The 72,089-nt window shown below is 37.8% G+C and overlaps 1 protein-coding gene and 1 non-coding gene across 2 annotated transcripts; one reads left to right on the top strand and one right to left on the bottom strand.

Moving 5' to 3' along the window:
* Positions 1-23,212: 23,212 nt before the first annotated feature.
* LOC112700557 (small nucleolar RNA R71) lies at positions 23,213-23,320 on the bottom strand. Its single transcript, XR_003153463.1, has one exon. It is a non-coding gene; the product is annotated as a small nucleolar RNA R71 (small nucleolar RNA).
* Positions 23,321-58,353: 35,033 nt separating this feature from the next.
* On the top strand, positions 58,354-62,321 carry LOC112696554 (uncharacterized). The gene is made up of 7 exons (XM_025749358.3): positions 58,354-59,491; positions 60,077-60,142; positions 60,290-60,338; positions 60,490-60,613; positions 60,886-61,446; positions 61,605-61,906; positions 62,105-62,321. Exons 1-5 carry the CDS (start codon positions 59,219-59,221, stop codon positions 60,965-60,967), a joined length of 594 nt encoding a protein of 197 aa, XP_025605143.1. The 5' UTR covers positions 58,354-59,218; the 3' UTR covers positions 60,968-61,446; positions 61,605-61,906; positions 62,105-62,321.
* The last annotated feature ends 9,768 nt before the right edge of the window (positions 62,322-72,089 follow it).

The raw sequence follows: 72,089 nt of genomic DNA, 5'->3' as shown, positions 1-72,089 counted from the left end.
ACATCTTCTATTATGGGCTTACAGAGAAAGCTCAGACTTCTCTAGACCATTCAGCTGGTGGGTCTATACATATGAGAAAGACAATTGAAGAAGCTCAAGAGCTCATTGATACAGTTGCCAGAAATTAGCATCTATACCTAAGCAATGAACCTTCCATCAACGAAGAGGCTAAAACAGCAACTACTGAACTCAGTCCTACAGAACAAGTTACTAAATTCAATCAGCAACTGGATTTTCTAACAAAACAGCTAGCCGAATTCAACGAGATACTACAAGAAACAAGAATGGCTAATATGAATATGGAAGTACAGTTGAAGCAAATAGAATAGCAATTATCAAAACAAATAACAGAAGAATGCCAAGCAGTTCAATTAAGAAGTGGAAAAACATTAAATACCTCACTTCAAGATAGCAGGAAGCCAAGAAATGAGCAAACTAACCAAAATCCCTCTGAGGACAGTAAGAGCCCAGAGAGGAATAATTCTGGCGCTCAAACGCCAGAGAATGGGTGGAAAGCTGGCGTTGAACGCCCAAACCATGCTCAGTCCTGGCGTTCAACGCCAGAAACAAGCAAGGAATTGGCGTTGAACACCCAAAGGAAGCACAGTTCTGGTGTTCAGGCACCAGAAACAGGTAAGGAGTTGGCATCTAACGCCACTCCAGCTTCCACCCCTGGCATTCAAATGCCAGTGGGGGATCAGACACATGCAAGTGCTGATAATAACCCTTCTAAAAAGGCTTCTCAACCCACATCTGTAGGCAATAAACCTGCAGCACCTAAGGTTGAGGAATACAAAGCCAAAATGCCTTATCCTCAGAAACTCCACAAAGCAGAACAGGATAAGCAATTTGCCCGCTTTGCAGACTACCTCAGGACTCTTGAAATAAAGATTCCGTTTGCAGAGGCACTTGAGCAAATACCTTCTTATGCTAAGTTCATGAAAGAGATCTTAAGTCATAAGAAGGATTTGAGGGAAACTGAAAAAGTTTACCTCACTGAAGAATGTAGTGCAGTCATTCTGAAAAGCTTACCTAAAAAGCTTAAAGATTCCGGAAGCTTTATGATACCATGCACATTAGAAGGTACTTGTACCAATCAAGCTCTATGTGATCTTGGGGCAAGTATCAACCTAATACCTGCATCTACTATCAAAAAGCTTGGGTTGACTGATGAAGTCAAACCAACTCGGATATGTCTCCAACTTGCTGATGGCTCCATTAAATACCCATCAGGCGTAATTGAAGACATGATTGTCAAGGTTGGGCCATTTTCCTTTCCCACTGACTTTGTGGTGCTGGAAATGGAGGAGCACAAGAGTGCAACTCTCATTCTAGGAAGACCTTTCCTAGCAACTGAACGAACCCTCATTGATGTCCAAAAAGGGGAAGTGACCCTGAGAGTCAATGAGGACGAGTTTAAGTTGAATGTTGTCAAAGCTATACAGCATCAGACAACCAAAATGACTGCATGAGCATTGATATTATTGACTCTCTGGTAAAAGAGATCAATATGACTGAGAGTCTCGAATCAGAGCTAGAGGATATCTTTAAAGATGTTCAGCCTGATCTGGAGGAACCAGAGAGAATAATAGAACCTCTGAAAATCCCTCAGGAAGAGGAGAAAACTCCCAAACCCGAGCTCAAACCATTACCACCATCCCTGAAATATACATTTCTGGGAGAAGGTGATACCTTTCCTGTAATCATAAGCTCTACCTTAGAGCCACGGGAAGAGGAAGCATTAATTCAAGTGCTAAGGACACACAAGACAGCTCTTGGGTGGTCCATCAGTGATCTTAAGGGCATTAGCCCAGCCAGATACATGCACAAAATCATATTGGAGGGTGACACTAAGCCAGTGGTTCAACCACAGAGGCGGCTGAATCCAGCCATGAAGGAGGTGGTGCAGAAGGAGGTCACTAAATTACTAGAGGCTAGGATTATTTATCCCATTTCTGACAGCCCCTGGGTAAGCCCTGTCCAAGTCGTCCCTAAAAAGGGTGGCATGACAGTGGTTCATAATGAAAAAAATGAACTGGTTCCTGCAAGAACAGTTACAGGGTGGTGTATGTGTATTGATTACAGAAGGCTCAATACAGCTACCAGAAAGGATCATTTTCCTTTACCATTCATAGACTAGATGCTAGAAAGACTAGCAGGTCATGAATACTACTGCTTCCTGGATGGATATTCAGGTTATAATCAAATAGTAGTAGATCCCCAAGATCAAGAGAAAATAACATTCACATGTCCATACGGAGTATTTGCATACAGAAGGATGCCATTTGGCTTGTGCAACGCACCTGCAACCTTTCAAAGGTGCATGCTCTCTATTTTCTCTGATATGATGGAAAAATTTCTGGAAGTCTTCATGGATGATTTTCAGTATTTGGAGACTCATTCAGCTCCTGTCTTGACCATCTAGCACTTGTTCTAAAGAGGTGCCAAGAGACTAACCTGGTTTTAAACTGGGAAAAATGTCACTTTATTGTAACTGAAGGAATTGTCCTTGGGCACAAAATTTCGATAAAGGAAATAGAGGTGGATCAAGCTAAGGTGGAGGTAATTGAAAAATTACCACCACCTACCAATGTTAAGGCAATAAGAAGCTTTCTGGGGCATGCAGGATTTTATAGGAGGTTTATAAAGGATTTTTCAAAAATCGCCAAACCTCTGAATAATATGCTAGCTGCTGACACGCCATTTATCTTTGATAAAGAGTGTCTGCAGGCATTTGAAACTCTGAAAGCTAAGCTGGTCACAGTACCAGTCATCTCTGCACCAGAATGGACATTACCATTTGAATTAATGTGTGATGCCAGTGACCATGCCATTGGTGCAGTGTTGGGACAAATGCATGACAAGCTTCTGCACGTCATTTATTATGCTAGTCATGTTCTAAATGACGCACAGAAGAACTACACAACCACAAAAAAAGAGTTACTTGCAGTGGTTTACGCCATTGACAAGTTCAGCTCTTATTTAGTAGGATCAGAAGTGATTGTGTACACTGACCATGCTGCTCTTAAATATCTACTCACAAAGCAGGATTCAAAACCCAGACTCATCAGATGGGTGTTGCTTCTGCAAGAGTTTGATATAGAAATAAGAGAAAGAAAAGGGACAGAGAACCAAGTAGCAGATCACCTGTCCCGAATAGAACCAGTAAAAGGGGCGTCCCTCCCTCTTACTGAGATCTCTGAAAACTTTTCGGATGAGCAACTCTTTGCCATCCAGGAAGTGCCATGGTTTACAGACATTGCAAACTACAAGACAGTAAGATTCATACCCAAAGAGTACAGTAGGTAGCAAATAAAGAAATTGATCATGGATGCAAAGTACTATCTTTGGGATGAACCATATCTCTTCAAATATGTGCAGACGAAGTAATCCGTAGATGTGTGCCTAAAGAAGAAGCACAGAAGATCCTCTGGCACTGCCATGGATCACAGTATGCAGGACATTTTGGAAGTGAGCGAACAGCCACAAGAGTCCTCCAATGTGGCTTCTACTAGCTTACTCTCTATAAAGACTCCCGAGTGTTTGTACTTAATTGTGACAGTTGCCAAAGATCTGGCAATCTGCCTCATAATTATGCCATGCCTCAACAAGGGATCTTGGAGATTGAGTTGTTTGATGTATGGGGTATTAACTTCATAGGGCCATTCCAACCATCACACTCAAACACTTATATTCTGGTGGCAGTGGATTATGTATCCAAATGGGTAGAAGCTATAGCAACACCCACTAATGATACTAAGACAGTGCTGAAATTCCTCCAGAAACACATCTTCAGCAGATTTGGTATCCCTAGAGTACTAATCAGTGATGGGGGCACTCATTTCTGCAATAAACAGCTTTACTCTGCTTTGGTTCGATATGGAGTTAGCCATAGGGTGGCCACTCCATATCATCCACAGACAAATGGGCAAGCTGAAGTCTCTAATAGAGAACTTAAAAGAATCCTGGAATGGACTGTGATTAACCGTAGAAGGGATTGGGCAAGAAGCTTGGATGATGCTCTATGGGCATACAGAACAGCATTCAAGACTCCTATAGGGACCTCTCCATACCAGCTTGTGTATGGAAAGGCATGTCACTTGCCAGTGGAACTGGAACATAAGGCCTACTGGGCAGCCAGATTCCTAAACCTTGATGCCAAGTTAGCTGGAGAAAAATGATTGCTCCAGTTAAATGAGCTAGAGGAATTTAGACTCAATGCTTTCGAGAATGCAAAAATTTACAAAGAGAAAGCAAAAAGATGGCATGATAAGAAACTGTCATCCAGAGTCTTTGAGCCAGGGTAGAAAGTTCTACTATTTAATTCTAGGCTCAAATTATTCCTCGGAAAATTGAAATCCCGGTGGAGAGGACCATATGTGATTACAAGTGTGTCACCATATGGATACGTAGAGCTTCAGGATAATGATTCTAACAAAAAGTTCATTGTTAATGGACAGAGAGTCAAACATTATCTTGAAATCAATTTTGAGCAAGAATGCTCAAAACTGAGACTTAACTAAACTCAGTTATAGTCCAGCTAAAGACAATAAAGAAGCGCTTGCTGGGAGGCAACCCAGCCATTTACAAAGCTTATTTATTAATTAATTGATTTTTACAGGTATATGTCAATTATCTTCAAGGTAAAATAGCAATTGCTTAAGTTCACAGAGTTACAGAAGGATTCAGAGGATAAAACAGCAAAAAGGAAGCTCACTGGTGTGAAAAAGCCAGTAAAAGCTATTTTGGGCGTTGAACGCCCAAAAGAAGCACCTACTGGGCGTTCAACGCCAGTAAGGATAGCCATCTGGGCGTTAAACGCCAGAAAGGAGCATCTTCTGGGCGTTGAACGCCAGAAAGAAGCACCTTTTGGGCATTCAACGCCAGATTTACAGTATCCTGGGCGTTCAGAAAAACGCCCAGTGACAAAGGAGTTTCTGGCGTTCAACACCAGCTAGAAGCAACAGCTGGACGTTGAACGCCCAGGAGAAGCTGCACATGGGCGTTAAACGCCCAAAACATGCAGCGTTTGGGCGTTTAACACCACGATTGTGGGGAGGAGGTAATTTCGTTTTCAATTCAAATTTTTTTCAATTTTCATGTTTCAATTCATGATTTCTTGCATAAACATGTTACAAACTCTCATCTTTCAACTTCAATTTAAAAAAATTTTTTTCCTAAACATATTTCTTGATTTTTCTTTAATTTCTTTTCAAATCTGTTTCAAAACTCATCTATCTTTTTGAATTCTTTTCAAATCTTTTTAATTTCTTCTCATATCTTTTTCAACTCATCATATCTTTTGAATTTCGAAATTGCCTCTCCTTCTATTCCTCTCATTTCCTTTCTTTTGCTTGAGGACAAGCAAACCTCTAAGTTTGATGTGATTTGCCATGATCACTGAGCTAAAACTCATCAAGATCATGGCAACTAAGGGAACAGGAAGAGCAAAGATGTAACTTGAAGGAACTGAAGCATCAGAAATTATCTCTTGAAGGACCAAGCACCCCACAGACTAGAGGAACATCCACTTCCCAAAATAAAGGTTGTTGAGTCCTAATCTTTGCCTTAACTCTGTGATAATTGTTCTTATTATGAATTTACCTTAGAAGTTATATATTAGTAGTAGTAATTAGTATCTCTATTTTGATTTTATTTCCAATTAAGTTATAATTTATTTTCTCATCATCATCAAACATGAATAAAATAGTAGATTTTTAGAATAAAGAGGCAATTTAATTTTTTTCGAGTTCTTAATAAGGAAAATTCTAATTATTTATATGTGGCGGCAATACTTTTTGTCTTCTAAATGAATGCTTGAACAGTTCATGTTTTTTATATTGAATTTTATGAATGTTAAAATTGTTGGCTTCTGAAAGAATGATGAACAAGAGAAATGTTATTGATGATCTAAAAAATCATGAAATTGATTCTTGAAGCAAGAAAAAGCAGTGAAAAACAAGCTTGCGAAAGAAAAAAAAAAGCAAAAGAGGTAGAAAAAGCCAATAGCCCTTTAAACCAAAAGGCAAGGGTGAAAAGAATCCAAGGCTTTGAGCATCAATGGATAGGAGGGCCCAAGAAAATAAATCCAGGCCTAAGCGGCTAAATCAAGCTGTCCCTAACCATGTGCTTGTGGCATGCAGGTCCAAGTGAAAGGCTTGAGACTGAGTGGTTAAAGTCGTGATTCAAAGTAAAAGAGTGTGCTTAAAAACTCTGGACACCTCTAATTGGGGACTCTAGCAAAGCTAAGTCACAATCTAAAAAGGTTCACCCAGTTATGTGTCTATGGCATTTATGTATCCGGTGGTAATACTGGAAAATAAAGTGCTTAGGGCCACGGTCAAGACTCATAAAGTAGCTGTGTTCAAGAATCAACATACTAAACTAGGAGAATCAATAATACTATCTGAATTCTGAGTTCCTATGGATGCCAATCATTCTGAATTTCAAAGGATAAAGTGAGATGCCAAAACTGTTCAAAAGCAAAAAGCTCCTAGACCCGCTCATCTAATTAGAATCTGAGCTTCACTTAAAACTTTGAGATATTATTGCTTCTTAATTTTTTTATCCTATTTTATTTATCTAGTTGCTTGGGGACAAGCAACAGTTTAATTTTGGTGTTGTGATGAGCGGATATTTTATACGCTTTTTGGGGGTAATTTCATGTAGATTTTAGTATGTTTTAGTTAGTTTTTAGTATAATTTTATTATTTTTTAGACAAAATTCATATTTCTGGACTTTACTATGAGTTTGTGTGTTTTTCTGTAATTTCATGTATTTTCTGGCTGAAATTGAGGGAGCTGAGCAAAAATCTGATTTAGGCTGAAAAAGGACTACTGATGCTGTTGGATTCTGACCTCCCTGCACTCGGAATGGATTTTTTGGAGCTATAGGAGTCCAATTGCTGCACCCTCAATTGGGTTGGAAATTAGACATCCAGGGCTTTGCAGCAATATATAATAATTCATACTTTGCACGAAGATAGATGACGTAAACTGGTGTCCAACGCCAGTTCCATGTTGCAGTTTGGCGTTCAGCGCCAGAAACAGGTTACAAGTTGGAGTTCAATGCCAGAAACAGGTTACAACCTGGCGTTCAACTCCAGAAACAGCCCATGCACGTGAGAGGCTTAAGTCTCAGCCCTAGCACACACCAAGTGGACCCCAGAAGTGGATTTCTGCACTATCCATTTTAGTTTACTCATTCTCTGTAAACCTAGGTTACTAGTTTAGTATTTAAACAACTTTTAGAGAATTATTTTGAATCTCATGACATTTTTAGATCTGAATTATATACTCTTTGACGGCCTGAGTCTCTAAACTCCATTGTTGGGGTGAGGAGCTCTGTAGCATCTCGATGAATTAATGCAATTATTCTGTTTTCCATTCAAACATGCTTGTTCCTATCTAAGATGTTCATTCGCGCTTCACTATGAAGAAGGTGATGATCCGTGACACTCATCATCTTCCTCAATCCACGAATGTGTGCCTGACAACCACCTCCGTTCTACATCAGATTGAATGAGTATCTCTTAGATTTCTTAATCAGAATCTTCATGGTATAAGCTAGAATTCATGGCAGCATTCATGAGAATCCGGAAAGTCTAAACCTTGTCTGTGGTATTCCGAGTAGGATTCAAGGATTGAATGGCTGTGACGAGCTTCAAACTCATGATTGTTGGGTGTGATGACAAACGCAAAAGAATCAATGGATTCTATTCCAACATGATCAATAACCAACAGAAGATTACCCGTGCTATGACAGAGCATTTGGACCATTTTCACTGAGAGGATAGGAAGTGGCCATTGACAACAGTGACGCCCTACATACAGCTTGCCATGGAAGGAGCTTTGCATTCATGAAAGTGAGGAAGCATTATGTTACAGAAATTCAGAAGACAAAGCATCTCCAAAACTCCAGCATATTCTCCATTATTGCACAATAAGTTTTTATTTTATGCCCTTTGACTTTTTACAGTTAAAACGAAAGAACCCTATTGGCATCCTGACTAAGATCAACAAGATAACTATAGCTTGCTTCAAGCCAACAATCTTCGTGGGATTCGACCCTTACTCACGTAAGGTATTACTTGGATGACCCAGTGCACTTGCTGGTTAGTTGTGCAGATTGCAAAAGTGTGATTGCAATTTCGTGCACCACTCCTAATCTGTGTTTTCTGGGCTGGAAACTGGGTCAAACACGGCTCAAAATCCATGCCAGCATATTCTGTAAATTCTGCAGATCACGTACGTCAAGCGACCGCGTCGTCCACGCATTCGCGTCATCCAGTGTTTTTTCCTTAGCACGCATGCGCTAGGCATTCGCGTCACTTGTGTAGATTCCAATCCACGCGTACGCGTTAGGCACGCATTCACGTCGCTGTGATATTATCCATTCCATGCGGACGCGTGAGTCATGCATCCGCGTCGCTTCTCGCTGGTCATCTCCTTGGTTTCTTCTCTTTCTTTGCAGAAACTTCATCCAATCCATCTGAATGCTACCTAAAATAAATAAAATTGCACAAAACTCAAAATAGCATCCATAGTGGCTAAAATATAATTAATTCTTAATTAAATTCAACAAATTAGATGCAAATTCACTAGGAAAAGATAGACAAGATGCACACGCATCATTGGGAGGTTCCAACAATGCTCTGAACATCTGTGAAGCTCCATGAGAGCTCACTGTCAAGCTATTGACATTAAAGAAGCTCTTATTGGGAGGCAACTCAACTTTATTTATCTATGTTATTATCTTTTTTTTAGGTTGATGATAATGTAGAATCACAAAAACAACTACAAAAATTAAAGAAAAATCAAAAACAGCACAGCCTGGAAGAGAAACTTACTAGCATTTAAACGTCAGTAAGGGTAGCAGAATGGGCGTTTAACGCCCAGTCTGGTACCATTCTGGGCATTAAACGCTAGAAACAAGCACCAGACTGGCGTTAAACGCCAGAAAGAAGCAACAAGCTGGCGTTAAACACCAGAAACAGGTTGTAGCATGGCGTTTAACGCCAGGAAAGGAATAAAAGCTGGCGTTTAACGCCAAAAACAAGCAGCAGTCTGGCGTTAAACACTAGGATTGCACTGTAAGGGCATTTACACGCCTAATAGGAGCAGGGATGATAAATCCTTGACACCTCAAGATCTCTAGACCCCACAGGATCCCCACCTACCCTACCTCTCTCTCTCTCACTCACCAATCAAATCATATCCTCTTTCATATATTCTCTTTACCAATCACCTCCATACCTCTTCCCCAAAAACCCCACCTACCTCACTTTAAAAATTTAAACACTTTTCCCTCCCAAACCCAACTCTAATGACCGAAACCTAACCCTCCCCTCACCCCTATATAAACCCCTCACTACTCCTTCATATTCACACAACACAAACACCTTTCCCGCCTCTTGGCCGAACCACCTATAACCCTCCATCTCCTCCATTTTCTTCTTCTTCCATTCTTGCTTTCTTCTTTTGCTCGAGGACGAGCAAACCTTTTAAGTTTGGTGTGGTAAAAGCATTGCTTTTTGTTTTTCCATAACCACTAATGGCACCTAAGGCGGGAGAAACCTCTAGAAAGAGGAAAGAAAAGACAATTGCTTCCACCTCTGAGTCATGAGAGATGGAGAGATTCATCTCAAAAGCCCATCACTAAGGAAAAGATGGAGCAAACAAGAGAGCCCACTCATGGACCTCAATAAGAGCATGAGAAAATTCTTCATGATGAAATCCCTGAGATTCCTCAAGGGATGCACTTTCCTCTACAAAATTATTGGGAGCAAATTAACACCTCCCTAGGAGAATTAAGTTCCAACATGAGACAACTAAGGGTGGAGCACCAAGAGCACTCCATCATTCTCCACTAGATTAGAGAAGCTCAAAGAGCTATGAGGGAGGAGCAACAAAGGCAAGGAAGAGACATAGAGGAGCTCAAGAGCACCATTGGTTCTTCAAGAGGAAGAATACGCCACCCTCACTAAGGTGGACCCGTTCCTTAATCTCCTTGTCTATTTATTTTTTCTGTTTTCGTTCTCCATGCTTTATTTTTATTTATGTTTGTGTCTTCATTACATTATCATTAGTGTCTAGTGTCTATGCCTTAAAGCTATGAATGTCCTATGAATCCATCACCTTTCTTAAATAAAAAATGTTCTAAAAGCAAAAGAACAAGAAGTACATTAATTTTGAATTTATCTTTGAAATTAGTTTAATTATTTTGATATAGTGGTAATACTTTTTGTTTTCTTAATGAATACTTGAACAGTGCATATTTTTTATATTGTTGTTCATGAATGTTAAAATTGTTGGCTCTTGAAAGAATAATGAAATAGGAGAAATGTTATTGATAATCTGAAAAATCATAAAATTGATTCTTGAAGCAAGAAAAAGCAGTGAATAACAAGGCTTGCGAAAAAAATGGCGAAAAAAAAGAAAAAAACAAGCAGAAAAAGCCAAGAGCTCTTTAAACCAAAAGGCAAGAGCAAAAAAAAGCTAGTAACCCTTTAAACTAAAAGGCAAGGGTAAAAAGGATCCAAGGTTTTGAGCATCAGTGGATAGGAGGGCCCAAAGTAATAAAATTCTAGCCTAAGCGGCTAAACCAAGCTGTCCCTAACCATGTGCTTTTGGCGTGAAGGTGTTAAGTGAAAAGCTTGAGACAGAGCGGTTAAAGTCATAATCTAAAGCAAAAAGAGTGTGCTTAAGAACCCTGGACACCTATCACTGGGAACTCTAGCAAAGCTGAGTCAGAATCTAAAAAGGTTTACCTAGTTATGTGTCTGTGGCATTTATGTATCCGGTGGAAATACTGGAAAACAAAGTGCTTAGGGCCACGACCAAGGCTCATAGAGTAGCTGTGTTCAAGAATCAACATACTAAACTAGGAGAATCAATAACACTATCTAAATTCTGAGTTTCTATAGATGCCAATCATTCATAACTTCAAAGGATAAAGTGAGATGCCAAAACTGTTCAAAGGCAAAAAGCTACTAGCCCCGCTCATTTAATTGGAGCTAAGTATCATTGATATTTTGGAATTTATAAGTATATTCTCTTCTCGTTATCCTATTTGATTTTTAGTTGGTTGGGGACAAGCAACAATTTAAGTTTGGTGTTGTGATGAGTGGATAAGTTATACATTTTTTGGCATTGTTTTTAGGTAGTTTTTAGTAGGATCTAGTTACTTTTTAGTATATTTTTATTAGTTTTTGAGCAAAATTCACATTTCTAGATTTTACTATGAGTTTGTGTGTTTTTCTGTGATTTCAGGTATTTTCTGGCTAAAATTGAGGGACCTGAGCAAAAATCTGATTCAGAGGCTGAAAAAGGACTGCAGATTCTGTTGGATTCTGACCTCCCTACACTCGAAGTGGATTTTCTGGAGCTACAGAAACCCAATTGGCGCACTCTTAACTGCGTTAGAAAGTAGACATCCAGGGATTTCCAGTAATATATAATAGTCCATACTTTGCCCGAGTTTTGATGACTCAAACTGGCGTTCAAATGCCAAGTTCCTGCCCTATTCTGAAGTTAAATGCCAGAAATAGGTTACAAACCAGAGTTGAACGCCAGAAATAGGCTGCAACCTGGTGTTTAACTCCAAGAAAAGCTTCTACACGTGTAAAGCTCAATGCTCAGCCCAAGCACACACCAAGTGGGCCCCAGGTGTAAATTTCTCATCATTTACTTATCTCTGTAAACCATAGTATCTAGTTTAGTATAAATAGGACTTTTTACTATTGTATTTTCATCTTTGGAATTTTTTTCTTTAGACTTGGGGGGTTGGCCATTCGGCCATGCCTGGACCATCATCACTTATGTATTTTTCAACGGTGGAGTTTCTACACCCCATAGATTAAGGTGTGGAGTTCTGCTGTTCTTCATGAATTAATGCAAAGTACTATTGTTTTTCTATTCAGTTCAAGCTTATTCTTATTCTAAGATATTCACTCATACTTCAACCTGATGATGTGATGATCCGTGACACTCATCATCATTCTCACCTATGAACGCGAGCCTGACAACAACTTCAGTTCTATCTGCAATAGCTTGAGTGTTTATCTCTTAGCCTCCATTCCAAAAGATCGGAGTCTTCGTGGTATAAGCTAGAATCAATTGGCAGCATTCTTGAGATCCAGAAAGTCTAAACCTTGTTTGTGGTATTCTGAGTATGATCTGGGATGAGATGATTGTGACAAGCTTCAAACTCGCGAGTGTTGGGCGTAGTGACAGACGCAAAAGGATCAATGGATCCTATTCCAACATGATCGAGAACTAACAGCTGATTAGTTGTGCGGTGACAGCGCATTTGGACCATTTTCACTAAGAGGACGGGAGGTAGCCATTGACAAACGGTGATACCCAACATACAGCTTGCCATGGAAAGGAGTATGAATGATTGAATGGAGGCAGTAAGAAAGCAGAGATCCAGAAGGAATAAAGCATCTCCATACGCTTATCTGAAATTCTCACCAATGAATTACATAAGTATCTCTATGTTAGTTTATGTTTTATTTATATTTTAATTATAAAAACTTCATAACTATTTGAATCTGCCTGATTGAGAATTACAAGATGACCATAGCTTGCTTCAAGCCGACAATCTCCGCGGGATCGACCCTTACTCACGTAAGGTTTATTACTTGGACGACCCAGTGCACTTGCTGGTTAGTTGTGCAAAGTTGTAAAAAGGAGTTGAGATTACAATCATGCGTACCGAGTTGTTGGCAGTTGAGATCACAATTTCGTGCACCGGTGTTACTTAGTGACTTCTAGATATAGTATAACATTCTAATTTAATTATCCATTGCCTAATTTACTTCCTGAACAATGCCAAAACAAAGCCCTTTGGTTAAAAATTGAAAAAAATAAAAAGATAACCAAAAATTAAGAATTTTCTTTGCACGGTCTTACACAAAGAGTATCTATAAAGAAAAAGTTCAGCTCCATAATCCATTCGGTAAATCCAATCCGTTTGAGGTGTGATCAATTGAGAAAACCATCTTACATATTCTCTAGACATGCCCATATTCTATGAAAGTTTAGCCCATTTCCAAGCTTCCAGTTCCAACATAAACAAAAGATTCATGGAGATGGTGGTCAGATTTAAAGGATAAGATTTGAAGAGGAATTGACAATTCAGACATACCAGAGTTGGCAGCTAATTTTACCTAAAAGATTTGGAAGGCTAGTAATAAATTTGTATTTGAAAGGTCGAGAAGATTTTCATGACTTGGGTTGAAGCTACTCAAAGAATTGTGTGTGAGAACAGAAGGACAAGTAGAATTTTTCTCCTAATCTGGACCACTTTCTTATTCAATAAAATATATCTATCTTTAGAAAAAAAAAGTGTAATTAGTCTCATTCAAGCTTATTAACCTATTAGTTTTATTTCTCTATTTTCAAGTAAATTATGACCAATTACCTAAATCTAAACTTTAATACCAAATGATAGAAATATAACATGTATTCTCTAGATGTAGGTGATAAACCCCATTTTTAGGGTTTATCTTGTATTGAATTTAGAGTATTTTGATAACCTTTTATCACATTTAGCCTAAAAATTAGCATGGTTTTGTTATCTCTCCCATATTTATGCTTAAGTGTAAAAACATGCTTTTTAAGCCTTATTTTGATGAATTCTAATTTCTCCTTGATTCCATAAGATGTCGTGATGTGTTTGCTAGTAATTCCAGGATTGAAATAGGCTAGGCATGGATCAAAGGAAGCAAGGAAGGAAGCATACAAGTGGAGAGAAGCATAAAAAGTCAAAGAAGCAAAGTCGGCCAAGCACGCGCACGCGCACAAGGCGCTCGCGCGCACATTGCAGAATCGACTAGGGACGCGCACGCGTACCGTGCGCGCACGCGTCGATGACCGCACATGACTTCATTAAAGCAACACGTGCCTGGCGATTTGAGAGGGTTTCTGAACCCATTTTTGGCGCCAATTGCTAGGAGAAAGGAATAAAAAGATGAAGGATTAAGGGGAAGGCAATCATTATTGACTCTAGGAATCATATAGCATAATTAGGATTAGTTTAGAGTTAGTTTTAGAGAGAGAAGCTCTCACTTCTCTCTAGAATTAGGATTAGGTTTAGGTTAATCTCTCTTCTTAGATCTAGGTTTAATTCATACTTTGATTCACTTTTCCTTTACCAATTCTTAATCTTCTCCTCTTCCTCTTTCTAGTTATGTGCTTTAATAATTGTAATCCTTCATTTTGTTTTGGATAGATTGTTGTTCCTTTGTTTCTTTCAATAATGCAATTTGAGGTAATTCATGATAATTGTGATTTCCTTGATTGTTGTTGTTAATTCTTTGCAATAATTGTTGTTAGATTCTATTCTTGTTCTCAAATTACTATGCTTTTCTTTTGTGCCTCCTAAGTGTTTGATGAAATGCTTGGTTGGATTTTAGTGTAGATTTTTTTCCTCTTGGCCTAGGTAGAGTAATTAGTGACTCTTGAGTTATCTAATTCCTTTGTTGATTGATAATTAGAAGTTGCTAATTGATTTGAATGCCTCTAAAGCTAGTCTTTCCTTTAGGAGTTGATTAGGACTTGAGGAATCAAATTGATTCATCCACTTGACTTTCCTCCATGGATAGAGGTTAACTAAGTGGGAGCAATGAACAATTCTCATCACAATTGAGGAGGATAACTAGGATAGGACTTCTAATTCTCATAACTTGCCAAGAGCCTCTTATAGTTGTTAGTTTATTTTCATTGCCATTTACTTTTCATGCTTCTTATCCAAAACCCCAAAATAACTCAAAACCAATAACAAGACACTTTATTGTAATTCCTAGGGAGAACGACCCGAGGTTTGAATACTTCGGTTTATAAATTTTAGGGGTTTGTACTTGTGACAAACAACTTTTTGTATGAAAGGATTATTGTTTGGTTTAGAAACTATACTTTACAACGAGATTTCATTAGTGAAATTCTAAACCGTCAAAAATCCAATTCATCAAAATGGCGCCGTTGCCGGGGATTTGCAATGGTGTTGTGTTATTGGTTATTGTACATATGTGAATATTGTGAATAGGTTTATCTTTTGTTTGTTTCTTAATTTTTGTTAGTTTTATTTTGTTCTCTCACTATGAATTCTCACTTTGGCTTCGAGTTTGGTTCTAATTGTGTTGTAGGAAATTTGGACTTTAATGGCAACATGTACTATGGATGGAACCATCAAAGATGGGAGGAGCCTCAAGGAATTGATCACTCCTATTGGCAACAACCTCTGGACACTTATAGGTATAATTTCCATCCTAATGCATGTCAATTTAACGGCTATGATGACTCTTTTTGTGACACTCAACAACCACCATCATATGCCTATGAATCTCATCCTCAACATAAACCTCAACCATACTCACAAGCCTTTCCACATCAAGCACCTTCCTATGATCCATATCTATCATATGACCAATCATCCATACCATATTCTTTTGGCCATTATGAGCAAGAACCCTTAGAACCACCGCAACCCTATCAAGATTACTACCAAGAACCACCTCAATACACACCATCTCCACAATTTTACGAAGAAGAACCACCTTCCTATCATGAACCCTCTCTCCAAAATGATGAACCTTCCTATTCACCCCAAACCCCAATGGACGATTCTCTCACTTTGTTACTTCAAGGACAAGAAGCCATTAAGCGGGATACACTTGAATTTGTGACCAATTTGACCAAAGTGGTGCATACTTTAGCCCACAAGTGTTTGAAGACTCAAGGTAATTCCATGACCACATGTGAGATGTCAAGAGAAGAGCAAAGCATGAAAGAGAAATTGGAAACTTCGGTGGAGAAGGAGGAGTCAAATTTTGTGTTGGAACAATTGAAAGAGCCTATGATCGTTGAAGAAAAGGAAGAAGTGGTTGAAGATTTAGGAGATGTTGAAAGTCCATGGGAATGTAGCATCATGAAGAAATCTTCCGAGAAGCTTGATATTGATGTTGAGGAGGGTGCGCAACCTCCAAAGCATGTCATCATTGAAGACTTGGAAGAGGCTTATCAAGAAATGGATTCAATCATGGATGAATTTCTCTCTACAATGGAATCCTCTCCCATTGGACATAAAGTTGAAACTATAAAAGAGTGTGCACAACCTCCCAAGGAAAACGAAAATGGCATGGTGTATATTGAAATTGAAGAATATGAAGAGGTTGATCAAGAGATGAATTCGTTCATCAATGAATTCCTATCCAAAATTGAATCACCTCCCATTAAACAAGATAAAGTTCTTGAAGACAACACCAAGCCACGTAACAAAGGGGGTGAGGTTGAATTTGAAGAAGCTTGTGAAGAGGTGGAAACAACCAAAGTAGAGTCTAAAGAAGTAGACCTTGCATTGTCTAAGTGTGGGGAAGTCTCCCTTCCCAAGTCACCATCCAACACAACATTCAAGTGGGTAAAATTTCTATCCCTAAGCTTTACTTTCTCACTTGAATATGGTTTAATTGAAAATGATGGTCAACTTAGAGCTCTTTGTGGAACTAAAAGCAAGAATGAGTTGTGTAGTGGTTGCAAGTTAGGAATTAGGCTCATTAAGGTAAAAGCTTCAAGGTATAGGGACGATGATTGGAAGCATGCCACTTTACAAGGGTATCGGCGGAAGCTTAGGTGTGTTAAAGAGAATTCAATATGTCAACCACTCGGAAAGAAAAAGTATGAAGATCAAATTGAAGACGGGTGTGAAGACAAGATATGGGATCCTGGTTTGCTATGTGAAGACCAACTATGGGAACTCATATCTTGGGTGGAACTCTACCCAAGCTTAATGAAAATGGTTGGAAATTCTGTCAACCAATTGAGGAGCATGGATCCTTGGAGATTCAAGGATGAATACAAAGATAAGCCACCATGACAATAAGCACCTCAAAATGTCCAACTTAAGGACTTAAACTAAAAGTGCTAGGTGGGAGACACCCCACCATGGTAAACTCTTTCCACTCTCTTTTAAATTTGCTCAATAAGTGATTTGAGTTACCATTGTAGGTAGATGTTTCACATAAATTTGTTTGTACAACTTAATTGTTAGCTTAGTCACATGTATGTTGTGTTTAGTAGTAGATGAATAATATCAAATTGCAATTTTTGTGAATTGTATGATGGTTGATTGAATAAAGAGTTGTGAACAGTATGGGGAGCACCCAGCATATTTTTTCTGAAAAAAAAAGGGGGGTGGACGCGCGCGCACAATGTACGCGTACGCGTCCCTGAGCGGATGCATCATCACCCACATACCCGAGAGTTGGGCCTCTCTTGGGCAAACATTATGCCCTGAGCCCAACCTGACCCACGCTGACGCGCACTTGCCGCGCCCGCGTCGATCCGCTGCTGCAAGTTTTTTAGCCAAGCCCCAGAGAGTTGAGCCGGCTCTAGGCCAGCTTTAAGCCCCTGGCCCAACTCGATTTGCGCGGACGCGCACCAGCCGCGTGCGCGCCCATTTGCCCAGGAAGGAACCGATGCGAGCGCACGCATTGCGCTAGCGTGCCCTATCACCGATTACCAACTTACGCGGACGCGCACTTGCCGCGTGCGCGTCCCTCACAAGCTGCCGCCACTCTAGGCTTTTGCCCCGAGAGTTGGGCATGCGTTAAGCCCACTCTAAGCCGCAGGCCCAACCACATGTACGCGTGCGCGCGCTGTACACGCACGCGCTGTTGCATCGTCTGCCAATCCACGCATGAGCGCACTGTACGCTCGTGCGTGGGTCCCGAATTTTCATCAATGTACGCGAACGCGCATGGTGCGCGCCCGCGTCGATTCAAAAAAAAGGGGTAACCCTAAGACGCGAAGAGCATTGCGCCACAGCGCACTTCTTTCTTCTCCCTCCCTATTTTCCTTTTCTTCTTCCTCTCCCCCGTAACCACCTCTGCTCCGCCGGCAACCACCACCGCACGGCCAGTTTCTCTTCTCTCTCTCTCTCCATCACTCAACCCCTCTTCGCTCTCTCTCATCCACTCACTCACTCCTCCTCGGTCACCCCTCAACCACCGCCGCCGCCATTTCCACCGTCCACGGCGGCGCGAGCTTCTGCCTCTGCTGCCCTAGCCCAATCCCAATTCTCTTTTCCATTCACAGTTCTTCTCCCGCTCCCCAGGTTCCTGTTCATACTCTGTTTGTTTTAACTGTTCCATTTTGTTAGCTTTTGTAATTTTCTGTTAGTTAGTTGAATTCAAAATATTGCATGTTAGGATTAGATAGAAATATCTGCGGTTAGGTAGCTAGGGCTGGATAGAGGATTCTAGGCCTGATAGGTAGCTAGGACTGGATAGAGGATTCTAGGCCTGATAAGTGCTCCGTATGTGCATATTTGCTGTTTGTTTTCTTGGGTACTATATGTTGATTTTGGGTTGCTATTTTGTGCAAATTGTGTTGCCTGCATGCTTTCCCACTGATTGTTACACTTGATTGATGTTATAGTCATGCTATTTGTGTTATTTTGCTATCCGGGAACGTCCAATTTTTAAGCCGGAATGCTGCCCAATTTTCAAGAAAATTAGTTTCATTTTGGTCTTTATTTCAATTTTGGACCAATTTCCGTTTCCTTTTAAACTTCCCGGATTTGCATCAATCATTGTGAATATGAACCGCAACTTCTCTTGTCTTTGAGCAAAAATATCATCATGCCAACTAATCCACTTTTCTAACTTACTAATTTCTTTAACCATTTGACATTTACTCACCCTTAACCCTCTTTAACCATTCTTTCTAAAGTATGATGATTTTATGCTTAATGAGTTAGAGTTGTTGACTTTAATGAAGCTTGCATTCTTGGTTTACTTGTTCACTTATGTTTACTTGTTACCAATTCTTTGCATATTCATTTCAACATCATGATTGTTCTTAGCCAGATGTATCCTGAACATGCCTTCTTTGTTACATGCTAAGTGTCTTATTGCTTATATTCTATCATATTTTTCAGGATGTCGGATAAAGGCAAAGCTATAGCCACTGCCTCTTCCAAGAAAAGAAAACACTCTACACCCTCTATTCCCTCCATTTATAAAAACTATGCTAAGAATCCTCTGAATGACGAAGAAAAAGAAAATCAGCAGTTACCTTCTACGGATCCGACCAAGTTCCCCAATCTCTACTATGAGCTTCGATTTTCCAAATATCGAACAACAAAACTGAATATCGAGAAGAAGCTTCTTCTACCCAATGATGTGAGACGGTCCATTACTAGCCGGATCCTTGAGTTGGGTCTCGATTTTGTTGACAGAGATTTGGGGGATATTAACATCTCTTGGGTGAAGGAATTTGATGAGCGGATAATTTGTATGCTTTTTGGCATTGTTTTTAGTATGTTTTTGGTATGATATAGTTAGTTTTTAGTATATTTTTATTAGTTTTTAGTTAAAATTCACTTTTCTGGACTTTACTATGAGTTTGTGTGTTTTTCTGTGATTTCAGGTATTTTCTGGCTGAAATTGAGGGACCTGAGCAAAAATCTGATTCAGAGACTGAAAAGGACTGCAGATGCTGTTGGATTCTGACCTCCCTGCATTCGAAGTGGATTTTATGGAGCTACAGAAGCCCAATTGGCGCGCTCTCAACGGCGTTGAAAAGTAGACATCCTGGGCTTTCCAGCAATATATGATAGTCCATACTTTGCCCAAGATTTGATGGCCCAAACCGGCGTTCAAAGTCACCCTCAGGAATCCCAGCGTTAAACGCTGGAACTGGCACCCAAATGGGAGTTAAACGCCCAAACTGGCACTAAAGCTGGCGTTTAACTCCAAGAAGAGTCTCTACACGAAAATGCTTCATTGCTCAGCCCAAGCACACACCAAGTGGGCCCGGAAGTGGATTTTTATGTCATTTACTCATTTCTGTACACCTTAGGCTACTAGTTTTCCATAAGTAGGACCTTTGACTATTGTATTAGAGAGTCTTTTCGGGTCTTTCGATCTTTGGATCTTTTGATCATGTTTTTATGATTGAATCCTCTTTGGGAGGCTGGCCATTCGGCCATGCCTAGACCTCATGCTTATGTATTTTCAACGGTGGAGTTTCTACACACCATAGATTAAGGTGTGCAGCTCTGCTGTACTCGAGTATTAATGCAATTACTATTGTTCTTCCATTCAATTCCGCTTGTTCTTGTTCTAAGATATCACTTGTTCTTCAACTTGATGAATGTGATGATCCGTGACACTCATCATCATTCTCACCCATGAACAAGGTGACTGACAACCACTCTTCTTCTACAAGCGATCAAGGCTCTAGTGAATATCTCTTGGATTCCTGATTGCACGATGCATGGTTGATCGCCTGACAACCGAGTGCTCGTCTGACAAACGAGCCAACCATTCCGTGAGATCAGAGTCTTTGTGGTATAGGCGAGAACTGATGGCAGCATTCAAGAGAATCCGGAAGGTCTAACCTTGTCTGTGGTATTCTGAGTAGGATTCAATGATTGAATGACTGTGACGTGCTTCAAACTCCTGAGGGCGGGGCGTTAGTGACAGACGCAAAAGAATCACTGGATTCTATTCCGGCCTGATTGAGAACCGACAGATGAATTCCGCTATGCTGTGACAGAGCATATGCAATCGCTTTCACTGAGAGGATGGGAGGTAGCTACTGACAACGGTGAAACCCTTGCTTAAGCTTGCCATGGAAAGGAGTAAGAAGGATTGGATGAAGACAGTAGGAAAGCAGAGAGACGGAAGGGAAGGCATCTTCATGCGCTTATCTGAAGTTCCTACCAATGAATTACATAAGTATCTCTATCTTTACCTTTGTGTTATTTTCGTTCATCACCATTACCATTTGAGTTTGCCTGACTAAGATTTACAAGATGACCATAGCTTGCTTCAATACTAACAATCTCCGTGGGATCGACCCTTACTCGCGTAAGGTTTATTACTTGGACGACCCAGTGCACTTGCTGGTTAGTTGTGCGAAGTTGTGTAATGCCATGGTATTGAGCTACCAAGTTTTTGGGGTTCATGACCGGGGATTATGAGAGTTGTGAAAAAGTATTGTTCACAATTTCGCGCACCATGTTTTTGGCGCCGTTGCCGGGGATTGTTCAAGTTTGGACAACTGACGGTTCATCTTGTTGCTTAGATTAGGTATTTATTTTTTTTTTCGAAATTCTTGAAGATGAATTCTAGAGTTTCATGATGATTTGTTGAAATCTGGCTGGCTGAGAAGCCATGTCTAATTTCATTGGACCGAGGTTTCAACTTATCACCACAAGAGCTTGTTGATTTTTATCAAATCTTGCTTTTGGAGCAATGATCTGCTAAGGCTTGGCTGGCCTCTGGCCATGTCTAGTGTTTTGGACCGAAGCTTTCTTTGAAAGCTTGGCTGGCTGTGAAGCCATGTCTAATTCCTGGACCGGAGTCTTAGACTAGCATTGCACTGATTCCTGGAATTCTCATTAAGAATTTTGATACCTTTTTCCACTTAATTTTCGAAAAACACAAAAAAAATTCAGAAAAATCATAAAATCCAAAAATATTTCTTGTTTGAGTCTAGTGTCTCATCATAAGTTTGGTGTCAACTGCATGCATTCATTCATGTGTCTTAAGGATTTTCAAGTAATTCTTGATAATTTTCGTGCTCTGATCTTTGAATTCAATTGACTTGAGTGTTTTGTGTGTCTCATATGCATTTTCATTTTGTTAGTGTCAGTAGTATACAAACTGCTAAGTTTGGTCTCTTGCATGCATTGTTATTTGATTCTTGTTGCATTTTGGTTTGTCCTTATTATAAAAAAAATCCATAAATATTTTTAATTTGTGTCTTTTCAAGTGAATAATACAGAGAATTGAAGATTCAGAACATACAGCAGAGGAATTGCACAGAAAAAGCTGGGCGTTCAAAACGCCCAGTGAAGAAGGACAGACTGGCGTTTAAACGCCAGCCAGGGTACCTGGTTGGGCGTTTAACACCCAAAAGGGTAGCATTTTGGGCGTTAAACGCCAGAATGTGCACCATTCTGGGCGTTTAACGCCAGGATGGCTAGAAGGGAAGATTTTGTTTTCAAATCAATTTTTTTTTCAAGTTTTCAAAATCTTTTCAAAATCAAATCTTTTTCAAATCAATTTTCCAATCAAATCTTTTTCAAAATCAATTTCTTTCTATTTTTAAAGATACTTACTCTCAATTAATGATTTGATTCAACATTTCAAGTATGTTACCTTTTCTATTGAGAAAGGTTTAATGTTTGAATCATATCTTTTCTTGTTAGTCAAGTTTTTAATTTTCAAACCAAATCTTTTTAAAATGTTTTTCAAATCATATCTTCTCAATCACATTTTCTTTAAATCAATCATATCTTCTTAACCACATCTTTTTCAAAACAGTTTTCAATCAAATCCTTTTGATTTCTAATTTCAAAATCTTTTTCAAAAATCACTTGATTTCTTTTCCATTTTCATTTTCGAAAACTAAGTAATGTTTTTCAAAAATGTTTTCAAAATTTTTCACTTAATTTTCGAAAATCACTTCCCTCCTTCTCACATCCTTCTATTTATGAACTAACACTATCCCTTAATGCAAAATTCGAACTCCATCTCCTTTGTTAAGTTCGAATTTTCCACTTCTGTCTTCTACTCTTCTTTTCCTCTGACACCTTAAGGAATCTCTATACTGTGACATAGAGGATTCCACATTTTCTTGTTCTCTTCTCTTTCTTATGAGCAGGAGCAAAGACAAAGGCATTCTTGTTGAGGCTGATCCTGAACCTGAAAGGACCTTGAAGAGAAAGCTCAGAGAAGCCAAAGCACAACTCTCTTTAGAGGACCTGACCGAATTCTTCAAAGAAGAAGAACATATGGCAGCCGAAAACAACAACAATGCCAACAATGCAAGGAAGGTGCTGGGTGACTTTACTGCACCTACTCCCGACTTCTATGGGAGAAGCATCTCTATCCCTGCCATTGGAGCAAACAACTTTGAGCTTAAGCCTCAATTAGTTTCTCTAATGCAACAGAATTGCAAGTTCCATGGACTTCCATTGGAAGATCCTCATCAGTTTTTAGCTGAATTCTTGCAAATCTGTGACACTGTCAAGACTAATGGGGTTGACCCTGAGGTCTATAGACTAATGCTATTCCCTTTTGCTGTAAGAGACAGGGCTAGAACATGGTTGGATTCTCAACCTAAAGAAAGCCTGGACTCTTGGGAAAAGCTAGTCAATGCCTTCTTGGCAAAGTTCTTTCCACCTCAAAAATTGAGTAAGCTTAGAGTGGAAGTCCAAACCTTCAGACAGAAGGAAGGAGAATCCCTCTATGAAGCTTGGGAAAGATACAAACAATTGATCAGAAAGTGTCCCACTGATATGCTTTCTGAATGGAGCATCATAGGTATTTTCTATGATGGTCTCTCTGAACTGTCCAAGATGTCCTTGGATAGCTCTTCTGGAGGATCTCTTCATCTGAAGAAGACGCCTACTGAGGCTCAAGAACTGATTGAAATGGTTGCAAATAACCAATTCATGTACACTTCTGAAAGAAATCCTGTAAACAATGGGACTAGTCAGAAGAAAGGAGTTCTTGAGATTGATACTCTGAATGCCATATTGGCTCAGAACAAAATATTGACTCAACAAGTCAATATGATTTCTCAAAGTCTGTCTGGAATGCAAAATGCACCAAGCAGTACTAAGGAAGCTTCATCTGAGGAAGAAGCTTATGATCCTGAGAACCCTTCAATAGAAGAGGTGAATTACATGGGAGAACCCTATGGAAACACCTACAATCCTTCATGGAGGAATCATCCAAATCTTTCATGGAAGGATCAACAGAGACCTCAACAAGGTTTCAATAACAATAATGGTGGAAGAAACAGGTTTAGCAATAGCAAGCCTTTTCCATCATCTTCTCAGCAACAGACAGAGAGTTCTAAGCAGAATACCTCTTACTTAGCAACCATGGTCTCTGATCTAATCAAAACCACTCAAAGTTTCATGACTGAAACTAGGTCCTCCATTAGGAATTTGGAAGGACAAGTGGGTCAGCTGAGCAAGAAAATTACTGAACTCCCTCCTAGTACTCTCCCAAGCAATACAGAAGAAAATCCAAAAGGAGAGTGCAAGGCCATCAACATGGCCGAATTCTGGGAGGAAGAAGAGGCAGTGAACGCCACTGAGGAAGACCTCACTGGACGTCCACTGGCCTCCAATGAGTTCCCCAATGAGGAACCATGGGAATCTGAGGCTCAAACTGAGACCATAGAGATTCCATTGGACTTACTTCTGCCATTCATGAGCTCTGATGAGTATTCTTCCTCTGAAGAGGATGAGTATGTCACTGAAGAGCAAGTTGCCAAATACCTTGGAGCAATCATGAAGCTGAATGACAAGTTATTTGGAAATGAGACTTGGGAGGATGAATCCCCTTTGCTCACCAAAGAACTGAATGACTTGTCTAGGCAGAAACTGCCTCAAAAGAGGTAGGATCCGGGGAAGTTTTCTATACCTTGTACCATAGGCACCATGACCTTCAAGAAGGCCTTGTGTGACTTAGGATCAAGTGTAAACCTCATGCCCCTCTCTGTAATGGAGAAATTAGGGATCTTTGAGGTGCAAGCTGCAAAAATCTCACTAGAGATGGCAGACAACTCAAGAAAACAAGCCTATGGACTTGTAGAAGATGTTCTGGTAAAGGTTGAAGACCATTACATCCCTACTGATTTCATAGTCCTAGAGACTGGGAAGTGCATGGATGAATCCATCATCCTTGGCAGACCCTTCCTAGCCACAGCAAAGGCTGTGATTGATGTTGATAGAGGAGAGTTGATCATTCAAGTGAATGAAGAATCCTTGGTGTTTAAGGCCCAAGGATATCCCTCTGTCATCATGGAGAGGAAGCATGAAGAGCTTCTCTCAAAACAGAGCCAAAAAGAGCCCCCACAGTCAAACTCTAAGTTTGGTGTTGGGAGGCCACAACCAAACTCTAAGTTTGGTGTTGAACCCCCACATTCAAACTCTAAGTTTGGTGTCGGGAGGTTCCAACACAGTTCTGAGCATTTCTGAGGCTCCATGAGAGTCCTCTGTCAAGCTAATGACATTAAAGAAGCGCTTGTTGGGAGGCAACCCAATGTTTTATAATTAACTATTTTCTTTTGTTATTTTATGTCTTTTGTAGGTTGATGATCATAAGAAGTCACAAAATCCATGAAAAAAGCAAAAACAGAATGAAAAACAGGAAGAAAAATAGCACACCATGGAGGACGCACCCACTGGCGTTTAAACGCCAGTGAGGTTAGCTGGTGGGCGTTTAACGCCCAGTCTGGCACCATTCTGGGCGTTTAACGCCAGAAAGGGGCACCAGACTGGCGTTAAACGCCAGAAAGGGGCAAGATGCTGGCGTTAAACGCCAGAAATGGGCACCAGCCCGGCGTTTAACGCCAGAATTGGCTCAAAACGTGATTTTGAATGCCATTTGGTGCAGGGATGACTTTTCCTTGACACCTTAGGATCTGTGGACCCCACAGGATCCCCACTTACCCTACCACTCTCTCTTTTCTTCACCAATCACCTCAACACCTCTTCCCCAAAAACCCCTTACCTATCAAATCCCATCTTTCTCTTCACCACTCACATCCATCCTTCATAAAACCCCACCTACCTCACCATTCAAATTCAAACCACTTTCCCACCCAAACCCACCCTCAAATGGCCGAACCTCTCTCTCCCCCTCTCCTATATAAACTCTCCTTCACTCCTTCATGTTCACACACCTTAAACACTACTACTTCTCCCTTTTGGCCGAACACAAAGCCCTCTCCATCTCCTCCATTTCTTCTTCTTCTACTCTCTTCTTTCTTCTTTTGCTCGAGGACGAGCAAACATTTTAAGTTTGGTGTGGTAAAAGCATAGCTTTTTGTTTTTCCATAACCAATTATGGCATCCAAGGCCGGAGAAACCTCTAGAAAGAGGAAAGGGAAGGCAAAGGCTTCCACCTCCGAGTCATGGGAGATGGAGAAGATTCATCTCAAGGGTGGAGCATCAAGAACACTCCATCATCCTCTATGAAATTAGAGAAGATCAAAGAATCATGAGGGAGGAGCAACAAAGACAAGGAAGAGACATTGAGGAGCTCAAGCACTCCATAGGATCTTCAAGAGCAAGAAAGAGCCGCCATCACTAAGGTGGACCCGTTCTTTGATTTCCTTGTTCTTTATTCTTCTGTTTTTCGAATTTTTATGCTTATGTTTATCCATGAATGTGTCTTGTGATCATTAGTGTCTTAGTGTCTATGCCTTAAAGTTATGAATGTCCTATGAATCCATCACCTTTCTTAAATAAAAATGTGCTTAATTGATAAAAGAAAGAATTGCATGAATTTTGAATTTTATAACAGTTTAATTATTTTGATGTGGTGGCAATATTTTTGTTCTCTGAATGTATGCTTAAACAGTGCATATGTATCTTGAATTTGTGGTTCATGAATGTTGGCTCTTGAAAGAATGATGAAAAAGGAGACATGTTACTGAGGATCTGAAAAATCAATAAAATGATTCTTGAAGCAAGAAAAAGCATCTCTATTCAAAAAAAAAAAACGAAAAAAAAAGAGAAAAAGAAAAGAAAACGAAAAAAAGGGGAGAAAGAAAAATAAAGTTGTGATCCAAGGCAAATAAGAGTGTGCTTAAGAACCCTGGACACCTCTAATTGGGGACTTTAGCAAAGCTGAGTCACAATCTGAAAAGGTTCACCCAATTATGTGTCTGTGGCATGTATGTATCCGGTGGTAATACTGGAAGACAGAGTGCTTTGGGCCACAGCCAAGACTCAATAAGTAGCTATGTTCAAGAATCATCATACTCTACTAGGAGAATCAATAACACTATCTGGATTCTGAGTTCCTAAAGAAGCCAATCATTCTGAATTTCAAAGGATAGAGTGAGATGCCAAAACTATTCAGAGGCAAAAAGCTAAAAGCCCCGCTCATCTAATTAATACTGATCTTCATAGATGTTTTTGGAATTCATTGCATATTCTCTTCTTTTTATCTTATTTGATTTTCAGTTGCTTGAGGACAAGCAACAATTTAAGTTTGGTGTTGTGATGAGCGGATAATTTGTATGCTTTTTGGCATTGTTTTTAGTATGTTTTTGGTATGATATAGTTAGTTTTTAGTATATTTTTATTAGTTTTTAGTTAAAATTCACTTTTCTGGACTTTACTATGAGTTTGTGTGTTTTTCTGTGATTTCAGGTATTTTCTGGCTGAAATTGAGGGACCTGAGCAAAAATCTGATTCAGAGACTGAAAAGGACTGCAGATGCTGTTGGATTCTGACCTCCCTGCATTCGAAGTGGATTTTCTGGAGCTACAGAAGCCCAATTGGCGCGCTCTCAACGGCGTTGGAAAGTAGACATCCTGGGCTTTCCAGCAATATATGATAGTCCATACTTTGCCCAAGATTTGATGGCCCAAACCGGCGTTCAAAGTCACCCTCAGGAATCCCAGCGTTAAACGCTGGAACTGGCACCCAAATGGGAGTTAAACGCCCAAACTGGCACTAAAGCTGGCGTTTAACTCCAAGAAGAGTCTCTACACGAAAATGCTTCATTGCTCAGCCCAAGCACACACCAAGTGGGCCCGGAAGTGGATTTTTATGTCATTTACTCATTTCTGTACACCTTAGGCTACTAGTTTTCTATAAGTAGGACCTTTGACTATTGTATTAGAGAGTCTTTTCGGGTCTTTCGATCTTTGGATCTTTTGATCATGTTTTTATGATTGAATCCTCTTTGGGAGGCTAGCCATTCGGCCATGCCTAGACCTCATGCTTATGTATTTTCAACGGTGGAGTTTCTACACACCATAGATTAAGGTGTGGAGCTCTGCTGTACCTCGAGTATTAATGCAATTACTATTGTTCTTCCATTCAATTCCGCTTGTTCTTGTTCTAAGATATCACTTGTTCTTCAACTTGATGAATGTGATGATCCGTGACACTCATCATCATTCTCACCCATGAACAAGGTGACTGACAACCACTTTTGTTCTACAAGCGATCAAGGCTCTAGTGAATATCTCTTGGATTCCTGATTGCACGATGCATGGTTGATCGCCTGACAACCGAGTGCTCGTCTGACAAACGAGCCAACCATTCCGTGAGATCAGAGTCTTCGTGGTATAGGCGAGAACTGATGGCAGCATTCAAGAGAATCCGGAAGGTCTAACCTTGTCTGTGGTATTCTGAGTAGGATTCAATGATTGAATGACTGTGACGTGCTTCAAACTCCTGAGGGCGGGGCGTTAGTGACAGACGCAAAAGAATCACTGGATTCTATTCCGGCCTGATTGAGAACCGACAGATGAATTCCGCTATGCTGTGACAGAGCATATCCAATCGCTTTCACTGAGAGGATGGGAGGTAGCTACTGACAACGGTGAAACCCTTGCTTAAGCTTGCCATGGAAAGGAGTAAGAAGGATTGGATGAAGACAGTAGGAAAGCAGAGAGACGGAAGGGAAGGCATCTTCATGCGCTTATCTGAAGTTCCTACCAATGAATTACATAAGTATCTCTATCTTTACCTTTGTGTTATTTTCGTTCATCACCATTACCATTTGAGTTTTGCCTGACTAAGATTTACAAGATGACCATAGCTTGCTTCAATACTAACAATCTCCGTGGGATCGACCCTTACTCGCGTAAGGTTTATTACTTGGACGACCCAGTGCACTTGCTGGTTAGTTGTGCGAAGTTGTGTAATGCCATGGTATTGAGCTACCAAGTTTTTGGGGTTCATGACCGGGGATTATGAGAGTTGTGAAAAAGTATTGTTCACAATTTCGCGCACCAGAATTCTATTGCAACTTCTTCCGTCCGACTTTGGATTTGGTCCAGGTGAGGGGTAGAGAGATCATGATTAATGAGACTGCCATTGGGGAGGCATTACAGTGTCGGCACATTCCTGATGACATGTGTGCCCATCAGCAGGCAGAGATGGCTATCCATACCATGACTTTTGATTATGAGGCACTTAGGAGCGTCATTGGTTTACCGGATGCTACATGGATTACGGATGCAAACAATACCAAGCCTAAGGGGATGCTATTTGCTCACTTGACTAGAGAGGCCAAGACTTGGCAGATGATCTTTGCCCACTATGTCTTGCCTACTACTCACTTCTCTGAGATCCCGATGGAGATGCTTCTACTGATTGGGTGTGTTATGGAGGGGAAGGATGTCTCTTTTCCTCGACTTATCCGACAGTGTATGTGGCGGGCGCATATTCATGGCCTACTTCCATTTCCTACTTTGGTCACGAGTATGGCGTCCCTAGCTGAGGTGCCTTGGCTGGACGATGATGTGACACCACCACCCCCTGATGCAGATGACAGGGAGGTTACTATTCCTTGGGATGGTTGGGTGCACGAGAAGCCCCCTGCTAGACGCCGTTCCAGGGCTAGAGCAGTAGTGGAGACACCTTCACCATCAGCCCCTACAGCAGCCCCATCCTCTTCTACAGCAGCCGTTCCATCTTCATCTACAGCTCCACCTTCAGTCCCTGAGCCTACTTACCTACTGGTCCAGCGTCTATTCCGGTTCCTAGAGCGTGAGAGACTCCATGTCAGACGCCGACTGGATCGGATGGACCAGGCGCTCATTTCTCTGGGTGCTGAGTTACCTCCGCTTCCCGACTCTCCGGCCTCCGATGAGCAGGATCATCAGGAGGAGGATGCGGAGGCACCGACTCAGCCGGATGCCCTTCCAGCTGCCCCAGATGCCACAGAGACACCGCAGACCCAGGCGGAGCCAGTCCCACTGCCACAGACAGAGCCAGAGCACACCGTTGTACCTTCCACTGATCCTCCGGTTTAGCATCGAGGACGATGCTTGTTCTCAAGTGTGGGGAGGGGACCGGTGAACTTTTCGGCTACTCTACTAGTTACCTTACTTTGCATATCTTTTGTATATATTTTGATGCATTTTGAGTTTACTTTGGATACTTTTACTGCTTATTTTGGATTTTAGACATTTTGATGCTTATGGATATCTTTAGATGTTTTAGATGATAGATTCCATACTTTTAGTTAGATTTTTCTTTATACATTTTTCTTTTTTTTAGTTTGTGGTTGTGATTAGAATTCATACTTTGAATTGCAAACACTTAGTCACCCTTTTTGCATAAGAAATTGGTTTTAACCGAAAAAGGAAAAGGTGAACTGAGGAAATTTTTGAATTTTTCAATCACAACAATGCTTAGTCAAATATTGAGATTTTTTAAGAAATTTAAATATAGGGTATTAACCCAAGTGATTGAAAGAAAATTTTTGATGAAACTTGCTTGAATTCATACTTTGTGAAGCATGTATTGAGCCTAGAACACAAGCTTGTGAGACTTGAGCCTATTGATGTGGTTACATTTTATAAACCACTTATTTTCCATTCTTGTGTGAAATTGTTCTCTTTCTATGATTGTGATCCTTGATTTGCTTGATTCTATATGCCCATTTATTTCTTGTATTTGTGCATTTGTATGATTGAGGCCATTATTTCATTAGCCTACTTACCCAAATAGCCTACCTTTTATTCCCCATTGTTAGCCAATTTTGAGCCTATGCTTAACCAACTTATTCTCATTTTAGCACATTACAAGCCCAAGGCGGAAAACCAATGAAAGTCCTTGTTTGGATCTTTGATTAGCCTAGGCTAGTGAGAGTGTTTATTATTCAAAAGTCGGTGAGGCTTGGGAACATTGGATGGGATGAAAAAGGGTAGTACACTTTCATATTTTGGAATTGGGAACATGTTCATGTATTGATTAAGTGTATAAAACCTTATGCATTGATGTTCTTGTGTATAGTGAAAAGAAAAAGAAATAAGAGTGAAAATGAGAAAAACAAAAGAATAGAAAAAAAAAAAGAAAAGAAAGAAAGAAAGAAAAGAAGAAAAATAATAAAAAGGGGACAAAATGCCCCAAGGTGAAATTCAACAAAAAGGAATCAATGCATAAGTGTTATGAATTAAAGAATGGAATGCATGACTATGTAAGAAAAAAAAAGTGAAGAATGGGTATTTAGAATAGTTTAAACTTGTATAGGTCATTGTATAGTTAGGTGGGGAAGTCTATACTAATCAAAGATTCAAATCCCAGTCTACTTAACCATAAATGATTCTACCTTGACCCTAACCCCATTACAACCTAAATGAAAGACCTCATGATGAATGTATGCATGCATTGAATAAGTGTTGATTGTTAGAAGAAAATCAAATTTTGGAAAGTTTGAATAGAAGAGAATTGAGTGAAATAACCCTTAAACACTTGAGTGAATAGAGCGGATACACATCCGGTGAGGGTTCAAAAGTTCAATTACATGTATTCACCCGTATTATCTATATTCTTGCAAGTTTGAATTCTTTTTTATAATTCAATACAATTGTGGAAGGACTTAACTCCTATTGCCCTAATTATTGTGCTTACACATGTTCTCTTGGGAATTGATTTGTTTGAACTAAGCATTTGCATTTACTTTAGGTAGTTGCATTTAGATAAGACTCATATAGTTTAGTTGCATTCAATAAATGTCACACCCCTTAGTTCCTTCTTATTTTAGCATGAGGACATGCTAAGGTCTAAGTGTGGGGAGGTTGATAAACCCCATTTTTATGGTTTATCTTGTATTGAATTTAGAGTATTTTGATAACCTTTTATCACATTTAGCCTATGAATTAGCATGGTTTTGTTATCTCTCCCATATTTATGCTTAAGTGTAAAAATATGCTTTTTAAGCCTTATTTTGATGAATTCTAATTTCTCCTTGATTCCATAAGATGCCTTGATGTGTTTGCTAGTAATTCCAGGATTGAAATACGCTAGGCATGGATCAAAGGAAGCAAGGAAGGAAGCATACAAGTGGAGAGAAGCATAAAAAGTCAAAGAAGCAAAGTCGGCCAAGCACGCGCACGTGCACAAGGCGCTCGCGCGCACATTGCAAAATCGACCAGGAACGCGCACGCGTACCGTGCGCGCACGCGTCGATGACCGCACATGACTTCATTAAAGCAACACATGCCTGGCGATTTGAGAGGGTTTCTGAACCCATTTTTGGCGCCAATTGCTAGGAGAAAGGAATAAAAGGATGAAGGATTAAGGGGAAGGCAATCATTATTGACTCTAGGAATCATATAGCATAATTAGGATTAGTTTAGAGTTAGTTTTAGAGAGAGAAGCTCTCACTTCTCTCTAGAATTAGGATTAGGTTTAGGTTAATCTCTCTTCTTAGATCTAGGTTTAATTCATACTTTGATTCACTTTTCCTTTACCAATTCTTAATCTTCTCCTCTTCCTCTTTCTAGTTATGTGCTTTAATAATTGTAATCCTTCATTTTGTTTTGGATAGATTGTTGTTCCTTTGTTTTTTTAATAATGCAATTTGAGGTAATTCATGATAATTGTGATTTCCTTGATTGTTGTTGTTAATTCTTTGCAATAATTGTTGTTAGATTCTATTCTTGTTCTCAAATTACTATGCTTTTCTTTTGTGCCTCCCAAGTGTTTGATGAAATGCTTGGTTGGATTTTAGTGTAGATTTTGTTCCTCTTGGCCTAGGTAGAGTAATTAGTGACTCTTGAGTTATCTAATTCCTTTGTTGATTGATAATTAGAAGTTGCTAATTGATTTAAATGCCTCTAAAGCTAGTCTTTCCTTTAGGAGTTGATTAGGACTTGGGGAATCAAATTGATTCATCCACTTGACTTTCCTCCATGGATAGAGGTTAACTAAGTGGGAGCAATGAACAATTCTCATCACAATTGAGGAGGATAACTAGGATAGGACTTCTAATTCTCATAACTTGCCAAGAGCCTCTTATAGTTGTTAGTTTATTTTCATTGCCATTTACTTTTCATGCTTCTAATCCAAAACCCCAAAATAACTCAAAACCAATAACAAGACACTTTATTGTAATTCCTAGGGAGAATGACCCGAGGTTTGAATACTTCGGTTTATAAATTTTAGGGGTTTGTACTTGTGACAAACAACTTTTTGTATGAAAGGATTATTGTTTGGTTTAGAAACTATACTTTACAACGAGATTTCATTAGTGAAATTCTAAACCGTCAAAAATCCAATTCATCAGTAGGTACAAGAGGAATAGTAATATCCACTCATTAAAATAATGATAGTTAGGGGTGTTTAAGATTCGACCCAATCCGAAACTCGATTTTGACCCAAGACATATTTATCGGCTTTGAATTTGCCATTTTTATCCTGTGTTATTTTTTGGCCTGATTCGAGTTATGTTTTAGGTCATTTGGCTTAGTCTAAAGTTGTTTTTTATAATAAAAAATTATATCTTAGAGTGAAATTAGTAATATCATATTATATTTTTATACTTCAATTAATATTTTTTATATTATATGATATTCTTTTTGTTTTAAAATAATTTATTTTGGAATAAATATGATATAATATTTATTAAATTTAGTTTTTAAAAATAAAATTTTATTAATTTACTATATAAAATTTACAAATTCGTGTACACTAATTTTACATCAGGTTGACAAAGTTTAACCCGGTCTATTTTAGAACACTTTTGGATTGGATCAAAATAGACCTGATATCTTTTAGGATTAGGTGGGTCTAATTAAATCTGGCCCTGCATGGCCCATAAATACCCCTAATGGCAGTAGCAAATGCACACTTAGCCAATGAAAAATTTGCATGCAAAACTAGAAATTAGATACATACCAAATTTTTAGTGTGAAAATTTCTCTCAATGTGGGAGGTAAGAATCATGATTCATGAAGATCAAAGAAATAGCTTCACTATGATCCAAATAGGGTATAAGTTATACTGCACGGATGTTGACACGGACCCGGGACAGGATAAGACACAGGATACACAGACACGGGAATTTTTAATTTTGATAACATTGGAGACACAACATATATATAAAATATAAAGAATTTTTAGATAAATTGTAATGATATTTTGATATTTTATTGATATTAAAATATAAATTAATTTTTTAACTATTTTTCATATCTTTTTTATATAAAGTATTTAAAATATTTTTGTTTTAATAAATAATAATATATACTATTTTAAAACTCATTTCAAAAATATATATTAGAAATAAGGTTGGACACGCTGATATGTGACAGTATTTAGATGTGTCTAATCGTGTTTGGAGAAGATTTTTTTATTTTTTATTAAGATATAGTTAGACACAGAAGATACGCTTGTCAGACAAGTATCATATTCAAAATATGTTCGACATACAAATACAACAACTCAACGAAGTGCCTATACTTCATAGGATACAAGAGAATCACATATTACTACACTACAAGGAAAACGTTGAATAACATCGAATTTAGTGTCACAGAGTCGTGGCGTCTTTACCGGTGGTTTAGGCGTGAAATTTGTCATGTCAAAATATTACCGGTGGATTCTTGTTTTTGACAGTAAATTCGCTAGGAATAATTGGAGGAAAAATAGAAAAAATAGGCACAGCATTTAGGGTTTGGTTTACCAGCAAAAAAATCAGATGGTAAACCCATTTAGTAGAATGCTGCATTTTAGTAACCTGCAACATGTTACCGTAGAATTTATCCACCAGTAAATCCGACGGTAATTGTGCCCTAATTTCGAACCTTGAACTCTTTTCCTCTTCAATTTAATCTCTCTCTCTCTCTCTCTCTCTCTCTCTCTTTAAGCTTCTCGCCTCCACTCTCTCTATCCCTCTCATCCCTCTGGCAGCCCTCTCCTCTCCGAAAGTCTCCTCCCACACCAGCAACCCCCTCCTTCTTCGATGCTGTTCGTCATTTTTGCCGTCACTATTGCTGTTGCCAGATTCTGCCACTGCTTCAGCCATCTTCTTCTCAGCATTGGTTCTCTTCTTCAGGTAATGCTTCTGAACTTCCCTTTTTCTAAAATAAGAATAAGGCTTGATTTGTTATTATAATTTTAGTTCAAGTTTTTTATTATAACTTTGTGTTCATTATTTTGGTTCTGCTTTGTTCTGGTTTGTTATTATAATTTTGGCTCTGATTTGTTATTATAATTTTGTGTTCGTTATTTGGTTATGATTTGTTCTGATTCTAATTAAAACATGTCTTGAGGTGTTGTTATTAATTTATTGGTTTGATGATGAACAAATTAAAATACCCAATTAGTTAGGAACTCAACTAATTAGTTAACTTATTAAGTTATTTTGGATATGTTGTGGATGTTTTAAGTTTTAATTTATGATTGAGGTTAGTTGGATTTGTGAAAACCGTAAAGGTGGATATATGTCCAACTTTAGGTGAGGTTATGCTAATTTTTTTCCAATTAATATAAATGTACACAGGATTTGTGTTTTATTTGCTGATTTGTGTTTTAGTTAGTGACAGCAATCATAAAGGTATATATCAAAAACCCCTCAACATGATTAAGAAAACTAGATGCAGAAACTCACTTGTACAAAATCTAAATGATTGGATGTACTGTTCATCTAATTACCTAGTTCATCTATAATATTTTCCTGAAAAAGCATCAACGTTTTGACCATTTTAGAATAAGAGACTTTTCATAAGAATATAGTGAAGTATCAGAACAAGTTTCATTAACACAACTAAACAAGTATTATCTGGACTTACCACTTAAGCTCCTAATATTGAATCAAAGAGGAAAAAACCTTCACAAATACACTTACACTAAACTCATCCAACTCCTCATCCTACTTCCTATCAGTACCAAATAAATCTAATTTGCATGGGGGGATGCATTCTCATGAGGGAAGCCAAAGTAGGACAAATCACCACATTGAGTAAATCGAAAGAGTTTTAAGCATTGGAAATGGTGGTGTCTCCAAACAAGATTCACCGTTCTAGTAAAAGTAAAACTCAGCACCGAAATTTGTTAGACTTGCAAAATATGAAATTGATAAGTGCTTCAAAGAAGGCAACTGTCCTAGTGAAGGAAGCATACAGCAACTTCTGCAACGATCCAGTGATATTTTAGCGTGAGGTCATAACTTGTCACTTTTCATCTGGGAATCAATTGTATCCTCGTCTACTTCATCAAACGACCAACTCAACATCATAGAATCAATGCCATCCTTATCAATCATTCTTGCCATTAAAGCCTCACTGCCATTCACCACATTCTTCAATTCGGCAATGGAAATTGATTGATGTAGAATGAAGAGAGTGCGATGAACAAGAAGAAGAGATGAAGTTTACAAAAATTTAGGGATTTAGGGTTAGATATAAAGGGAGGGACCAACGTGGGTACAAATTGAAAATTGGCCAGCTCATATGGCTATTGACCCCTCCAGCGTGGCAAATAGAGGCCACATCAGTGCTTCGGTGATGACTCATCACTAGAAATATGTCCAGGGACCACTTTGAGTACTCGGAGCTCTATCTGGAGGACTAAAATGCGAAAATTGGGATCTTGAGGATTACATTGAGTATTTACGCGAATCTCAGGGACGACTATGGGTATTTACTCCATCATTGCCAGTGGCAAGAATTTAAAATATATACAAAATACTAATCATACATCAATTTTATTAATCCAAAAATAATGCTACATTACTGACATCCTCAAATTTGATGCTTCACAAATAACTAAGGCAATATAGTTTTAGGAACAAAAGAGCCAAGATCAATGAAACTATGGCAAAACACAAATGGCATGGAATTTCAACATCATTTGAAATATGTCCTGTCATTACTATGGTGAAAATTCCCGCAAGAAGTACAACTTGAATCACACCACTCACTTTCGGTCACTCTGAGCGATGCTCCATGCTTGAAAAATGGCGACGAATGGTTTAGCTCTTGCAAAGTAACCAATGCATTAGATTTTATTTGAAACTGTGCCATCAAGCGATATCTCTAACCAAACTAAGCTTCAAATTGTACCTACAAAATTTGAGAAAGCAATATCTATTATGACATTTAACAAAGCACAAATCCATGTTAAGATCAAGTTACTATAGCAGAAATACTCCTGAGAAACTGTAGAACCTATGCACAATTACTCAAGAGGGGGGGTGAATTGAGTATTGCAACAACAATGAATCTTTTTGCGAAAGTTAAAGACAATATACAAAAGTGTTATTGTACTAGTATTTTTCCAAGAGCTTAACTCAATTGCTAAGCATTTATAAGGAGCTTTTACTTTCCAATAGACACCAACTCAAATAAATTGATCAAGCTTTTCACCAATCAGACTTAAGCTACTCCTTAAGTACTTACGAAGCTACTTTTCGATCACAATTTATTTGCTCAAAGGTAAAAGACAATAATATTGAAGAGATGAGTTTGGAGAGATGCAAACGCTATTTAGAGTGGTTCGGCACAATCCTTGTCCTACGTCCACTTTCTTTCTCAATCGCAATTGAGAAGTTCCACTATTGCCAAGCTTCAAGGTGCTCGCGCAAAACCTTTTACAATCCGAGTCCTTAGTTTCTAACACCTCACGGTATATGATCACCACTCGTATACTAACCCACTCCACTTAGAGATACTTTCTCTAAGATTTGCCTTGAGTACTTAGTATACCTCTTTGGTATCCTCACCGACTATAGTGTTTATAACTCTTGACTCAACCTTGGAGATCACACTCCAATTTACAAAGTGTACAAGAAAACAATTCTCAAAGAATTGTTGAGATGAAATGAGTACTCTCTAGAAGAGTGTATGATTACAAGTTTAGCACTATTGAACCAATTGATATTGCTCTCTCAATTTGTGTATTATAACACCTTAAAAAATGTGTAGAATGAAAGAATATGAACAATATAGTTTGCAAAAAATCAAGTATGTAAAATAAAGCTTCAATCCATCTATTTATAGACTCCCCAAACCTTAGAAATGTTGGGGAGTTAATGGGATGGAGCCTTTTTGTCAAAACTAGCCGTTTTTTATGTTTTTGAATTATTTGCATCGATGCATAACACTTTGCATCGATGCAAATGTGTCTTTGAAGCTGAAATTTGAATTTTCAGCTAGGTTGCATCGATGCAAACATCTTTGCATCGATTCAACAAGTCGTCGCATGCTTTGCATCGATGCAAGACGAGTGTGCATCGATGCAAACCTTAAAGAATGGCTTAAAATCACTTTAAAACACTTAGGATTGATCTCAAACTTGTTGGAGTCAATTCCTATGCTTTTGTACCTTTGAAAACAAGTTTTAAACCATTTGGCTAGCATCGAATTACAAGATGTGCATCAAAACATTTTGTGAGTGTGTGTTGAGAGATTTAGCAATTGGTTCTTTAACAAGAAGTTACCTAAGTCCTAAGACACTATACTTGTCTTCAAATGTTGTGGACTTGAGTTTCTTGTTGCTGTTGTGTTGCTTTCAACTCTTCATTCCTCAACGTTGAATGTTGGTTGATCTTTCAACATGCTTGTTCATTCAAGTTGTTTGTTAGTTTGTCTTTCATGTCGTTTGTTGGTTTGTCATTCATCAAAACTTACGAATACAAACTTCACATACAAGCAACATGATTTACAATTTCCCCCTTTTTGATAATGACAAACCAATTTTGAGGATATGCATTTATAAATGATTTTGAAAGCAACAATAATGCACTTTGTTTTATAGAAAGCTTTGGAGAGGACTTCACAAAAAAATTTTTGCAGGAGTTCCCCCTAAATATGTGCATTTGTTCCTTTAAAGGGCGTTTATCAAAGAAAACGATTTAGATATCAAAGTTTTTGCTTAGCGGAAGTCTTTTTGAAATCATTGTTTCGCAAACTTATTTCTTCTTTTCAAATCCTCAAACTTCTTCTTTTTCAAAAGTTCAAAACTTCAAATATCCTCAAACTTTTCTTCCCCCTTTTGACATTATCAAAAAGAAGGGAGTTTGAAATGTGTCATAGAAGCATGCATAAAACAATGAATTTTTTTAAGTTCAATTTCTCTATTAATCTCAAGGATGAGATATTCCCCCTTTCAAAAAGAATTTGATTTCCTCCTTTTTTTTATATATATAATAAGCATGCATAATTCCCCCTAAAGAAGTGAAATATATCAAGACATGCACATTAACTTAAAATAGGGGTACCAAGCCTATTCTGAGTTATTTATGAAGGAAATATCAAAGTATTTAAACCATAATAGAAATCCTTAGCTTACTATGAGTTAGTTTAACAATTCATATAATCAAATAAGCATAAAGCAATAAAAAGTGACTTGATGAAGAGGAGACAATCAATCTTGGTCTTCATCATCATCAGTATCCTCTTCATATGGTAGGTGGATGCCGAAATGCTCATATAAGTCATCAATACGACGATCCAAGCGACCCGTGCGATGATCTACACGAGACACACGACGATTAAGTGCTTCAAGTTGCCTACCATGCTCTACTTCAATCCTTTGGATGTTTTGGTTGATGGATTGTAATTCTCTCATTACATCAACCAAGGAGGGTGGTTTTTGAGCTTGAGGTGCTTGTGGAGGAGCTTGCTCTTGAGAACCTTGTTCATCAACATTTCTTCTTCCCATTTCATCAACCAAATTCACGTGTTTTTGTGCAATTTGGTCGTGTTTGCATCGATACAATAGGCTTTGCATCGATGCACATAGCACGTCATGTGCTTTGCATCGATGCAAAGCTTGGTTGCATCGATGCAACATGCATCATTTTGCCCAAAGTCACCAAATTTTCATCCTTTGGTGGTTCTTTCTTCAATCCTTTGAGTTCCATCATGTATATACTCACTTAAACCATTATAAACTTCAATTTGTTGATCCTCCATTGTTTATAATCTTCAAATTCTTCAATCTACCTCAAGATTAATCACTCATTCATCAACTCATAAACCTACAAAACAATGGCTAATTGGATATCTCCAATGCTTAAGTTAGTAAGAGATACAAAAATAGCAATATAAATACAATGAGATCAAACAAATCATATTAGATTAGAATCCAAGATACCAAGTTCATTTCGGATGTTAAAAAAACTTTCTTTACATAAAGGTTTAGTGAAGATGTCCGCTAGTTGTTTACTAGTTTCGACAAATTCAATAACCACATCACCCTTTTCAACATGGTCTCTTATGAAGTGATGTCTAATCTCAATATGCTTGGTTCTTGAATGTTGAACCGGATTCTTGGTTAAATTTATTGCACTAGTATTCACATTTGATAGGAATGTGATCAAGCATGAGTCCATAGTCCATAAGTTGTTGTTTCATCCATAAAATTTGGGCGCAACAACTACCGGCGGCTACATACTCGGCTTCGGCGGTAGACAAGGCTACACTTACTTGTTTCTTACTATGCCATGAAACAAGAGAGTTTCCTAGCAAGTGACAAGTGCCACTAGTGCTTTTCCTATCCAATTTGCAACCAGCAAAATCGGAATCGGAATAACCAATCAAATCACAAGTGGATCCTTTCGGATACCACAATCCAACATTTAATGTTCCTATGAGATACTTCATAATCCTTTTTACCGCACTTAAGTGAGATTCCTTAGGATTAGCTTGGTATCTCGCACACATGCATACACTAAACATGATATCTGGCCTACTTGCTGTTAGATAAAGTAATGATCCTATCATGCCTCTATACTTCTTTACATCTATGCTTTTACCTTGTTCATCTTTGTCAAGGTAGCAAGTAGTGCTCATTGGTGTGTCCATTGCCTTAGCATTGTCCATTCCAAATCTTTTGAGCAGTTCCTTGCAATATTTGGTTTGGCTAACGAAAGTTCCTTCTTTTCCTTGTTTGATTTGCAGACCAAGGAAGAAGTTGAGTTCGCCCATCATGGACATTTCAAATTCACTTTGCATGAGGTTTGAGAAAAACTTGCAAAGTGATTCGTTAGTTGAACCAAATATTATGTCATCGACATAAACTTGTACCAAAAGGATATTTTTGTTTTCAATCAAGATAAATAAAGTTGTATCAACCTTCCCTCTTCTAAAACCCTTTTCTATTAAAAACTTGCTCAAACGTTCATACCAAGCTCTTGGAGCTTGTTTAAGACCATAAAGAGCTTTCTTGAGTTTAAAAACATGATTAGGATTTTCATAATCCTCAAAACTGGGAGGTTGTTCAACATATACTTCTTCTTTAATGAAACCATTAAGAAAGGCACTCTTAACATCCATTTGATAAAGTTTGAAGTTATAAGAGGATGCAAAAGCAAGTAACATCCTAATTGCTTATAATCTAGCTACGGGAGCATAAGTTTCGTCATAATCAATGCCTTCCTCTTGATTATAACCTTTAGCTACTAATCTAGCTTTGTTTCTAACAATTGTACCATTTTCATCGAGTTTATTTCTAAAAACCCATTTTGTTCCTACAATTGTTTGATTACTTGGTTTAGGCACCAATTCCCAAACGTCATTTCGTTTGAATTGGTTAAGCTCCTCTTGCATTGCCATAGCCCAATGTTCATCATCAATTGCGGACTCAATGGTAGATGGTTCAATTTGAGAAACAAAAGCACTATATACAAATAAATTTCTAAAAGTGGATCGAGTTGTTACCCCTTTCGAAATATCACCAATGACGTTGTCTAGAGGATGATCCTTTGAAGTACGCCAATCCTTTGGAAGTGCATTTATTTGTGCTTGTGATGGTTCAATTTCTTCAACTTGAACACTATCCTTTGTTGACCTTGTAGAGGCTTCATTTAAATCTTTTTCTTTGTCTTCACCATTCAAATTTAGTGAATCAAAGTTTTCTACATTTTCATCAAAATCTTTTCTAGCACAACAACGGTTAGTTTCATCAAAAGCGACATGAATACTTTCTTCCATAGTCATGATGCGTTTATTATATACTCTAAAAGCTTTGCTAGTTAAAGAGTAGCCTAAGAAGATTCCTTCATCAGCCTTAGCATCAAATTTGCCTAAGTTATCTTTTCCATTATTTAGAATAAAGCATTTACAACCAAAGACGTGAAGGTGGGAAATATTTGGCTTTCTTCCTTTGTACAATTCGTACGGTGTTTTCTTAAGAATAGGTCGAATGATAATCCTATTCATAACATAACACGCGGTACTAACCGCATCCGCCCAAAAGTACTTAGGAATATTAGCCTCATTGAGCATAGTTCTCGCCATTTCTTCTAAATGACGATTTTTTCTTTCAACCACACCATTTTGTTGTGGTGTTCTAGGAGAGGAAAAATTATGCTCAATACCATTTTCTTCACAAAAAGTTTCAAAAAGATTGTTTTCAAATTCTCCACCATGATCACTTCTAATAGATGATATATGCAAATTCTTTTCATTTTGAATAACTTTGGCTAATCTTTTGAATGCTCGAAATGCATCACTCTTGTTTGCTAGGAACAAGGTCCATGTAAATCGAGAGTAATCATCAACAATAACTAAAGCATAGTAATTGCCACCAAAGCTCATAGTCCTAGAAGGACCAAATAAATCCATGTGCAAAAGTTGTAATGGCCTTGTTGTTAAAACAATGTTTTTGGATTTAAAAGAGGCCTTTACTTGTTTTCCCTTTTGACATGCATCGCAAAGGACGTCTTTTTCAAAACGTAGCTTTGGTAAGCCAATTACTAACTCTTTAGAGACCAACTTGTTAAGATGGTCCATGTTAGCATGAGCTACTCTACGATGCCATAACCAAGTTTCATCATTTTTACTAACAAGGCATTTCACATCATTTGAGGAAACTTCATTTAGATTAATCATGTATACATTGTCAACACGGTGCCCAATTAGCACAATTTCATTAGTGTCTTGCCTTTTTATCAAACAACATTTTGAATCAAAGGTGACTAAGTTTCCTTTGTCACAAAGTTGGCTAACACTAATGAGATTATGTTTGAGACCTTTGACAAGTATAACATTATCTATGGAGGTAGAAGGATTTTTACCAACTTTTCCAACGCCGATTACTTTGCCGGTGTTGTTGTCTCCATAGATCACGTTTCCTCTGTTTGTAGGCTCTATTGCGGTGAACTTTGATTCATCGCCGGTCATGTGTTTGGAGCATCCACTATCAACATACCAATTTGTATCCTTAGCTCCAACACGTACCTACAAAATAATTTAAAATTGGGATTTAGGTACCTAAGTGAATTTGGGTCCTTGATGGTTAGTATGAACATAATGCCCATAAGGTGCCCATCTCGTATCTTGACTACGAAAGTTTATATGTTTAATTCTAGTAAAGCATACGGGTGCTATATGACCTACTTTATTACAATAATGACATATGACATTTGGATTATGCATCCTATGCATGTTTCTAAATGGTTGCCTAGGTTGTTTCCTAAATGCAACATCTTTTGATCTATATGCATTGTGATTATAATTTCTAAATGAAGCATGTTGAGGAGGATGTTTAAAAGCTTCATTCCTTTTAGGCATGCTTGCCTTTTGGGCTTGCGGTTGCCTAATAGGAGTTTTAGCATTTTTAAATTTTCCTTTTTCAAAACCTAAACCTTCCTTATTATGAACATGCTTTTGGTTTTTCAACATTTTATCTAAATTCTTTGAAGATTCATTGAACTTAGCTAAAGTGTTCTTAAGATTTGTAATTTCATTTTCATGCATTTTACAAGATTTGTATGGATCACTACTTATGCTACACTTATCTTTTCCAAGATTGATATTCTCGTTTTTCAACATCTCATTTTGTTTTAAAAGATCCATATTCTTTTTCTTTAGGAGAGAATAATCTTGGGTAAGTTTTGTGTACACCTCAAGTAAGGCATCATATTCATCTTGTAAATTAAAAGAAGTGAAGTTGTCATCACTAACCTTTTCTTCGCTTGCCATTAAGCAAAGATTTGCAACCTCGTCGTTATCGGAGTCGGATTCATCCTCGTTCTCCCATGATATGTATGCTTTCTCCTTCTTCTTAAATTTCTTGTTTTTGTCCTCCTTTTGAAGTTTTGGACAATTGGGTTTGATGTGTCCAACTTCTCCACACTCATAGCATTTTGGTACCTTTGTTTTGCTCTTGAAATTTTTCTTCATTGCAAACTTATTGAATCTTTTTAATAAGAGTGCAAATTCTTCATCTCCTTCTTCTTCATTATCATCACTCTCTTCTTGCAGTGATGTTGTTTTAAGGGCGAGACTTTTCTTCTTGCTTTCTTCACCTTTTTGTCTATTTAGCATAGTCATTTCATAGGTGAGAAGATTACCTCGTAGTTGATCAAATGTAAGTTGATCATAGAGCCTTCCTTCCACAATGGCGTTCACTTTGGAGTTCCATTTTGGTGTAAGGCTTGTAAGCACCTTGGTCACAATTTGTTTATCATTGTATTTTGTGCCAAGCATGCTTAGATTGTTGAAGATCTTGGAGAGTCTTTCAAGAGCTTCTTCAATGCTCTCTTCATCTTTCATTTTAAAATTTTCCCATTCATGAACCAACATAAATACCTTTGATTCTTTAACGTGGTCGGTTCCTTCGTAAGTGATTTGGAGTTTATCCCAAATCTCTTTAGCGGTTTCACATGTAGAGATCTTCATATAATCATGCTCGTTAAGTGCACAATGAATGAAGTTGATGGCTTTATCATTCATTGCCACTTTCTTCCAATCATCGTCACTATATTCATCTTCTCCTTTCGGTACTTGCTTTGAGACGGAGACTTCTCCTTCTTTAGTGCTTGTTGTCTTTGTTGGAATGTGATTTCCATTCTCAATCACTTTCCAAATTCTCACATCTTGAGAACGGATCCAAATTCTCATCTTATTTTTCCAAGAAGAGTAATTTGTTCCTCTAAAAAGAGGAGGTCTAGCGGTTGAGTTACCTTCGCTAGTGTTGTTGTTGTTAAAGCCTGTGCTTGCCATGATCTTTTCCCTTAAACGGTTAAGTCTTTCAAAGGGTTAAGCTCTGATGCCACTTGTAGAACCTATGCACAATTACTCAAGAGGGGGGGTGAATTGAGTATTGCAACAACAATGAATCTTTTTGCGAAAGTTAAAGACAATATACAAAAGTGTTATTGTACTAGTATTTTTCCAAGAGCTTAACTCAATTGCTAAGCATTTATAAGGAGCTTTTACTTTCCAATAGACACCAACTCAAATAAATTGATCAAGCTTTTCACCAATCGGACTTACTCCTTAAGTACTTACGAAGCTACTTTTCGATCACAATTTATTTGCTCAAAGGTAAAAGACAATAATATTGAAGAGATGAGTTTGGAGAGATGCAAACGCTATTTAGAGTGGTTCGGCACAATCCTTGTCCTACGTCCACTTTCTTTCTCAATCGCAATTGAGAAGTTCCACTATTGCCAAGCTTCAAGGTGCTCGCGCAAAACCTTTTACAATCCGAGTCCTTAGTTTCTAACACCTCACGGTATATGATCACCACTCGTATACTAACCCACTCCACTTAGAGATACTTTCTCTAAGATTTGCCTTGAGTACTTAGTATACCTCTTTGGTATCCTCACCGACTATAGTGTTTATAACTCTTGACTCAACCTTGGAGATCACACTCCAATTTACAAAGTGTACAAGAAAACAATTCTCAAAGAATTGTTGAGATGAAATGAGTACTCTCTAGAAGAGTGTATGATTACAAGTTTAGCACTATTGAACCAATTGATATTGCTCTCTCAATTTGTGTATTATAACACCTTAAAAAATGTGTAGAATGAAAGAATATGAACAATATAGTTTGCAAAAAATCAAGTATGTAAAATAAGGCTTCAATCCATCTATTTATAGACTCCCCAAACCTTAGAAATGTTGGGGAGTTAATGGGATGGAGCCTTTTTGTCAAAACTAGCCGTTTTTTATGTTTTTGAATTATTTGCATCGATGCATAACACTTTGCATCGATGCAAATGTGTCTTTGAAGCTGAAATTTGAATTTTCAGCTAGGTTGCATCGATGCAAACATCTTTGCATCGATTCAACAAGTCGTCGCATGCTTTGCATCGATGCAAGACGAGTGTGCATCGATGCAAACCTTAAAGAATGGCTTAAAATCACTTTAAAACACTTAGGATTGATCTCAAACTTGTTGGAGTCAATTCCTATGCTTTTGTACCTTTGAAAACAAGTTTTAAACCATTTGGCTAGCATCGAATTACAAGATGTGCATCAAAACATTTTGTGAGTGTGTGTTGAGAGATTTAGCAATTGGTTCTTTAACAAGAAGTTACCTAAGTCCTAAGACACTATACTTGTCTTCAAATGTTGTGGACTTGAGTTTCTTGTTGCTGTTGTGTTGCTTTCAACTCTTCATTCCTCAACGTTGAATGTTGGTTGATCTTTCAACATGCTTGTTCATTCAAGTTGTTTGTTAGTTTGTCTTTCATGTCGTTTGTTGGTTTGTCATTCATCAAAACTTACGAATACAAACTTCACATACAAGCAACATGATTTACAATTTCCCCCTTTTTGATAATGACAAACCAATTTTGAGGATATGCATTTATAAATGATTTTGAAAGCAACAATAATGCACTTTGTTTTATAGAAAGCTTTGGAGAGGACTTCACAAAAAAATTTTTGCAGGAGTTCCCCCTAAATATGTGCATTTGTTCCTTTAAAGGGCGTTTATCAAAGAAAACGATTTAGATATCAAAGTTTTTGCTTAGCGGAAGTCTTTTTGAAATCATTGTTTCGCAAACTTATTTCTTCTTTTCAAATCCTCAAACTTCTTCTTTTTCAAAAGTTCAAAACTTCAAATATCCTCAAACTTTTCTTCCCCCTTTTGACATTATCAAAAAGAAGGGAGTTTGAAATGTGTCATAGAAGCATGCATAAAACAATGAATTTTTTTAAGTTCAATTTCTCTATTAATCTCAAGGATGAGATATTCCCCCTTTCAAAAAGAATTTGATTTCCTCCTTTTTTTTATATATATAATAAGCATGCATAATTCCCCCTAAAGAAGTGAAATATATCAAGACATGCACATTAACTTAAAATAGGGGTACCAAGCCTATTCTGAGTTATTTATGAAGGAAATATCAAAGTATTTAAACCATAATAGAAATCCTTAGCTTACTATGAGTTAGTTTAACAATTCATATAATCAAATAAGCATAAAGCAATAAAAAGTGACTTGATGAAGAGGAGACAATCAATCTTGGTCTTCATCATCATCAGTATCCTCTTCATATGGTAGGTGGATGCCGAAATGCTCATATAAGTCATCAATACGACGATCCAAGCGACCCGTGCGATGATCTACACGAGACACACGACGATTAAGTGCTTCAAGTTGCCTACCATGCTCTACTTCAATCCTTTGGATGTTTTGGTTGATGGATTGTAATTCTCTCATTACATCAACCAAGGAGGGTGGTTTTTGAGCTTGAGGTGCTTGTGGAGGAGCTTGCTCTTGAGAACCTTGTTCATCAACATTTCTTCTTCCCATTTCATCAACCAAATTCACGTGTTTTTGTGCAATTTGGTCGTGTTTGCATCGATACAATAGGCTTTGCATCGATGCACATAGCACGTCATGTGCTTTGCATCGATGCAAAGCTTGGTTGCATCGATGCAACATGCATCATTTTGCCCAAAGTCACCAAATTTTCATCCTTTGGTGGTTCTTTCTTCAATCCTTTGAGTTCCATCATGTATATACTCACTTAAACCATTATAAACTTCAATTTGTTGATCCTCCATTGTTTATAATCTTCAAATTCTTCAATCTACCTCAAGATTAATCACTCATTCATCAACTCATAAACCTACAAAACAATGGCTAATTGGATATCTCCAATGCTTAAGTTAGTAAGAGATACAAAAATAGCAATATAAATACAATGAGATCAAACAAATCATATTAGATTAGAATCCAAGATACCAAGTTCATTTCGGATGTTAAAAAAACTTTCTTTACATAAAGGTTTAGTGAAGATGTCCGCTAGTTGTTTACTAGTTTCGACAAATTCAATAACCACATCACCCTTTTCAACATGGTCTCTTATGAAGTGATGTCTAATCTCAATATGCTTGGTTCTTGAATGTTGAACCGGATTCTTGGTTAAATTTATTGCACTAGTATTCACATTTGATAGGAATGTGATCAAGCATGAGTCCATAGTCCATAAGTTGTTGTTTCATCCATAAAATTTGGGCGCAACAACTACCGGCGGCTACATACTCGGCTTCGGCGGTAGACAAGGCTACACTTACTTGTTTCTTACTATGCCATGAAACAAGAGAGTTTCCTAGCAAGTGACAAGTGCCACTAGTGCTTTTCCTATCCAATTTGCAACCAGCAAAATCGGAATCGGAATAACCAATCAAATCACAAGTGGATCCTTTCGGATACCACAATCCAACATTTAATGTTCCTATGAGATACTTCATAATCCTTTTTACCGCACTTAAGTGAGATTCCTTAGGATTAGCTTGGTATCTCGCACACATGCATACACTAAACATGATATCTGGCCTACTTGCTGTTAGATAAAGTAATGATCCTATCATGCCTCTATACTTCTTTACATCTATGCTTTTACCTTGTTCATCTTTGTCAAGGTAGCAAGTAGTGCTCATTGGTGTGTCCATTGCCTTAGCATTGTCCATTCCAAATCTTTTGAGCAGTTCCTTGCAATATTTGGTTTGGCTAACGAAAGTTCCTTCTTTTCCTTGTTTGATTTGCAGACCAAGGAAGAAGTTGAGTTCGCCCATCATGGACATTTCAAATTCACTTTGCATGAGGTTTGAGAAAAACTTGCAAAGTGATTCGTTAGTTGAACCAAATATTATGTCATCGACATAAACTTGTACCAAAAGGATGTTTTTGTTTTCAATCAAGATAAATAAAGTTGTATCAACCTTCCCTCTTCTAAAACCCTTTTCTATTAAAAACTTGCTCAAACGTTCATACCAAGCTCTTGGAGCTTGTTTAAGACCATAAAGAGCTTTCTTGAGTTTAAAAACATGATTAGGATTTTCATAATCCTCAAAACTGGGAGGTTGTTCAACATATACTTCTTCTTTAATGAAACCATTAAGAAAGGCACTCTTAACATCCATTTGATAAAGTTTGAAGTTATAAGAGGATGCAAAAGCAAGTAACATCCTAATTGCTTCTAATCTAGCTACGGGAGCATAAGTTTCGTCATAATCAATGCCTTCCTCTTGATTATAACCTTTAGCTACTAATCTAGCTTTGTTTCTAACAATTGTACCATTTTCATCGAGTTTATTTCTAAAAACCCATTTTGTTCCTACAATTGTTTGATTACTTGGTTTAGGCACCAATTCCCAAACGTCATTTCGTTTGAATTGGTTAAGCTCCTCTTGCATTGCCATAGCCCAATGTTCATCATCAATTGCGGACTCAATGGTAGATGGTTCAATTTGAGAAACAAAAGCACTATATACAAATAAATTTCTAAAAGTGGATCGAGTTGTTACCCCTTTCGAAATATCACCAATGACGTTGTCTAGAGGATGATCCTTTGAAGTACGCCAATCCTTTGGAAGTGCATTTATTTGTGCTTGTGATGGTTCAATTTCTTCAACTTGAACACTATCCTTTGTTGAGCTTGTAGAGGCTTCATTTAAATCTTTTTCTTTGTCTTCACCATTCAAATTTAGTGAATCAAAGTTTTCTACATTTTCATCAAAATCTTTTCTAGCACAACAACGGTTAGTTTCATCAAAAGCGACATGAATACTTTCTTCCATAGTCATGATGCGTTTATTATATACTCTAAAAGCTTTGCTAGTTAAAGAGTAGCCTAAGAAGATTCCTTCATCAGCCTTAGCATCAAATTTGCCTAAGTTATCTTTTCCATTATTTAGAATAAAGCATTTACAACCAAAGACGTGAAGGTGGGAAATATTTGGCTTTCTTCCTTTGTACAATTCGTACGGTGTTTTCTTAAGAATAGGTCGAATGATAATCCTATTCATAACATAACACGCGGTACTAACCGCATCCGCCCAAAAGTACTTAGGAATATTAGCCTCATTGAGCATAGTTCTCGCCATTTCTTCTAAATGACGATTTTTTCTTTCAACCACACCATTTTGTTGTGGTGTTCTAGGAGAGGAAAAATTATGCTCAATACCATTTTCTTCACAAAAAGTTTCAAAAAGATTGTTTTCAAATTCTCCACCATGATCACTTCTAATAGATGATATATGCAAATTCTTTTCATTTTGAATAACTTTGGCTAATCTTTTGAATGCTCGAAATGCATCACTCTTGTTTGCTAGGAACAAGGTCCATGTAAATCGAGAGTAATCATCAACAATAACTAAAGCATAGTAATTGCCACCAAAGCTCATAGTCCTAGAAGGACCAAATAAATCCATGTGCAAAAGTTGTAATGGCCTTGTTGTTAAAACAATGTTTTTGGATTTAAAAGAGGCCTTTACTTGTTTTCCCTTTTGACATGCATCGCAAAGGACGTCTTTTTCAAAACGTAGCTTTGGTAAGCCAATTACTAACTCTTTAGAGACCAACTTGTTAAGATGGTCCATGTTAGCATGAGCTACTCTACGATGCCATAACCAAGTTTCATCATTTTTACTAACAAGGCATTTCACATCATTTGAGGAAACTTCATTTAGATTAATCATGTATACATTGTCAACACGGTGCCCAATTAGCACAATTTCATTAGTGTCTTGCCTTTTTATCAAACAACATTTTGAATCAAAGGTGACTAAGTTTCCTTTGTCACAAAGTTGGCTAACACTAATGAGATTATGTTTGAGACCTTTGACAAGTATAACATTATCTATGGAGGTAGAAGGATTTTTACCAACTTTTCCAACGCCGATTACTTTGCCGGTGTTGTTGTCTCCATAGATCACGTTTCCTCTGTTTGTAGGCTCTATTGCGGTGAACTTTGATTCATCGCCGGTCATGTGTTTGGAGCATCCACTATCAACATACCAATTTGTATCCTTAGCTCCAACACGTACCTACAAAATAATTTAAAATTGGGATTTAGGTACCTAAGTGAATTTGGGTCCTTGATGGTTAGTATGAACATAATGCCCATAAGGTGCCCATCTCGTATCTTGACTACGAAAGTTTATATGTTTAATTCTAGTAAAGCATACGGGTGCTATATGACCTACTTTATTACAATAATGACATATGACATTTGGATTATGCATCCTATGCATGTTTCTAAATGGTTGCCTAGGTTGTTTCCTAAATGCAACATCTTTTGATCTATATGCATTGTGATTATAATTTCTAAATGAAGCATGTTGAGGAGGATGTTTAAAAGCTTCATTCCTTTTAGGCATGCTTGCCTTTTGGGCTTGCGGTTGCCTAATAGGAGTTTTAGCATTTTTAAATTTTCCTTTTTCAAAACCTAAACCTTCCTTATTATGAACATGCTTTTGGTTTTTCAACATTTTATCTAAATTCTTTGAAGATTCATTGAACTTAGCTAAAGTGTTCTTAAGATTTGTAATTTCATTTTCATGCATTTTACAAGATTTGTATGGATCACTACTTATGCTACACTTATCTTTTCCAAGATTGATATTCTCGTTTTTCAACATCTCATTTTGTTTTAAAAGATCCATATTCTTTTTCTTTAGGAGAGAATAATCTTGGGTAAGTTTTGTGTACACCTCAAGTAAGGCATCATATTCATCTTGTAAATTAAAAGAAGTGAAGTTGTCATCACTAACCTTTTCTTCGCTTGCCATTAAGCAAAGATTTGCAACCTCGTCGTTATCGGAGTCGGATTCATCCTCGTTCTCCCATGATATGTATGCTTTCTCCTTCTTCTTAAATTTCTTGTTTTTGTCCTCCTTTTGAAGTTTTGGACAATTGGGTTTGATGTGTCCAACTTCTCCACACTCATAGCATTTTGGTACCTTTGTTTTGCTCTTGAAATTTTTCTTCATTGCAAACTTATTGAATCTTTTTAATAAGAGTGCAAATTCTTCATCTCCTTCTTCTTCATTATCATCACTCTCTTCTTGCAGTGATGTTGTTTTAAGGGCGAGACTTTTCTTCTTGCTTTCTTCACCTTTTTGTCTATTTAGCATAGTCATTTCATAGGTGAGAAGATTACCTCGTAGTTGATCAAATGTAAGTTGATCATAGAGCCTTCCTTCCACAATGGCGTTCACTTTGGAGTTCCATTTTGGTGTAAGGCTTGTAAGCACCTTGGTCACAATTTGTTTATCATTGTATTTTGTGCCAAGCATGCTTAGATTGTTGAAGATCTTGGAGAGTCTTTCAAGAGCTTCTTCAATGCTCTCTTCATCTTTCATTTTAAAATTTTCCCATTCATGAACCAACATAAATACCTTTGATTCTTTAACGTGGTCGGTTCCTTCGTAAGTGATTTGGAGTTTATCCCAAATCTCTTTAGCGGTTTCACATGTAGAGATCTTCATATAATCATGCTCGTTAAGTGCACAATGAATGAAGTTGATGGCTTTATCATTCATTGCCACTTTCTTCCAATCATCGTCACTATATTCATCTTCTCCTTTCGGTACTTGCTTTGAGACGGAGACTTCTCCTTCTTTAGTGCTTGTTGTCTTTGTTGGAATGTGATTTCCATTCTCAATCACTTTCCAAATTCTCACATCTTGAGAACGGATCCAAATTCTCATCTTATTTTTCCAAGAAGAGTAATTTGTTCCTCTAAAAAGAGGAGGTCTAGCGGTTGAGTTACCTTCGCTAGTGTTGTTGTTGTTAAAGCCTGTGCTTGCCATGATCTTTTCCCTTAAACGGTTAAGTCTTTCAAAGGGTTAAGCTCTGATGCCACTTGTAGAACCTATGCACAATTACTCAAGAGGGGGGGTGAATTGAGTATTGCAACAACAATGAATCTTTTTGCGAAAGTTAAAGACAATATACAAAAGTGTTATTGTACTAGTATTTTTCCAAGAGCTTAACTCAATTGCTAAGCATTTATAAGGAGCTTTTACTTTCCAATAGACACCAACTCAAATAAATTGATCAAGCTTTTCACCAATCGGACTTACTCCTTAAGTACTTACGAAGCTACTTTTCGATCACAATTTATTTGCTCAAAGGTAAAAGACAATAATATTGAAGAGATGAGTTTGGAGAGATGCAAACGCTATTTAGAGTGGTTCGGCACAATCCTTGTCCTACGTCCACTTTCTTTCTCAATCGCAATTGAGAAGTTCCACTATTGCCAAGCTTCAAGGTGCTCGCGCAAAACCTTTTACAATCCGAGTCCTTAGTTTCTAACACCTCACGGTATATGATCACCACTCGTATACTAACCCACTCCACTTAGAGATACTTTCTCTAAGATTTGCCTTGAGTACTTAGTATACCTCTTTGGTATCCTCACCGACTATAGTGTTTATAACTCTTGACTCAACCTTGGAGATCACACTCCAATTTACAAAGTGTACAAGAAAACAATTCTCAAAGAATTGTTGAGATGAAATGAGTACTCTCTAGAAGAGTGTATGATTACAAGTTTAGCACTATTGAACCAATTGATATTGCTCTCTCAATTTGTGTATTATAACACCTTAAAAAATGTGTAGAATGAAAGAATATGAACAATATAGTTTGCAAAAAATCAAGTATGTAAAATAAGGCTTCAATCCATCTATTTATAGACTCCCCAAACCTTAGAAATGTTGGGGAGTTAATGGGATGGAGCCTTTTTGTCAAAACTAGCCGTTTTTTATGTTTTTGAATTATTTGCATCGATGCATAACACTTTGCATCGATGAAAATGTGTCTTTGAAGCTGAAATTTGAATTTTCAGCTAGGTTGCATCGATGCAAACATCTTTGCATCGATTCAACAAGTCGTCGCATGCTTTGCATCGATGCAAGACGAGTGTGCATCGATGCAAACCTTAAAGAATGGCTTAAAATCACTTTAAAACACTTAGGATTGATCTCAAACTTGTTGGAGTCAATTCCTATGCTTTTGTACCTTTGAAAACAAGTTTTAAACCATTTGGCTAGCATCGAATTGCAAGATGTGCATCAAAACATTTTGTGAGTGTGTGTTGAGAGATTTAGCAATTGGTTCTTTAACAAGAAGTTACCTAAGTCCTAAGACACTATACTTGTCTTCAAATGTTGTGGACTTGAGTTTCTTGTTGTTGTTGTGTTGCTTTCAACTCTTCATTCCTCAACGTTGAATGTTGGTTGATCTTTCAACATGCTTGTTCATTCAAGTTGTTTGTTGGTTTGTCTTTCATGTCGTTTGTTGGTTTGTCATTCATCAAAACCTACGAATACAAACTTCACATACAAGCAACATGATTTACAGAAACTACAAATTGCAGCACATATTAACAGAGAAAACAACTTAATTTCAATTTTCAAGATAAACAAGAAAAATAATCTATTGAATACAGAAAAATATCACAGCTTCTTTCCACCATTTTTTTTAATTGCTTTAAGTTCTTAATTGAAAAATTCTATGCAATTGACAAATCCAGGAAGTCATTGATCAAACCCTAAATCAACTTTCAAACACATACAAATCACACTATTAATTCTACATTGACAAGTAAAAATATGATTTTTCTTTTCATAACATCCGAAAATCAAGTTAGAAATGAAGTATGATGTTGAGAGAGGAAACTTGAATTATAGCTCGAGTTGAACAGAGCAGAGCTTCAGGCGGTGGCAGCGGCGATGAAGAAAAATGCAATCATGGTGGTAGAGGATGGAGAAAAATGTGGACTTAGGGTTGAATGGAGTGCGTACAAAGAGAAGCAAAAACGAAAGGAATTTGTGGTAAATGTAAAAAAATAATAATTACTATTAAACCCCGTATGAGGCATCTTTATAAATTATTATTTGTGCACATCAGAAAAGCTCAAAAGAGCTGAGCTTATTATACACAGACCCAATTAAATTGGTGTTTATTAGCACGTTTCAAACTGTGTAAACTCGAAAAAATAGTTTACGTTAAATGATTTGATCGACCAATTTCATTCCATAATTTTTTATAAAGAAAAAAACTAATTTAACTCACATATAAATATAAAAAACCGATTTCAACATTTTCTCCTCCGTTACTAAACCAAATTCTAGATTTCTAGTCACTTTATTATGAAGTCCGATCCGTTATAGGGATGTTTAGGGGTCGAATTAATTTGGATTTGGAGTAAAATAAGAATCGAACCAATTAAATTATAATTAGTTTGGATTAGTTTGATTATATATATATTTTTTGTTGTGTATTTAAGCTAAATCAAATATATTAAAAATGGATTGGTTCGGTTCAGATAATTAAGTATACGATGAAATAAAAATTAAAAAAATTAAAAAAAATGATAATTTTTTTAGAAAAATAATATAAATATGATAACACATGTAATATCAACTAACAAGTTAATAATATTTTAACAGTAAAAAAAATAAAAAAAAGCTCTAATCCATGTAACTTTTTTATCCAAACTATCCAAGTAACTTCTTGCAGACGCGCCTCTCCCACTTCTTCAGTCGTTTGTCATACACGCGCCTCATATAACGTAAACCTTCTGCTGCGTGATAAACCTTTGGTCAATGTAAACCTTTTACTGCAACATAAACCTTGTTCTCTTCTCGCGTTTTCGTTCTTCTTCTTCTTTCTCTGCTCGCGTTCTTCTTCTTCTTCTTCAACGATGCCAAACAATTTGGGAAGTACCTACTAAGAATGAAAAAGAAGAACCAAAATTTCTTCTTCGAGCGCAACCTCAAAGGCGATCATTGCATTAAACATGAATTCTGGGCCGACGCAAGAAGCAGGGCCACATATGAATATTTCGGAGACGTGGTTTTATTCGACACTACCTACAACACAAACAGGTATTCCGTTCAGTCACATATTGTTTTATGTTTGGTGAATGTACAAATTTCGGTCCACCACTGTCTGGGTGCATCTATTTATGCAGGTACAATCTGGTTTTAGGTTCTTTTGTAGGCGTGAATCACCATGGTCAGTCGACACTTCTTGGATTCGCGTTGATGAAAAATGAGGACATCCAATCATTCAAATGGCTATTTGATTGTTGGCTCCATTGCATGGGAGGGAAGGCACCAAAAGGCATTCTTACTGAAAAATGCGCATTGATTCAAAGGGCAATTGAGCCATGCATGCCAACAACAATTCACAGGTGGTGCATCTGGCACATCATAAAGAAGATCCCAAACAAACTAAACGGCTACAAGGGACACGAAAAAATTGAACAAGAGATGAGCCAAGTTGTTTGGAACTTGTACACGAAAGACGCATTTGACAGAAACTAGAATGATTTCCTCACAAAGTACGGCCTCGGATGCAACAAGTGGCTTTCAGGTCGTAGAGAAATCAAGAAGAAATGGAGTTTGGAGCTTTTCAGCAAGTGTGCACATGCACACACCTGGGCGTACGCACAAGTCCCAGCATATGACCTCATTTAATGCAAAACGCTAGCAGCGAATTTTGGGCCTCCAAAATCCAATCTAACTCATTCCTGAAGCTATTTCAACCCTAATTCAAGAGGAGGCAAGGGAGAGCAATTAGATTTAGCTTATAGCATGTTTTAGGTCATTTCTAGAGAGAGAAGCTCTCTCTTCTCTCTAGAATTTAGGGTAGAATAGTTAAATTTCTGTTAGATTTATGCTTTGATACTTGCTTTAATTTAGTTTTCTTTACTATTTCTTGTTCTAGCATTTTACTTCTTTTAGTTTTACTTGTTATTTCTTTTATTTGGTTATTTTATTGTTGATAAACTCTTGTTAATTTTAATTTCCATTAATGCAATTTGATGTTTTTATATTTATTGTTATTTAATTGAGTTGTTATTATTATTTTCTTGCTTTTGGTAGCTTTAGAATTTATTATTATTGCAATTTAATATGCCTTTATTTTCATGCACACCAGGTGTTTGATAAAATGCTTGGCTTAGTTTTAGTGTAATTTTTCCTCACTCTTGGCTTGGATTTGAGGACTTTGGTGACCTTGAGTCATTGATGTCCATTCTTAATTGATATATTAGAGTAGTTAGTTGATTTGGTTTCCATTAACACTAGTCTTTCATTAAGCTAATTAGCGAGTAGACTAGGACTTGTAGATTGAGATCAATTATGCCTATTTGACTTATCCTTGATGTTAGGGTTGACTAAGTAGGATTAACTCTTCATAATCATCATGTGTTTGTGGTCAATGGCTAAGATAGATAACCTTGACTCTCAACCCTTGCCAAGAGGTTTCTTAGCATTTGAATTTTCCTTTCTCTTGATTAATTGCCTTGACTTTAATTGCCTTTGATATTTAGCTATTGTTTGTTTCTTTAATTTCTTGCTATTTACATTTCTTCCCTCTTGCAATCTCAAAACCCCTTTCCCCCTAATAGCCAATAATTGATCACTTTATTGCAATTCCTAGGAAGAACGACCTGGGATTTAAAACTCCTAGTTATTTTGTGTTGAATTGTGACATCTTTTGAATTTAAACTTTGATGGATGGTCAATTGTTGGGTTTGGACTATACTTGCAATGGAGAAATTCTATTTTTGTGAAATTCCTAACCCACTTTAGGCCATCATCAAGTTTTTGGCGCCGTTGCCGGAGAGTTGCAATGGTGTTATATTGTTGGCTATTGTTAATATGTGAATATGTGAATAGTTTTCTTCTTTTTGGTTGTTTGCTTGCTTTTGTTAGTTGTTAGGAGTTTGTTTTAGTTTCTCTTATTAGATTTTATTTTTATTTCCTCTTTTCTCTATGAATTCTCACCCCTTTGGCTTGGAGTTTGGTTGTTATGATGTTGTAGGAAGTGAGAACCTCAGTGATGGAATGCATAATGGATTGTGGGATCAATTGAGTGAGGAGCCATATGCTTCTAGGCAACCGTCTTGGCAAGAACCTCCTCCATATCCTTATAGCTATTATCCACCTCTTGATGCATACCAATACCAATCAAACCCTTAACATTATGATCAACCTTACTCACAAGTCACATCACACTATTACCAAATACCTCCACATGAGCCTAACTTATACCCACCAAACCATGAACCTTATGTGCCTCATGAACAACCTTATTGGTGAACCACACTTAGAACCACCAAAATTCCAACACCAATACCCCACTCCACCTCAATACTCTCATCAATATCAACCACCTTCAACACATGAGGACTTTCTCCCACATGATGAACCTTCTTTTTCCTCATAACCTTCAACGGAGGAAGCACTTCAATTCTTCCTTCAAGAGAAAGAAGAATACCAAAAGAGGCAAGACAACATCATGACTACCTTAGCCAGAGCTCTATCTCACTTAGCCTCACTACACTCTTCCAACAATTCAAGCACCTCACTACAAGAAAAAAGTCCTATGGCCACGCTTTTTTCTTGCCACGCTTTAAAAGCATGGCCAAAAGTTGTTAATGGCCACGCTTTTATGAAAGTGGTGATTGATTAGAGATTTGGCTACATTTTTTCTTGCTACGCTTAAAATACGTGGCAAAAGGGATCTATGGCTATGCTTTTATAAGAGTTGCAATTGATTTCAGATTTAACCACGTTCTTTTTTGCCACGCTTAAGAAAAACAAAGACACTTTTAAAACGTGGCAAAAAGTTTTTGATCTTGGCATGTTTTTAAAGCGTCCCCATTTCCAATAACTCTGGTAGCACCCCAGAAAAGCGTGGCAAAAAGGTTCGCTTAAAAAAAAAAAACTACTCAGTCCCAAAGGCGCTACGAACTCATCACTCTCATCAGACTTAGCTTCTACTGTTCTCCCCTGTAAGGCTGTAACACCATTACGCCAACGCTCTGAAAACCCTAACACTCAGACAGAGCTCATCGGCATCGCTTGCACTCTCTCATCTGTCGGCGCTCCCTCCGTCGTCTCCCCTAACCCGTCTTTGCTGGCGTTCACACTCCCTCGGCACTCATTACTCACCGCGTCGGTCAGCCAATGGAGGTCGCCTTTCCTTTCTCCGCGCCGCCAGTCTCTGCCCTCCTTCCTCTATCATCTCTTCTCATCTGCTCTACCTTCTTCTCAGCCAACGGGAACGGTGGAAGTTTCGATTCGGTGAACGAGTACCTTCTCCGGAACATTCTGGCGAGGCTCCCGGCTCGTTGGTTCGCTTCCGCTGCTTGCGTCAGCAAATCATGGAGCTCTGTCCTTAATCGAATCCTTACTCGTCCAAAGCTCTCTTCTGCCCTTTCTCTCAATCCTTCACTTTCCGTGAGTTTCACCTATTTCCCCCCAATCAAAACATTTCTTAAAAGCTAGGGTTAATTGGAAATGGAAATGGAGCTTCGTGATTCTATCAGCTTGTTTTTGGAGTAAAATTCCCAGCTTCAATTCTTCAAGGCTTTCTTTGTTAGATCGGGGATTTATATATGTTATAGCTCATATATGTGGAGGTGGAGAAATGGGGAGGCCGTGGTATGAGAATGGGAAATTTCTGAAGAAAAAGAACATCTTCACTGATTTTATTGCTTGTGCTGAATATTTGATTGAGAACAAATTTTGTTCTAAGGAAAGTCTGTGCATTGGGGGAAGAAGTGCTGGAGGTTTGCTAATTGGTGCAGTTCTTAATATGAGACCAGATTTATTCAAGGCAGCTGTTGCTGGAGTACCTTTTGTGGATGTTTTGACAACTATGCTTGATCCAACTATTCCTCTCACCACTTCAGAATGGAAGGTAATTTTCTCTCTTGTATTTTCCTGCCATTCCATGTCAGCATTTGGAAATGATTGAATACATGTCTATTTGGTTCTAAAAGCTTGTTCTTCCCACTTTTAAATGCCTATTAAGCATAGGTTTAGTAGCGGAAAAACGGAGTGGCAAGATATGAGACAAGCAACTCGGATGTAAAAGATCTTCATTTTGTTTGCCTTAGAAAATAGTGTTCCGAATATGACTTATGCATAACCTTGATAATGTCCCGTATTATATTATTTTTCTGGGTCCTTAAAAACGGCTTAAACATATTTCTCATAAAAGATCTCACTTAATATATGAAGCTTATTTAGTTGTTATATTGGGATCTCAAATTAATATTTATGAGAGATATCATATACCCCCACTCCATCAGTGTATTAAGACATTATTAATTATATGGGTCTTTACTTTGTAAATGCTATCCAAATTCTTGATTTTCATTATTTAAGCATGTCCACGCAATATCTTTTCTGCTGAAAGTATATTACCAAAATATCATATGATATAATCTACTCTCATTTCTCATTTTGGTAAAGCTGATTATTCTGTTATGTTTTACTGCAGGAATGGGGTGACCCTAGGAAGGAAGAATTTTACTTCTACATAAAGTCATATTTCCCCGTTGATGATGTGAGAACCTTATGGCTGTGTTAGACTCAGATGGACAGTAGCCTTCATTAGCTATCAATATTTTATTTTTGTATCCTGCATGAAGAGACTTCTAGAAATTATTTATAATTCTTTGCTCATGATTTTCATCCTACCCATTTTACGCAGGTGAAGGCACAGAATTATCCACACATTCTTGTCACTGCTGGATTAAATGGTAAGCATATCTAATTCTTGAAAGGGATCTGTTCATGTTCTTATAAGTAAAGCTAAATAATTCTTGTGGGTCTGCTATTGCTTATGATTTGGCTGGAAAGCTATACTCTGTTGTTCCATGTGACTTTATTTTGTGCTTGTACATGCTGTAGACCCACGGGTTATCTATTCTGAACCTTCAAAGTTCGTGGCAAAGATGAGGGATATGAAGACTGATGATAACATACTGCTTTTTAAATGCGAACTTGGTGCTGGCCATTTTTCAAAGCCGGGGAGGTAAGCTCTAACCTTGTTGCTGTTTCTTAGTTTTTTTATTTATTTTTTCCACTTATTTTGTTTTACATTTATTTATTCTTTGTGGTTTGGGATTTTATTTGATTTAGCTTCAATGCCCGCATTGTTCTGGTTGTAGTTTGGGAAGCTGGGATTTAGTTTAGTAAAATTATTACAAGAAGCTGGGATTTATTCCCTCACCAAATTCTTGTCTAGGAGTGTAAATATATAAAGATTCTATTTTGATTTATGCTTTTCATGTGTGTGTGATGTAGATTTGAGAAGCTCCAAGAAGATGCCTTCACTTATATCTTCATCCTGAAGGCTCTAAATATGATGAACGAGCTCAAGTTTTAAATTCCATGAGGCATGGATGCGGTTAAAGAGAAGGAGCAAAACACTTCCTTCCTAGGCTTCATAAATAACATGTCAGACATTTGGCTCCCGTTAGGCATTTGCATTGCCCACAACTATTGGATTTTCATTGATAAATAATAAAATCCCAAATAATATTGTTTTTCTAGGGTTCAAAACCCTATTATATCTGGTTAGTGGTTACTGCGTTGTTGTCATGCATGGTTCCGATCCAGAGAAGAGAGAAAAATTTTGTTATCCCCGATCCACGTATATAAATTTTTTGTTATTTTTGTGAATTTTAATTAACTGATTTGATTTGATTTTCTGCTGTTATGTGAAATGTTGTTTCCGTTTATGAAATGCATACATTTGACTGAGGTGTATCATTTCCATGATATGATTGACATGCTTGTTGGGTGTGGCTACAAGAAAGGAACCACATTGCTTGGTTATGGTTATGACTTCAGGCAAAGCAATAGGTAAAATGCTCGGCCCCTTCAGCATAATATCAAGTTTAATCACTGATTTATTTATTTGTTTAGTGTTTTCCCAAGGGTATTCCACCTTTCAATTATCAAGGAAGGAAACCAATCCCCTTCAGCATAACTATGTGCCTTATTTTTGTTGGTGTTGGCAGAATTGACAAACTGATGGATGGCCATAAAGCCAAGTTGAAAACTGCTTACAAAGCCTCTGGTGGAAGGACAGTTAACTTGATTTCCCATTCTATGGGAGGAATCATGATCCTGTGTTTCTTGTCTCTTCACCGTGATCTGCGCTTACAAAACTCATGTTATTTCTACGATATATTGCATAGAGTTGGAGAAGAAAGTTATCCCATGTAGTTTGAAAATACTTACCAGTGAGTTTGGACATTGTTTTGGCAGGATTTTGTCAAATATGTGAATAAGTGGACTTGCTTGGCGTGTCCTTTTCAAGGTAATTCCTATGGCTTATTTTTATGCTCTTCTTATCCTGCAAGTAGGTCGTACTTTTTGCTTAATACTACACAAGTAGGTCGTACTAAACTATTCCTGGTTTTACCATTCTTGTGACTGTTGCTCTAGAATATTAAATTACAATTTGCAATTCAGTGTAGTACCACTAACGTTTAGCTCAAGGAATTATCTTTTGTAGGTAAAAAAGTTCACAAATGTTTCAGAAATAATTATGTATGATCTAAGGGAAAGAAGTTTAAGAGGGCTAGAGGAAGGAGGAACAGCAAAGGAAATAGAATTTAAGTTGTATTGTTTTTGTATTTTTTTTTTGAGTTTTTAGTTTTGGAATTCGAACTCGAGATTTATTTTGTATTTGAGTATTAATTTTTTAATGTATAAAACAATTATTGCAAAAATTATATGTCACTAATTATTATTTGATTTATCTTGTACTAAAAATTGCATACTATATTTGTAGGTTTGGTAATAAAAAAGGATTGAAAATTTATATTTTGCAGTAGTGAAGGTAAAAATAAGAAAAAGATTTTTTTTTAATTTTATAAGGCTATTGCCATGCTTTTAAAGTGTGGCCGTATCATTGGCTATCGCCACACTTTAAAAAGTGTAGCCATATCTTCCCCTATCGGCACGTTTTTAAAGAGTACCCAAAACAAACATTTTGGGACGTTTTAAAAGCGTGGCGATATGTCCACTTTTTAAGCGTACCTATAGGTTAAGACCTATGGCCACGTTTTTTATGCGTTGCAAGAGATGAAAGCGTGCTGATAGATCCACAAAAGCGTGACGATAGAGCAACCGGCACGTTGGCGGATGTGACCCTTTCAAAAGCATGCCAATGGCTCAAAGTTATTGGCATGCTCTTTTGCACTTTTCGGCACGCTTTTAAAGCGTGACAAAAAGTTTATTTTCTTGTAGTGCCTCCACGGATAAAAGTGAAGAATCAACTTCAATTGAAGCATGTGTAGTAAAAAGAGCTTGGAACTACAAGGGAAAGAAGAGGAATTGAGCATGAGTTGCAAGTGGAAGACGTCTAGATCAAGGAATTAGAAGAAGTGGTTGAAGAATTTAAAGTTGAACAAGAAAACAGACTTGAGAAAGCTTGTCAAGAGTTGGAGAACATACAAGAAGCACTATCACCTCCTTCATTTAAGTGGGTAACATCCTTAACCTTGAGCTTCATTATTCCACTTGAATATGGTTTGATTGAAAATGATAGTTAACTTAGGAATAGGAAAATTAGGTAGTGTTTAGGAACATGATCCTAGGTTCATAGAAGTTGAATCTTTTGAAGTTTTGCTTTAATGGTTAGTGTAATTCTCAAGTAAGTAGATATTGGAGGATGTTTGGATGCTTGAGTGAGAACTCTAAGTGCTTGTCACCCGGATGGAATCACGTGAGTCAACAAGAAGATCGAGTGTACAAGATTTGGGATTCCGAAGGCTATTGGAGATGCAAATATTGGTGGGGATTCAAGGAAGAATTCAAGCACAAGCCACCATAGCAAGAGTTCTCCCAATTGTCTAACTTAAAGACAATAAATAAAAGTGTTAGGTGAGAGACACCCCACCATGGTAACATGGTTCTAATCCTTTCCTTGCATTTTTATGTTTATAATTTGAGTTAATTGCATTTTTGTTATCTTGGTTAGCTTAGGATTAGCTTAATTTTCATATGGATCATGAATGCATGAAATTCTAAATGTTTGGGGTTGAAATTTTTTTAAGCTACGGTTGAATACCTTAGAATTTGAAGGAAAATTTTTGGAAAAACAGGGCACTGTGCGTGCGCACACCACTGTGCATACGCATAGAATCACCAAATTCTGCGTCCTGTGCGTATGCACCCAACTGTGAGTACGCACACCCACCTACACAGCCCCTGTTGGGAGCACTCGCATGTATCTCTGCATGCGCATCCCAGCCTTTTCCTCTCAGTGTGCGCACGTACACAACTGTGCGTCCGCACACCAACCCCTTCACACGCACTCTATGTGTACGCACCGGCTTTTGCGTACACAACTCAATTGCGCCCACTCTGTTGGCAGCGCTCGCATGCCCCTGTGCGTGTGCACCCCTATCAATTCTGCTCTTTCTGCGTGCGCACACATGCGTGCGCACGCACACATGATCCTTCTACAAGTTATTCAAAAAAAATAAATTTAGTGTGCGTGTGCGTACGCACAAACCGTTTTCCACCCTCTACCCGGAGTGCTCGCACAAGCTTATGCGTGCGCATAACCTCCCATTCTACACCCTTTGTGCGTGTGCACGGCCAGGTGTACGTACGCACAACTCTCTTCTCACACCACCCTACTTCTTTTCTTCTATTATCTCTATTTCTTTTCTTCTTTTCTCTCCCATCTCTTCTTCCCCTCCTCCAACCACCATCTACCACTATCATTCACCACCCACCATACTCTCCTATAGTTAGTTTGCTAGTTAGTTAGTTAGTTAGTTAGTTAGTTATTTAGTTAGTTAATAGTTTAATTTTTTTGTTTAATTTTTTGCTTTAGGTGATACGTGTTGGATTATTGATTTGATCTACTATTTTTTAATGCCAAAATTATTCATTGTTAGATATCTTTATTGGAGTTATACTTTGTTTCTTGGTATTGAGTTCTTTATGTTTAATTTCGTGCATACCAAGTACTTATGACATTGCCTTCATGAATCTTGTTAGATTTTTAAATTGCATGTTGTAGCTAGCCACCGTGTAATTTGAATTCACTATCTATTATTAGGCAATTATATGTAGTTGGTGCATTTTTTGTTAGGTGATGCTTGTTATGACTGGTTTTTATTTGAGTCACCTAGTTGATGCTTTGAAATTAAGAAATTGTGAAATTGGATTATAAGATCACCTAGTGACATTTTTTGAGCTTTTTAAGCTTTGTGGACTATGGTTGCCATGTTTTCCACTTCATGTTCAATTAGGTGTTGCGAACAAACTTTTCTCTATTATCCATTTCACAATTGCTTGATTCTTGCTTGAATGCTTTCATGTTTTTTTATTGCTTGTTTGTTTATCTTAACCTAGAAGTCTTTTAAAGCATCTCAAGCACACTAAAATGAGTGAAGTGCATGTTTCTTTTATGTAATTGTGACATAGCTTTCTATCCTAGTATGTGTGTTCTAAACCGCGCAACTTAGAATACACACACTTGTTTCCTTCATGTCACAAACTTATTCATTCAACTCATTTTAGTGATTCTTACTTTATTCCAACAATCTATGCTTCCTTGTTTTCGTATTTACTCATCTTACGATGTTATTTTCTAATTTTCATGGATGATTCACCATAAGCAACAAGGGAAGCGAAAGAAAGAACCCGCAGCAGCCAATTGATCCATCAGCTGAGGGTGGCAATCCGAAGTCGCCATACCCCCGTGCTCATCTATAGATGCACCGAAGACGGTGCAAACCTTTAAGTGTGGGAAGGTCGTCACCGATCGACAATCTTGGGTGACAAATTCCAATCCTAAATGCTTTCACATTTTATTTCTTTCTTAGTTGTATATATTTTAGAGCTTTAATTGCAATTTTTCTTAGTTTATTACATTTCTTTGCATATATATAATAAGCTTAGTCAAAATAATGAAATTTTCCAAGAAAAACATTCTTAATAGGGCATTGATATCCTAATTGATTTGAGTTGATATTTGTTTCATTGTAACTTGCTTGAAATATATTGTGGAACATGTTTTTGAGCTAAGAACACATAAGCATGTGAGTTTTGAGCCTAATTGTGTGGTTACCTCATATAACCACTACTTTCATTCTTGTGTGTGTTATTCTCTTTTTATGATTGCAATCTTTGATTTGTTTGATTCTTTATGTCCATTATTTGATGTATATATGCATTTTTATGATTGAGGTCATCATTTCATTTAGCTCACTTACCTAAATAGCCTACCCTTTTATCTTCCTTTGTTAACCAACTTTGAGCCTATTTTAATCTCCTTTTGTTCTTAATTTTAGCATATCACTACCTCTAAGTGCAAAACAATGAATATCCTTTATTTGGATCTTTGGTTAGCTTAGACTAGTGAGAGTGCCTATCATTTAAGTGTGGGGAAGCTTGGGAACATTGGTTGATATAAAGGTGTATTTTTGTATTCTTGTTGAAGACCTTAAGAATTGGGTACATACTCATGTATTAAATGTTTAAACCATATACATTGATGCTCTTGTACATATTTTAGTTAAGAGAGAGAGAGAGAGAGAGAGAGAGAGAGAGAGAGAGAGAGAGAACAATAAAAAGGGGACAAATGTTAACCCCAAAATTAAGTAATAAGAATAATGCATATGAGATGTGAATTGAAAAGAATGCATGAGTGTGTGAAAAAATGAAGAATGGGTAGTTAGGTTGCATTCAAATCGTATAGGTTGTTATATGTGAGAGCTTAAGTTAGTCAAACACTACAAATTTTTGCTTAATTATGACAATTATTTTGTGGAGGTTTTAAAAAGCCTCTATAATATATTTTATTTATGACAAAATATGAAAACCCCATTGATTAATTCTAATTTACATTTTGAAGCCCAATTGCTCAAACAAATAATCAATAATCTACTTTGATTAAACCCAAACAAATTTCACTCCAAACAAAACCTGTCCAAAAAATTAGAAGAGGAAGAAGAGTGAGATCCAACAAAACCCTAGTTCTACTTGTCGCCACCATATTCATCTCTTCGCCATTTTCACCATCAAGCTCGCCGTAGCATTTGAGATCAGAGGGAAAGTAAGCTCGTTGCTTCTACCTGGTGCACGGAATTGTGATACACAAGTCTGATACAACTAACCAGCAAGTGCACTTGGTCGTCCAAGTAATACCTTACGTGAGTAAGGGTCGATCCCACGGAGATTGTCGGCTTGAAGCAAGCTATGGTTATCCTGTAAATCTCAGTCGGGCGGATTCAGAATGTTATGAGAGTTTAGATAATTAAAAGATAAATAAAACATAAAATAAGATAGGGATACTTATGCAATTCATTGGTGGGAATTTCAGATAAGCGTATGGAGATGCTTTGTTGCTCCTGAACTTCTGCTTTCCTATTGCCTTCATCCAATCGTTCATACTCCTTTCCATGGCAAGCTGTATGTTGGGGGATCACCGTTGTCAATGGCTACCATCCGTCCTCTCAGTGAAAATGGTCCAACTACGGGTTATGTAGGGCTAATCATCTGTCGGTTCTCACTTGTGTTGGAATAAGATCCAATGATCCTTTTGCGCACTGTCACTGCGCCCAACAGTCATGAGTTTGAAGCTCGTCACAGTCATCCCATCCCAGATCCTACTCGAAATACCACAGACAAGGTTTAGACTTTTCGGATCTCAAGAATGCTGCCAATTGGTTCTATCTTATACTACGAAGACTCTGATTTCACGGAATTGAAAGGCTCTGTTGTCAGGAGAGGCAATCATGCGTCGTGAACCAGGAACCCAAGAGATACACACTCAAGCTCTCGCAGATAGAACGGAAGTGGTTATCAGGCACGGGTTCATAAGGGAGGATGATGATGAGTGTCACGGATAATCACATCTATTAGGTTGAAGTACGAGTGAATATCTTAGAATAAGAATAAGCGTCAATTGAATGGAAAAACAATAGTACTTTGCATTGATTCATGAGGAACAGCAGAGCTCCACACCTTAATCTATGAGGTGTAGAAACTCCACCGTTGAAAATACAAAAGTAATAAAGGTCCAGGCATGGCCAAATGGCCAGCCCCCAAAACGTGATCAAGAGATCAAAAGTGATCCAAAGATAGTCTAAAAAATGATCTAAAGATATGAATACAATAGTAAAAAGTGCTATTTATACTAAACTAGTAAACTAGGTTTACAGAAAATGAGTAACTAAGTGTAGATAGTGCAGAAATCCACTTCCGAGGCCCACTTGGTGTGTGTTTGGGCTGAGCATTGAAGCTTTCACGTGCATAGGCTCTTATTGGAGTTTAAACGCCAATTTTGGTGCCTGTTTGGGCGTTTAACTCCAGCTTTGGTGCCGGTTCTAGCGTTTTACGCCAGAAAAGAGTCTCTAGTGGGCATTTGGACGCCAGTTTGGGCCATCAAATCTCGGGCAAAGTATGAACTATTATACATTGATGGAAATCCCAAGATGTCTACTTTCCAACGCAATTGAGAGCGCGCCAATTGGGCTTTTATAGCTCCAAAAAATCCACTTTGAGTGCAGGGAGGTCAGAATCCAACAGCATCTTCAGTCCTTTCTAATCCTCTGAATCAAATTTTTGCTCAGGTCCCTCAATTTCAGCCAGAAAATACCTGAAATCACAAAAAAACACACAAACTCATAGTAAAGTCCAGAAATGTAATTTTTGCATAAAAACTAATAAAAATATACTAAAAAGTAACTAAAACATATTAAAAACTATGTAAAACCAATGCCAAAAAGTGTATAAATTATCCACTCATCACAACACCAAACTTAAATTGTTGCTTGTCCCCAAGCAACTGAAAACAAAATAGGATAAAAAGAAGAGAATATACAATAAATCTCAAAATATCAATGAAACTTAGTCCCAATTAGATGAGTGGGGCTAGTAGCTCTTGCCTCTGAACAGTTTTGGCATCTCACTTTATCCTTTGAAGTTCATAATGATTGGCATCCATTAGGAACTCAGAATTTAGATAGTGTTATTGATTCTCCTAGTTCATTATGTTGATTCTTGAACACAGCTACTTTATGAGTCTTGGCCGTGACCCTAAGCATCTTGTTTTCCAGTATTACCACCGGATACATAAATGCCACAGACACATAACTGGGTGAACCTTTTTAGATTGTGACTCATCTTTGCTAGAGTCTCCAGTTAGAGATGTCCAGAGTTCTTAAGCACACTCTTTTGCTTTGGATCACGACTTAAACCACCCAGTCTCAAGCTTCTCACTTGGACCTTCATGACACAAGCACATGGTTAGGAACAGCTTGATTTAGCTGCTTAGGCCAGGATTTTGTTCCTTTGGGCCCTCCAATCCATTAATACTCAAAGCCTTGGATCCTTTTTACCATTGCCTTTTGGTTTTAAGGGCTATTGGCTTTTTCTTCTTGCTTTTTCTCTTCTTTTTTTCTTTTTTTTCTTTTTAATTTTCGCCACCTTTTTTTCGCAAGCTTTATTATTCACTGCTTTTTCTTGCTTTAAGAATCAATTTTATGATTTTTCAGATCATCAATAACATTTCTCTTTTTTTCATCATTCTTTCAAGAGCCAACAAATTTAACATTCATAAACTTCACTATAAAAAATATGCACTGTTCAAGCATTCATTTAGAAAACAAAAAGTATTGCCACCACATCAAAATAATTAAACTAATTTCAAGATAAAATTTGAAATTCATGTACTTCTTGTTCTTTCGTAATTAGGAACATTTTTCATTTAAGAAAGGTGAAGGATTCATAGAATTATTCATAGCTTTAAGACATAGACACTAGACACTAATGATCATGTAATGAAGCTAAAACATAGTCAAATATAAAGCATAAAAATCGAAAAATAAAAAAATAAGAACAAGAAAATTAAAGAATGGGTCCACCTTAGTGATGGCGGCTAGTTCTTCCTCTTGAAGATCTTATGGAGTGCTTGAGCTCCTCAATGTCTCTTTCTTGCCTTTGTTGCTCCTCCCTCATGGCTCTTTGGTCCTCTCTAATTTCATGGAGGATAATGGAATGCTCTTAGTGCTTCATCCTTAGTTGCTCCATGTTGGAACTCAAATCTCTTAAGGAGGTGTTGAGTTGCTCCCAATAGTTGTGTGGAGGAAAATGCATCCCTTGAGGTATCTCAGGAATTTCTTGATGAGGAACTTCCTCATGCACTTGTTGAGGTCTATGAGTGGGCTCTCTTGTTTGCTCCATCCTCTTTTTGGTGATGGGCTTTTGAGATAAATCTTTCCAACTCCCATGACTCGAAGGTGGAAGCAATTGCCTTCCCTTTCCTCTTCCTTGAGGTTTCTCCGGCCTTAGGTACCATTAATGGTTATGGAAAAACAAAAAAGCAAGGCTTTTTCCACACCAAACTTAAAAGGTTTGGTCGTTCTCGAGCAAAAGAAGAAAGAAAAGAGGAGAAGAAGAAGAAATAGAGGAGATAGAAGTGTGTGAAGGGTTCAGCCAAGGGGGTTTTAGTGGGTTAAGATGTGTGAAATTAAAGGTTTTAAGGAAGGCTACATCTAGGAAAAGAGAGGGGTGGATGGCCGAATGGAAGTGGGTGGGTTTGGGAGGGAAATTGTTTGAATTTGAATGGTGAGGTAGGTGGGGTTTGATGGTGGGGTTTTTGGGGAAGAGTGGATGGATGTGAGTGGTGAAGAGATTGTGGGGAAGAGGGTAGGATTTGATAGGTGAATAACGGTTTGGGAAGAGTGTTATGGAAAGGTGTGAAGAGGAGAGAGAGTGAGTTGAGGTAGGTGGAGATCCCGTGGGGACCACAGATCCTGAGGTGTCAAGGCTTTTGCATCCATGCACCTTGCTGGCGTTAAACACCCCTCTGTGTGCATTTCTAGCATTTAAACTCCAGGTTGCTTCCCTTTTTGGCGTTTAAACGCCAGTCTGCTGCCCTTTTCTAGCGTTTAAACGCCCAGAAAGGTGCCAGACTGGGCGTTTAAACGCCCATTTTTATACCTTTACAGACATTTAAACGCCAGTTTGCCTGCCACTTCTGGCGTTTAAACGCCAGACTGCTGCCTATTTTTGGCGTTTAAACGCCCAGAATGGTGCTAGGTTGGGCGTTAAACGTCCATTTCGGTATCCTTACTAGCGTTACTCGTCCTCCAGGGTGTGCCATTTTTTATGCTATTTTTTATTTTGCTTTAATTTTTTGCAGTTGTTTTTGTAACTCCACATGATCATGATCCTAAAGAAAACATAAAATAACATAGATAAATAAAATTGGGTTGCCTCCCAATAAGCGCTTCTTTAATGTCAATAGCTTGACAGTGAGCTCTTTTAGAGCTTCACAGATGTTCAGAGCATGATTGTGGCCTCCCAACACCAAACTTAAAGTTTGAGTGTGGGGGCTCTGTTTGACTCTGTACTGAGAGAAGCTTTTCATGCTTCTTCTCCATGTTTACAGAAGAAGATCCTTGAGCCTTAAACACAAGGTAGTCCTCATTTAATTGAAGGACTAACTCTACTCTATCCACATCAATCATAGCCCTTGCTGTGGCAAGAAAGGGTCTTCCAAGGATGATGGATTCATCCTCATCCTTCCCAGTGTCTAGGATTATGAAGTCAGCAAGGATGTAAAGGCCTTCAACCTTCACTAAGACATCCTCTACAAATCCATAAGCCTGTTTCATTGATTTGTCTGCTATCTCTAGTGAGATTCTTGCAGCTTGTATCTCAAAGATCCCTAGTTTCTCTATTACAGAGAGTGGCATGAAGTTGATACCTGACCCTAGGCCACACAGAGCATTTTTAAAGGAAATGGTGCCTATGGTGCAGGGTATTAAGAACTTTCTGGGATCCGATTTCTTTTGAGACAATGTTTGCTGAATCCATGTATTCAGTTCATTGATGAGTAATGGAGGTTCATCCTCCCAAGTCTCATTACCAAATAACTTGGCATTCAGCTTCATGATTGCTCCTAGATATTGAGCAATTTGCTCTTCAGTAGTAACTGCATCTTTTTCAAAAGAAGAATATTCTTCAGAGCTCATGAATGGTAATAAGAAGTTCAGTGGAATCTCTATGGTCTCTGTATAAGCCTCAGATTCCTTTGGTTCCCAATTAGGGAACTTCTTATTGGTCAGTGGACGTCCATTTTGGCCTTCCTCAATGGAAATCACTGCCTTTCCCTCCTCTACAGGTTCGGCCATGTTGGATGTGTAGATGGCCTTGCACTCTCTTTTTGGATTCTCTTTTGTATTGCTTGGAAAAGTATTAGGAGGAGTTTCAGTAACTCTTTTACTCAGTTGACCCACTTGTGCCTCCAAATTTCTGTTGGAGGACCGTGCCTCAGTCATGAAACTGAGAGTGGCCTTGGATAGATTAGAGACTATGTTTGCTAAGCCAGAGAGGCTCTGCTCAGAATTCTCTGTTTGTTGCTGAGAAGATGATGAAAAAGGTTTGCTATTGCTAAACCTATTTCTCCCACCGTTATTGTTGTTGAAACCTTGTTGAGGCTTCTGTTGATGCTTCCATGAGAAATTTGG

Source organism: Arachis hypogaea, chromosome 6, assembly GCF_003086295.3.
Source record: "Arachis hypogaea cultivar Tifrunner chromosome 6, arahy.Tifrunner.gnm2.J5K5, whole genome shotgun sequence".
NCBI lineage: Eukaryota > Viridiplantae > Streptophyta > Magnoliopsida > Fabales > Fabaceae > Arachis > Arachis hypogaea.
The sequence above is the reverse complement of the archived record's forward strand: the minus strand, read 5'-3'. Positions and strand labels throughout refer to the sequence as shown.

Bases quoted from the DNA above. Each gene is read 5' to 3' on its own strand.
- LOC112696554 (XM_025749358.3), top strand. From the start codon at position 59,219: ATGGGGAGGCCGTGGTATGAGAATGGGAAATTTCTGAAGAAAAAGAAC. The intron at 60,339-60,489 runs GTAAGCATATCT...TACATGCTGTAG, and splicing joins TGTCACTGCTGGATTAAATG to ACCCACGGGTTATCTATTCT. The intron at 60,614-60,885 runs GTAAGCTCTAAC...TGTGTGATGTAG, and splicing joins CATTTTTCAAAGCCGGGGAG to ATTTGAGAAGCTCCAAGAAG.